This window comes from Sorex fumeus, unplaced genomic scaffold, assembly GCF_029834395.1.
Source record: "Sorex fumeus unplaced genomic scaffold, SorFum_2.1 ptg000171l, whole genome shotgun sequence".
Taxonomy (NCBI): Eukaryota; Metazoa; Chordata; class Mammalia; order Eulipotyphla; family Soricidae; genus Sorex; species Sorex fumeus.
In genome coordinates, this window is record NW_026606228.1 from 7,845,488 (window position 1) to 7,911,274 (window position 65,787).

General features: G+C 43.0%; 1 protein-coding gene and 1 pseudogene across 1 annotated transcript; one reads left to right on the forward strand and one right to left on the reverse strand.

Moving 5' to 3' along the window:
• Positions 1-1,060: 1,060 nt before the first annotated feature.
• On the forward strand, positions 1,061-16,017 carry RBMX2 (RNA binding motif protein X-linked 2). The gene is made up of 6 exons (XM_056107757.1): positions 1,061-1,154; positions 1,383-1,498; positions 3,036-3,087; positions 12,612-12,741; positions 14,227-14,404; positions 15,263-16,017. Exons 1-6 carry the CDS (start codon positions 1,150-1,152, stop codon positions 15,775-15,777), a joined length of 996 nt encoding a protein of 331 aa, XP_055963732.1. The 5' UTR covers positions 1,061-1,149; the 3' UTR covers positions 15,778-16,017.
• A 29,923-nt stretch (positions 16,018-45,940) lies between these two features.
• LOC130017039 (glucose-dependent insulinotropic receptor-like) lies at positions 45,941-49,621 on the reverse strand (annotated as a pseudogene).
• Positions 49,622-65,787: the final 16,166 nt, after the last annotated feature.

Here is a 65,787-nt window from a genome sequence, read left to right on the forward strand (position 1 = left end):
ATAAGCAATGTATTTGCAAACTTTTTTTCCTCTTGTGGTTTGGAATCTCACGCCTATCAGGCAAACAGTCTACTACTGAGTTAGCACCCTCAGCCTAGAAGATTGCTTTATTTGGGGGATCACATCTGTCAGTACTCTGGGTCTATTCTGGGTTTGATGCAAGAGGACCGTAAGTGGTTCCAGGAAGAGGCACGCAAAACATACATTCAGGCTTGCATAGTTATTTTTCATGGGTTGTAGCATTTCATAATTTGGTTGTACTATAATGACCAGTATTGATTTTTTCAAAAGCTGCTATACAGCTATACAACTTTTTTTACATTTCTGAATGTTCCATACTGGATTTTTTGTTTGAGGACTTTCATTTCTTTAAAAAATCTATTAATTAATTTACAAGATTTCAGAATTTCAGGGAATATAGTTTAACCCCTTTTTAAGAGTATAGAATCAAAGCCAGTCATCAATAAAAAGTCCAAGTGACAAGGGATGTTTCATTTTTTATTGTTTTTTATTTATTTTTTGCTTTTTGAGTCACACCCGTCGATGCACAGGAGTCACTCCAGACTCATATACTCAGAAATTACTCCAGGCAGCACTCGGGGGACCATATGTGATCCTGGGAATCGAACCCGGGGCGGCCTGCAGAGCAAACCCTCTAGCCGCTGTGCTATCGCTCCAGCACTGACAAGGGATGTTTTAGATATGAGCCCATCTCAATATGTAGCTGAGTGTCACCTAAACAGGGTTTTTTGTACCGGGAGTAAAGGCTGGGATCAAAAGAGTCGAATCAGGCATCTTTTCCCGGCTTTCAATTGGCAAATACTAATGGTGCACGTAATCAGCGTTCCAGGCTTACAGAATACAGTCGAAGGCACCAGACGCAGTTTCGCACTTCCGGTTCAGAGGCGAAAGGGAGGGACTAGGAAAAAAAAAGTGTGGCACGGTCAGAGTCTGCGTGAGACACGTCCTGGTACTAATGCGCATGCGTTCCTCGCGTTACGTCCCGACGTACATAATCTCTTCTGGTTTGAACGATCTCTTCCGGGGGAGCTCTAGTCCAATGGGATTGCGCGCTGAAGCCGGGTGACCGGTAAACGGCTTTTGCCAGAAGTCATTACATCCGCATCTTGGAGCGGGAACCGTTGGAAGATGAAGTAAGGCTCCGGCTGTCCTCCGTGGAGTGTGGGAGGTCGGGGCTGGGGGCTTCGGATGCGGGGCGGGAGGAGCCGAGGGAAGGGGCGGGTCGCCGCGGGGCGGGGGGCGAAGCGTCAGATGGGGCGGGGGTCGTGAAGCCCAGAAGGCGCCGAGACTATTCCAGGGGAGTCCTAGTTCAGCGCTCTCGGTCGCCGGGCCGTTTCTTTACTCGGTGGCAACTTCCGCAGCCCGTTGACGAAAGTGAAGTTAATCAACGAGCTCAACGAGCGAGAGGTACAGCTGGGGGTGGCGGAGAAGGTGTCCTGGCACTCCGAGTACAAGGACAGCGCCTGGATCTTCTTGGGTGAGTTCTGCCGCGGTGCGCCTCGGGTTCCCCGCCGCCTGGCTTTCCAGGGAGGGTTTCAGCCTTCCGCCTGTCTTCTCCCTGGCTCTCGCGCCGCCCCCCCTACCCCCTCCTCGTTTAAGTGACACCCAGCGATGATCAGGCGTCACTCCGGGCTCTGCATTCAGCAGTTCCTTCTGGCGGTGCTCACAGAACCTATGGGATGGTCCAGGGATGGTGCCAGGTATCGAACCTGGGTCAGCCTCAGGGACCTGGGACGAATGCCCTATCCGCTACACGACTGCACCAGCCCTGCCAGCACTTATTTCTGCTTCTTATTTTGGGGGCCACACCAGGCGGTGCTTCTGGGTTTCTCCTGGCCCAATGCACCGGGATCACAATTGGTGGTGTCTGGGGAATATATGGTATGCCAGAGATGGGAACTCGACATTGTCCACGGGCAGGGCAAGCGCCGTACCCACGGTACTATTTCTCCGGCACCCTTATTTCTGTTCTTTTTCCAGGTTTTCATTTTTTTCCCTCTGTACCCCCCATTCCCTCTTACTCTTCCCCCATCCCATTTCCTTTGTCATCCCCTTCTCCCCTTTTTTCCCCTCCCCTTCATGTCCACTTCCCTTCTACCTGCTGTAGTATGACTCTGGTCAACTTTATTTATATGTATATAAACACAAACATATATATGTATGCGTATACATATGTATACACACATATATTACATATATTTTGGTTTTGGGGCCACACTTGCTGTGCTCAGGAGTTTCTACTGGCTCTACATTCAGAGATCACTCTGAGCTTGGGGGAATCATACTGGGTGTTGGGGATCAAGGTTGGGGTGGCTACATGTAAGGCAAACATCTGCTATACTATCTCTTTAACTGCTGATAATATATCTTAAGATACATTTGTGTTGTTGGAAACTACCTCCTTTGTCTACAAAGTTTTGGTTTTGAGGGACACCAATAGTACTTAGAGTAAGGCCTTGAACTTGGCTTTCCTTAGTTGCTTACCACTTACCACTTCGGAAGCCCTGAATACCTCTAGGAGTGATCTTTGAGCATAGTTGGATGTGGCAAGATAATTGAAACAAAACATTTTAAAAACAAAAAAAATTGGGGGGTTTGAGGAAAATTTAGTTGGGTCCATTACTGGTTTTCTTTTGTTGTTGTTGTTGTATTTTGATTTTATTGAATCACCGTGAGATAGTTACAAGCTTTCATGTTTGAGTTACAATCACACAATGATCAAACACCCATTCCTTCACCACTGCACATTAACATCTACCAATATCCTTGATATATCCCCCTTTCCCACCCACCCTCCCCCTGCCTCCATGACAGACAATATTCTCCACATTACTGGTTTTCTTGACCTTTCCATGTTCTAACTTAAAAACATTTTCTATACTACTGATGTATTGTATTCTATCAGATTGTGAGTTCAGATCTTCTTTTTTGGTAACCTCAAGGCTAGACCTAGATCTGGTACATGGTGCATGCTTAGCCAGTGTTTGAACTGAAATGTGATTTTTCTCTTCTAGGTGGACTTCCTTATGAACTGACTGAAGGGGATGTTATCTGTGTTTTCTCCCAGTAAGTCTGCTTTCATTTTCTCCTTTCTGGATTATCGGTGTCATTTTCTTCCACAATGATAAAATTTGATTCCTAACAAATTGTAGGCTGACTAGCATTTCTGCACAGGGAGAGCTATATTCAAGTTTTTGCTTTAGTTCTACCCAGGACATAGATGTAGGGCTCTCCCAGTGTGTAAAATCCAGCAACTTGTCTTGGAGGCTTCTGCTCTGCTTCTGTTGCTTTTGTTCTCTTTTTTGCGTTGGGGGAGTCCTTCAGGGTTTACTCCTGACTCTGCTTAGGAATCACTCTTTGTTTTCTCTTTTTGGGTCACACCCAGCGATGCACAAGGGTTACTCGTGGCTCATACATTCAGGAATTACTCCTGGCGAAGCTTGGGGGACCGTATGGGATGCTGGTAATTAAAACAGATCGGCCGCGTGCAACGCCCTACCTGCTGTGGTATCACTGCAGCCCCAGAAATCACTCTTGGTAGTGGTTGGAGGACCACCCATTGTGTGTGGTGCTGAGGATTGAACTCCCATCAGCTGCATTCAAGGGAAGGGCTGTACCCCTTGTATTTTCTTTATGGCTGTTTCCTTGATCTTTCATTTAGACTTTTAAACCAGGACCTTCAGTAGAGCAGATTAAAAGACTCCCAGAGAGCTACAGTCACCCTACAGAGTTACTTTTTGACCCCCTACAAACTAGGCATAACAGTCCTGGGCCCACACCTGTGTGACACTCTTCACTTAGGGCAAAGTTTACAGGATTTAGGAGAAAAAGCAAACGGTTTAGGTAGTACTTTGCTTTCTTTGTTTACAGATAAGTGTGAGGTTACTGAGCCGACCAGATCTCCTGTGGCTGGACAGCTTAGGGGACAGTAGGTTCTGGCTCAGGGGATGCGTACCATAGAGGTTAGTGGGCGATGGGAAAGAAACTTGGCAATGTTTATGAGAAGTGAGCCATGGGTATAGGTTTTGGGCACCCCAATCAGGCTGAGAGCTCTGGCAGCGATAGAGGTGTCTTCCTCCTAGCTTCTGGGTGTTGGGGAAATTCACAGTAGGTACATCCCATGATTATGTCCATTTCTTCATGGTATCTGTTCCTGGTCTAGTCTCTTATCTAGGACTGCATCCTTCAATATCACTGGCCTTCAGACTGGTCCATGGACTGGTGGTTCAAGACCCATTGATCTAGATGTTTTTGTCTTGTTTCTATTGAGTGATGGTCAACTAGTATGTGTATTCTAATTCTCATTCCACAGTGCTCTTCATGAAGACCTTTTGCCATTATTAATAATGACTTTGAAAAATATTTTTGATTTAGGTCATTTGTCTAGGATTGGGTTCGAACAGAGTGGTTGACTATGCGGGGTTAGTGTGAGGGACGTGGAGGGTTATGGAACTGTCTTTGAAATTTCGGAAAAGTGTTTTATCTGGAGACTGAAAGCTAAGGACAACAAGCAAATATTGGCAAATTCACTACAGAGTTTTGTTTTTATTATCAGAGAATTACTTTAGTAATTACAACTTGTGAAAAAATGGTGTAGAGAAGAATATAGGAAGGAGGACCAGAGAGTACAGTGGGTAGGGAAGCAGGAAAACACATTGGTAGATTTCTTGTCTTTTAATTGTTGGCAATGTTTTCAGTAGTTTGCTTTTGTAAATTAAGCCATAATATACATTTTAGTATGCAGCTCTTCTTTGTGCAATTATTGGATTAATGTTGCCAATTTTCTCTTTACTGATTAAATTTTTTTTAGTTTTGAGGCTGCACTAGTCTCTGTTTAAGTATCATTTCTGAAGAGCTCAAGGGACTATATGGGGTGATCAAAGATGGGTTGGTTTTGTGCAAGGCAAGCACCCTGCCTGCTGTCCTCTCTCTCCAGTCCCTCTTTGCTAACTTTTAAATGTTACTTTAAGATGTATTTATATTATTGTCAGATTGTGATTTTGCCTGAATAGAAATGTCCCTTTTTTCTGAATTCTAATCAGCAGAGATTTGTTATTTAAAAAAAATATTTGCCATTGACTTTCTTAAATTTATCTTATTAAAGACTTGTGGTTTCCAAAGTCATTTACAGTTGAGTTTTAGACATGTATTTCAAAACTAATCCTACTACTGGTGTTCTCATATTCCCTCCCCACCACAACCCCGAAACCCCCACCCCATCCCCCACCTGTCAACTTGGCAAGAACATTACAAAGTTTCAGTGGTTACAGCTTAGATATAATGTTTTTTTTTGGGGGAGGTCACACCCAGCAATGCTCAGGGGTTACTCCTGGCTTTGCACTCAGGAATTGCCCCGGGGACCATCTGGGATGCTGGAGATTGAACTTGGGTCACGCGCATGCAAGGCAAATGCCCCGCCCGCTGTGGTATTGCTCCAGCCCCTAGATCTCATGTTTTCAGTTTTGCTATGTACTTGCTTACTCTTTTACTTTGCTTTTATGTTCACTATCAGTGACATTAAACATCTTTTTCATAGATCAAGGTAAGGTAAAGGTAAAGGCCCTCCCGTTGTTCGTCGATTTGCTCGAGCGGGCCCAGTAACGTCTCCATTGGAGCCTTTGTTGTTACTGTGTCTGGCATGTCGAATACGTCATGGGGAGCTTGCCAGGCTCTGCCGTGTGGGCAAGATACTCTGGGTAGTTTGCCGGGCTCTCCGAGAGGGGCGGAGGAATCCCAACTCGGGTTGGCCATGTTGGCTGCATGCAAGGCAAACGCCCTACTGCTGTGCTATCGCTCCAGCCCTCATAGATCAACAGGTCATTATTCCTTTTAGTATGTTTTGTATTTTGCCTATTTTTTTCTAGTGGTGTGTTCCTCATTTTCTTAGTGATTTTACAAGCCTCCTTGATAGATTATGGATATTAGTTTTGTTATATCATTTTATCATGTCACTGTCACTGTCACTGTCTTCCCGTTGTCCATCAATTTGTCTGAGTCGGCCCAGGAACGTCTCCATTGTGACATTTGTTACTGTGTTTCGCATATCAAATATGTCACGGGTAGCTTGCCCGGCTTTGCCGGTTTCATCATGTATTTATTGATTTTTAAAATGTGATATATTAGGCTGGACAGAATACATAGATTAAGGTCCTTGCCTTGCATACCATTTTTTAGCTACAATACTGGTTCAAATTTGGGCCCTTTATATGATTTCTTGAACACAGCCAAAAGTTGCCACTGAAGTTTCCTGGGTGTCCTTCTCCAATTTGATGTGTGCTAGGACTGTGCCATTATTCTTCCATGTTGAGAAGTTTTAATTTAAGGTCTAGAGAGGCCTTTTTAACTGGTTCCTCTACTCTTTCTTTGATTTTTATCTTGAAATACTGCTTATATTTCATGTTCATGTATTTTATGCTTTTATTTCAAACCTAATACAGAAAAATTATAAAATATAAGGAATGCAACTGGTATCCCCTTAGCCAAGTCCCTGAAATTTAGCATTGTACCTAATTGTTTTTTACTATTTTCACCTTTTTCACGGTTTCTGGTTTTACTGAATTATCAGAGCGTCTGTTGAAAGACATGATTTGTGTGTTTGGACCATACCTGGCGATGCTCAGGGATTACTCCTGGCTGTGCACTCAGGAATTACTCATGGTAGTGCTTGGGGTAGCACATTGGATGCTGGGGATTGAACCCCAGTCACAAGGCAAGTGCCTTTGTGCTGCCCTCCAGCCCAGTACCAATATCCTTCAGTTTGTTTTTCCAAAAGAATACTGCCATCAGGAAATCAAATCTGATACAGAACTATTATCGAACCTTTCTGTTTTATTCATTTTCACCCAATCTCAAAAAGCCCTTTTTTGTTTCTGGGCCATACCCAGTGGTGCTTAGGGGCTATTCCCAGTCCATTGCTCGGGGTCGTTTTGACTGGTGCTCAGGGGACCATGTGGTGCTGGTGATCAAACCTGGATCTCCAGCATGCAATGTGGGTGTACCAGCCCTTTGAGCCATCTCCCCAGCTTGCTGATAATCTCTTTATTTGTAGGAGAAAAATTGCTTTGTGGTCCTTGATCTGTCATGCAAATTATAAAAATATTAGTCTTTTTTACTATAGACCGAACATGATTGCTACTCAATGTCTCTTTTTGCAAACCACAGCACTCAAAAGGAGAGAGATAACAAAAGGGAATGCCCTGCCACAGAGGTAGGGTGGGATGGGGGGCTGGGGGTGGGAGGGATACTGGGATCAGTGGTTTTGGAGAATGGGCACTGGTGGAGGAATGGGTACTTGATCATTGTGTAACTGAAACCGAAGCACAAAAAATTGTAAGTCTACAACTGTACCTCATATTGAGAAAATTGCTTTGTCCTCCTTGATCTGTCATAAAGGTAAAGGTAAAGGCCCTCCCGTTGATCGTCGATTTGCTCGAGCGGGCCCAGTAACGTCTCCATTGGAGACTTTGTTGTTACTGTGTCTGGCATATCGAATACTCTCGGTAGCTTGCCGGGCTCTCCGAGAGGGGCGGAGGAATCGAACTCGGGTCGGCCATGTTGGCTGCGTGTAAGGCGAACGCCCTACCCACTGTGCTATCGCTCCAGCCCTGATCATCTGTCATGTAATTTATAAAAATCTCTTAGTCTTTTTTATTTTTCCAGAAAGCTTCAGGGTTAAGGTGCTTGTCTTGCATGTGGCTGACCCTGTTTTAATCCCCAGCACCACAGATGGTCCCCTGAGTGCCTAGAATGAGCCCTGAACATAGAAGAATCCTAGGAGTAACCCCCGAGCACCAGTGGGTATTTATTATAGGATAAAACACATTTTTAGGGTGTTCATTTTTTTACAAAAAGTTTTTGTTAAGTATTGATTACAGGGTCTCCTCACATGTGCTGTAATGCCGAACCACCTTCCTCGCACCTATAAGTTTTGGGGTTTTTTTTTGGTTTTTTTTTTTTTTTTGCTTCTTGGGTCACACCCGGCGATGCACCGGAGTTGCTCCTGGTTCATGCACTCAGGAATTACTCCTGGCGGTGCTCGGGGGACCATATGTGATGCTGGGAATCAAAGCTAGGTCAGTTGCATGCAAGGCAAACGTCCTACCCGCTGTGCTATTGCTGCAGCCCCTCCTATAAGTTTTAGTGCATAGAATTTTGTAATCATCACCTGAATTAGACTGAAGATCAGTTCCATTACCCTCAAATTTCCTTCATGTTGTACCTTTTGTAGTCTTGCCTTTGATTTTATTTCTCTGTTTTCCTTTGAGGCTGGGTACTCCCAGCTGTGCTTAGGGTTTACTCCTGGCTCTGTACTCCGCGATTACTCCTGGTATGCTCTGGGGACCATATGTGGTTTTTGTTTTCTGGTTTTGCTTTTGTTTTTTTGGCCACAGCCAGTGGTGCTCAGGAGTTGATATTTCTAACTCAGTAGTCTGAAATCATTTCTGGTGGACTCAGAACCAACCCCACCCCCTCCCCCGCCTCCGTTTGATTATTTTACATGGTAAAGTGTATCATTCTTTCATGTTTCTGCATTTGGAATCAATTATAAGTGTTTCTACTTAACCCACCGATCTGGGTTTTTTTTATGTGTATGATTTTAGTGCAATAAATTGAAATCCCTGATCGATTTAGATTTATTTTTATGGATATTTGTAAGATACAGATTCAGTTTGTCTTTTCAAATGGCTACTTTTTGTAGCACTGTTTATTAATTTACCCTCACAAATTGAAACATTAACCTTACATATTTGTATACTAATTCATATATCCTTAACTTTCTTGGTTTTTTTCTTTCATTTATTGGTTTGTCTCTTCAGGAGCACGTACCAACTAGTTAATCATATAAGCTGTTCAAAGTTTTCCTAGTTCTTTTTTCTTCCTTTTTGGGTTACACCCGGCAATGCACAGGGGTTACTTCTGGCTTTGCACTCAGGAATTACACCTGGCGGTGCTCAGGGAACCATGTGGAATGCTGGGAATTGAATCCGGGTTGGCCACATGCAAGGCTAATGCCCTATCCTCTGTGCTATCACTCCAGCCCCATCCCTAGTTATTCTTATGTTCATTTTCCCGCAAGAATGTTGGAAACAATTTACTCTGCTCCAGGGGAAAAAAGGTGTGCATTTTAAAACTGGAATTGAATGAAATTTATGTATTAATTTTGAGAAGGATTTTTAGTGTTTTTATTATGTTGGGTTATCCTAACCAACAACAAAGTATATTTTTCCTCAATATTATTTTTATAAAATTGTTCACAAGAATTTATTACATTCATTAGTCGAGCACCAATTCCACCACTATTACACCTTTTCACCCCCATTATTTCGGATTTTCTGACCACCAGTTAAGCCTGCCCTCAAAGCAAGTACTAGATAATTTATTTTGTATTGCTTATTATGAATAACGCATTAAAAATGATCCAAAATGTTTTCTTAGAGGTAAATGTGTGAAGATTTTTGTATTTCACCCTAGAGCCATTAAGCCCAACAAGGGATATTTTTATATTTATTTTAATCTATGTTTCTTTGAGGAGTTATAAAAAGTTTTACTTAAAATATAATTTATACTTCATTTTTCTTTTGGGGTCAACCTGATGGTGCTCATGGCTTATTCCAGGCTCTGTTGTCAGTGACCCCTTATGTCAGGGCTCAGGGCCCATATGTCATACCAAGGATTAAGCCAGGTCTGCCACATTTAAGGCAAGCGCTTTGACCCGTGTACTGTCTCTCCATCCCTGTTCAAGTCCATTTTCATAATTTTTTATTGATTTACTTATTTTTTTGCCATACTCTGCGTGCTTCGGGTTTGTTCCTGGCTCTGCATTCAGGAATTAGACCTGTCAGTGCTTGAGGGACCTTATACTGGGAATAGAATCCAGGTGGGATATATGTAAGGCATGTATGTGCCCTACCCACTGTACTCTTTCTCCGGTCCCTCAAGTTTATGTATCTATTTATTTTTGTTTTTGGACCATACATGGCAATGCTCAGGGCTTACTCCTGGCTCTGTACTCCTGGAGGTTTTTCCTGGCGGTACTTAGGGGACCATTTGGGATACCTTGGATCGAATTCGGGTCTGACACTTGCAAGGCAAGTACCTTCCCTACTGTACTGTTGCTCTGGCCCCTGAAGTTTATTTTTAATTTTATTTTTCTTGCTAGCTGTAAATGGGGTTCCTCCTCCTCCTCCTCCTCCTAAGCGATTACAGTTTGAATTCAAGAAAGTGGTATATTTGTAACTATATCCTATTTAAAATTAGGCATTGTGATTTTAAGTAAATTTTGGGCTCTTAATTAAGAGTATTTTAGGTTTTCTATACTACAATCACATCTAATCTTTAAACAAATATCATTTCACCTTTTATTTTTGATTTATGTTTTCTCCTTAATTGCATTAGCAGATAACACTACACTGTAACACTGTCCTCCCGTTGTTCATCGATTTGCTCCAGCGGGCACCAGTAATGTCTCCATTGTGGGACTTGTTGTTACTGTTTTTGGCATATCAAATACGCCACAAGGAGCTTGCCAGGCTCTGCCGTGTGGGTTGGATACTCTTGGTAGCTTGCTGCGCTTTCCAAGAGGAATAGAGGAATCAAAGCCGGGGTGGCTGTATGCAAGGCAAATGCCCTCCCTACCCACTGTGCTATTGCTTCAGCAATTAAATAGGTAAATAGTTCTTGACATCACTTGAGCTGTTTTTAGTACTTTCTGTTAAAGGTACAAAGGTACTAGATTTTGGCAGAAATCTGTGTCTGTGATTATGTTTATAATATAGTCATCAATATTTATTTGTTCTTTTTGTTATTTGGTCCTGTCCAGTGGTGTTTGGGAACTTTTCCCAGCTTGGTGCTGGGGGATTACTTCTGGTGGTACCTGGGGGACCATTTTGTACAGGGATTGAGCCTAGGTGTCCTACCTGCAAAGCATATAATGAACTCACCACTGAGTTTTCTGTTTGCTATTTTCTTTTTCTGACTCTATTAAAAATATTAGTTTTTTGTTTTTGTGCCTCACCTGGCAATACTCATGGATTTGGCCTCAAGGATCATTCTTGGTGGTGCTTGGGAGAGTGTATGAGATGCCGGGGATTGAATCTGAGTCGACCGTGTGCAAGTCAAGCACCTTACTAGCTATACTGTTGTCCCAGTGACACCAAGCTCTACTCAGAAATTACTCCTGGCTCTGTGCTCTGGGATGTCTCCTGGGAGTGATGGGTACGTTAATTTAGGTGGGAGACATGAATTTTGAATCTTAATTATTATCACTATGTTTAAACCTTTTAACTTTCTTTTGAATTGAATCACTGTGAAATAGACCCTTACAAAGCTGTTCAAGATTAAGCTTCAGTCAGTGTTCCAACACCCATCTCTCCACCAGTGTACATTTCTCAGCACCAGTATCCTCAGTTTCCCCTCCCATCACTCTCCAGCCCCCCACTCCCCAGTCTGCCTCTATGGCTGGCACTTTTATTCTCTTCACTCACTTTTTAAATGGGACATTTCCTATTATATCCTTGAATAACTTTTTTGTCTTGTTTAGGGGTGCCACAGCAGTGGTGCTCAGGGATCACTCCTGGTGGGGCTCAAGGAACCATATGGGGTGCTAGGGATTGAACCCGGTTGACTGCATGCAAGGCAAGAGCTCTATCCACTGTCCTGCTTTAGCTCCCTCCCTATAACTTTTTATTTTTATTTATTTTTTAATTTTTCTTAGAGAAACACCATGAGGTACAGTTGTAGACTTACAGATTTTGTGCTTGTGTTTAAGTTATACAGTGATCAAGTACCCATTCCTCCACCACTGCCCATTCTCCACCACCACTGATCCCAGTATCCCTCCCACCCCACATCCCCCCATACCCCCTCTCTCTGTGGCAGGGCATTCCCTTTTGTTCTCTCCTTTTGGGTGCTGTGGTTTGCAAAAGAGGAATTGAGTGGCAATCATGTTTGGTCTATACTTTAAGCATATGTCTCCCATCCTGGGCGTATCTTCCCAACACCCTTTATTTGGTGCTCCCTTCTCTGAGCTGCCTTTAACCCTAGAGTGTGCGGCTGGCCTCCAAGCCATGGAGTAAACTTCCTGGTACTTATCTGGGCTATTCTTGGGTGTTAGTCTCCTATTTTGTTACTTTATGTTCCCCAGATGAATGCAGTCTTTCTATGTCTGCCCCTCTCTTTCTGATTCATTTCGCTTAGCTTGATACTTTCCATGTAGTACCACTTGTATGTAAATTTTATCACTTTATTCTTGTAATAGCTACATAGTACTCCATTGTGTAGATGTACCAAAGTTTCTTTAACCAATCATCTGTTCTTGGGCACTAATGTTTTTTACAGATTCTAGCTATTGTAAAGAGTGCTGCATTGAACAAACAAGTGCAGATGTCACTTCGACTATACCTTTTTGCCTCTCTGGGATGTATTCCCAGCAGTGGTACTGCTGGGTCAAATCCTTCCTATAACTTTTTATAGTTAACCTTCATTTGTCATCTGTTTCTAGGTTTGTCTTTTATAGTCAATATTTAAGTTTTGTTTGTCATACATTCTGAACATTTTACTTCAAATAGTGTGGGCTTTCTTTTTGTAAATAGATATGGTGAGATTGTTAACATAAATCTGGTACGTGATAAGAAGACTGGAAAATCCAAGGGATTCTGTTTCCTTTGCTATGAAGACCAGCGGAGCACAATTCTGGCTGTTGACAATTTTAATGGCATCAAGGTGAGTATAAGTATGAAGCAGGATTTGGCTGAATGTTTCTGATACAGTGGTTTGGTTTTATTTTTCCCCTGATTCGGACAGGCTCACGGGCCACCAGGATGAGACATAAAAAGTTTCAGGGGTGTGGGGAAATTGTTCTAGGAAGCAATTACATGGGCCTCTGCCCCAGTCAGGACTCTTTCCTTCCTCAGTATTAGCTATTCCCCCACCCACCCAGGGAGACCTTTGTTTCTTTCCTTTCCCTTCTCGCCACTGTATTTCTCCAGCCCAGGAGAGTGACTCTTAGAGAATTTGTCACTGATTGCACCAGTAATAAGTAGTTACGAGGACAGCATGGAAAGGGTTATAGGTTTTCATTTTATGGATCCTACATTCAAAGTCAGTCAAAGAAGGGATGGTTTTGAAAATATTTTTTCCATCTTTGGGTCATACACAACGATGCTCAGGTGTTACTCCTGGCTCTGTACTCAGGAATTACGCCTGGCCTTCCTGGGGGACCATATGGGATGCTGGGAATCAAACCTGGGTCAGCCGCGTGCAAGGCAAACGCTATACCCACCATGCTATCTCTCCAGCCCCACAAAAATGTTTTTAAATGGGAAATAGGATAGGTGATAAGAGGTAGATTAGACTTAAAAGTAAGACTGAAATCAGACCTTGTATTGGAAAAATAAAAGCAAAACTTTGGGAATGTTGAGTGCCTAATGACTATAGAATTAAGCATGTTTCGGGGACTGAAGTGATCCTACAGTAGGTAGGGCTCATACCTTATCTGTGGCTGACCAAGGTTATGATCTGAACACCCTATATGATCTTCTAGGCACATTCAGTAGTGGTTCAACACCCCCCACCATCAAAAAGGAGTTTTTAAGTCTATGCTTGAAAAATGAAATGTTTTTGTTTGATGTGAGTGATTAATATTTTTGTTTGTTTGTTTGTTTGTTGTTTGCTTTTTGGGTCACATCCGGCAATGCACAGGGGTTACTCCTGGCTCTGCGCTCATGAATTACCCCTGGCGGTGTTCAGGGGACTATATGGGATGCTGGGAATCAAACCCGGGTTGGCTGCATGCAAGAAAAACGCCCTACCCGCTGTACTATTGCTCCAGCCCTGAGTGATTAATATTTTGTTGTTTGCCCAGAGTTTGTGTTTCACAACAAAAGTATCTGTGTGAGATAGTCACAAAGATTCCCAGAATGTTTTTGTATCATGACATCAATAGAGCACAAAAATATTTGTATGGCACACAGGGGTAAACTGACCGATGATGCTAGTGCACTTGCCTCAGGGGCTAAGTAGCCCTCAGTCTGCTTGTGGTTGCCCTGAGAGCAGAGAAAATTGCTAGCTGGGAAACAGTGCTCAAACAGACCAGTTGGGAAACAGTGTTGGTGATTTCCCCAGAGATAGAATTAGCAAGAAGTTGGTGTGGGTCACTTAGTTTGGAAGGAGAGCTGTCTTTGCTGATGCATTGACTTTCTGTCTTAGATCAAAGGACGAACTATTCGAGTGGATCATGTGTCTAACTATCGGGCTCCTAAGGACTCAGATGAATTGGATGATGTGACCAGGTTACTTCATGAGAAGGGCTGTGGGGCTCACACGCCTTCAAACAGTTCAGCTGAGGACTCTGAAGATGACAAACCCACAAAAATACACAAAAAAGGTAAAGTGTTATGACCAAAAAAGATTCCAGGTGGTCTTAATTTTTTTTGATGAATAAAACTGTATATTTAACCATAGAAAGGTAAGTTTATTTTCTAATAGAAAGAAAATATTCATATAACCAAAACTCTTAAGAAATAATGACTTAGTAAACTTAAGTTTATGTCAAGATACAAATATAGATACTCATTTTTTTTTCTTTTTGGGTCATACCCGGCAATACACAGGGGTAACTCCTAGCTCTGCACTCAGGAATTAAACCTGGTGGTGCTCAGGGGACCATATGGGATGCTGGGAATCAAACCCAGTCCGGCAGTGTGCAAGGCAAACGCCCTAACTGCTGCGTTATTACTCCATCCCGATACTCATTTTATTTCATCTGACTCCCCATAGAGAAAAGTAAATTTAAAGAGTATACTGATGGGCATACACACTTTCTAGAAAATATTCTAAGACATTTTCAAATCTCATCTTTTTTAAATTGGAGATTGACAGTTGGGATATTTTTACTCTTCATCTTATAAATTTTGCTGTTTTTGCTGTCTTGCCATGAATATTAATATAGTACTAAAATTCATATTATTAGACTGGATGATAATAGTACTGAGAGTGGGTAGGGTGTTTAATTTATACACAGCCAACCCGGGTTTGATCTCTTGCATACCATGTGGTCGTCCAAGCACCACCACGCCAAATTCAAATTATTTTTTGGGGGGTGGGGGTCACACCTGATGGTGCTTTGGCTTACTCCTACTTCTGCATTTGATGTAGTGTATTTAGAAAATAAGAACTTTGGGGGAGAGTTATTTATTTTTTCATTTCCTATTTGTTGCTCCCATCCATTTTTTTTTATCTCCAGACAAAAAGGAAAAAAAGAAAATGAAGAAAGAAAAGCGGGATGTACAGCCAGAAACACCAGTCTGCTCTTCGCCACCCAGAAGCAAGATGCTAAAGGAAAACAATTCCCCCGACTGTAAAAAGTTCAACAGCAAGAACTCTGAAAAGGTTCAGAAGTCAGAATCCAGGGAGGGGCTGAAGCAGTACCACAGCTCCCCTGAAGTCAGGACAGCCTACCACTCTGGAACAGAGGCCCGAGACAGGGAGCCAAAGAAGGAGAAGCCCAAACAGGAACACAGGTCCTTAAGTAGGAGGGAGGAAAGGGAAGAAAAGAACAGGGATAGGGACAAAGATCAAAGGTCAGATACCCACTTTGGAAGGCACAAGGAGCGTTCTGAATGGCATGGTCGAAGGAGTAGGAGTAGGAGTAGAAGTAGGAGCAGGAGCAGGAGCAGTGATAAATCCCACAGGTATCAAAGATCCTGGCACTCCCGGGATTGGGGATCCCCCACTTCCAGAGACTACAGGCATCACTGAGACTGTAGCCGGTTGAGTTGCTTGGTAGAATTGGACATGAAATGGTATCTTCTTGTGTGTGTGTGTTTGTGTATGTGTGTGTATGTATGTTGGTTCCCACCAGGAGGTACTCATGAATTACTCCTAGCTCTGTGCTCAGGGGTCAATCCTGGCAGGGCTCAGGACCATATGAGGTTCTGGGGACTGAATTTAGGACAGCTGCCTGGAAGAGAAACACCCTGTTCAACAAACTGTCTTTCTGGCCCCACATTTGAACTGTTATAAGAAGCAGTTTTTTTAAAAAAACCAATTATTTCTCTCTTTTGATATGTAAAATCTTCTGAAGCTTAATTATTTTAGTTTCTTTTGGATTAATCCTTGAGAGAGATGTACTTTCTAAAGTCTGATGTCCTTACTTTTTTGGGTGGGGGAGGCAGGTAACACCTGGCAATGCTTAGTGATTACTCCTGGCTCTGCACTCAGATATTACTCTTGGCAGTGCTTGGGAGACCATATTGGATGCCATGGGGATTGAACACATGTTAGCTATGTGCAATTCACACGCCTGACTTGCTTTTTTATCTTTCCATTGCCGAATGTTCTTAATTTTTAAGCACAGTTTGTTGTCCTTGGGAATATATTTGCCATTAATCAGATTACATGTGCTAAATGGGTTCAGATATAGATCCAAAAACCTATACCCCCCCAAGAAGGATTAGAAATATTTAAAAAATGGGAAAATATTAGTTCTTGAATTTTTATCTGTGTTCGATGACTTTCCATTTGGCAGTTAAACCATAGAGATGTGTGACTTAATTCAGTTTAAATAGCGTGATATAGATACCGTAATGAAGCTGTTAGTCTGTTCTGTGTATATTGAGATGTGTCTTTTCCTGAACCATTTTGTTGGTTGATACATTTCCACATCTGTTCCTTGCAATTTATTTTTATTGAGAAATTCACACAACAAAATTCACCTCGTACAAAAATGTAGTTTTTCAAATTTGGCTTAAAATTGGTTTGAAATATTGTGAAGGTTCTGCTGTTAGCTTCATACCTTTATATGTGTATAACTGTCACAACATCCATCACCAAGCTTTGGGTGCTATCCCACCACCAAAAAGACCGAGCTGGTTCCTTCCACTACCTACTCCTTCTCTCTGAGAGTCACCATTGTATTCCTTCAGTCTAGCAAGTTTGTTATTTTCTTTTCTTTTTAATTTTTTTAGTGAAGCTTTGGGAGTTTTATTTTTTAAAATTTCAAATAATTGGGGTTTTTTTGGTCAGACCTGGTGAAGCTCAGGGGTTGCCTATATTTCATGCTCTATGGGTTTGTCTCCTGTGTGAATTCTTTCTTGTTGAATTAGGGCTGGCTTCCTTGAGAAAGTTTTTCTACATTATTTTTATTTATAGTGTTTCTCTCCTGAGAGGCTCTGTTTTTTTTTTTCTGTTTTGAGTTATCTATCATCCATGGCTCTACTCCTTGTTTTATTTTTATTTTTTCATGGCTCTACTCTTTGCTTCAACTTATTGATTGCTTCAGGTGTGATGACAGAATGTCCCAATGATTCCAGGTCCTGTAGTTTTCCAGTATCATGTCACTGAACAGGGTCCTCTGCTCATTAGCCAGGAACTGCCATGCTTCTCACGTGAAGTTCACAGTCACCTCCTCAAAGAGCACCATCCCAAAGGTGTTTTCATAGGTATCTCTTAGAAATTCTGTGAGCTTTTGAAGTAGAGTTGAGGAAGATTGGGAAAACTGGCATGGCTGGCTCCTGTATCTTAAGAGTCTTATGTTTATGTTTTGGATAGAAGTCTGCATAATTTCATGGTCATGCCAAGTTAGAATCTTTCCTTCCTGTATGTTCTGTCTGTGCTCTTCTGCTGCTTTACAACCTGTGTTTGGTTCCAAGATCCTACTACACGTCACAATGAATTTGAGTGAAGCAGCCCATGATGTGGAGCGACTTTGGCCCATGACGACCCTGGAAGCTGCAAGTTCTGGTGGATAGCGTCATTGGAATTTTGATTGGCTCTGCAGGAAATCTGTTGAATGCTTTGGACTGACTAGAAGAATTGTGCCACCCCTTGAACATCAGGGTGTTCTTCCGTTGTGTCCTCTAATAGGGAAAATGTATCACTTGAGCTCTGCTCCTCATTCTGCTTACCCCACATTGTTCCTCTATGGGGAGAAATAATCTCTTTTTGGTTCATTTTAATTTTGGGGGCGGGGGATTAATAGGGATGGGTACACCACCAGTGCTCAGGTCTTATTCTTGATTCTAATCTCAGGGATCGAACCTGGCTAAGCTGTGTGCATGGCAAGTTTATTAGTAGGCTCTAATGAACATGATTGAAATTTCTGTGAGTATGTCACACAATCTATTAAATTCTTTCGGTAGGATGGTCAGGATTATCGGGGGAAGTCTGCCACCCCTTGGTGAACACAAACTTTTCTTCCACTTACTAGTTTCCTCTCATAAGGAAATAATATTCCTGGTCACCTTCACCTGTTTTGTCTCCCCCCCCCCCACAATTTATCCAGCCGTACCTGCTGTACTAGCAGTCTAGCTCTACTGTTTTAAATTTTTTTGACTCAAAAAGGTAAAGAACAAAACCCTGATGTGTGTATTCCTAAGAGATTGAGTTTTCCAGAATAGCAGCTCCTTGCCAGCGTTGAGTGAGGTATGGAAACAAAAGCAAGACACAAACCAGTTTTGTCATAGAAAGACTCTGGGCAGCAGCTATAGTGCCAGGACCGAACTTGAGTCAGCCACGTGCAAGGCAAACTTCCTATGCTCTGTATTCTCAATCTAGCCCCTTCAGTAATATTTTGAACAGCTCATACATTGTTTTATTTATTTTCATTATTTAATAATGAGCAATTGCAAAACTTATAAGCCATAGAATTGTCCACAGTCTGAAATCATTATATTTTGGGTGATTGTGCCATTCTTGGCTTCTGCAATATTCATATCCTATTCCACCCTGCCAAAATCTTTGTGCTTGCCATCCAACCAGTCATTTTGATTTTGCAGGGGAAGATCTGGGAGTCTTTCATATTGGGTCCTGCTTTTGCCATGGAAAACATGGCAGGATTGGTGTGCTTCTAGATGAAATTCTTATTATTCAGTATATCCTATTTTTTTCCTTTTTAAAAAAATGCTTAATTGTAGCCTTTGAATATCCATAGGTTTCTAATGTGCCCAACTAGGGCCTCACCCCTATCCTGAATTCATGACAGGAGAATGCAGGAGTATGGCTACCGAGTGAGAGTTCATCATCAATAGACAGTTGTAGGGGGCGGGGGGCGGCCTGCTCCCCATGAGGGAGACTCAGTGTTTCCGGTCTTTCTGAAGCAGCTTGGATGCTTTTGAAGTGATGTTGATGGCTTTTTTAAAATTTTTTTTTTCACATCTGGATGGCAATGGTAAGCAGTGCGTATAGTTTTGGGCCTGCCGCATGCAAAATAAAAAATAACTCAATAAAATATGTATATACACCTGGTGTCTTTAAGACATGTTCTGGAGGAGACTAGGCTAGGATTATTAAAAAAAAGAGAAAAAAGATATTTACTGTAGGAAGTTTCTAGAACCTGCATATGCATACGCTCGCTTTGGTCCCATCAGAGCTGCTTTTTCTGAAGCATCCAAACTTTGGGGACGGTGGGGCTAGAGCAACTCAGGAGGCGTTTGTAGTGGGGGAGGGGGCGGGTGCGGGGGCCTTGGGCTCAGGGTCTGGGTTCAGGTCGGTAGAGTACAAGATCAGGTCGGCGGTGTACAAGAGCCAGAGATTCAGCAGGTGGGCCTTGTCCTGCAGCTGGGGCCCGAGGGGCTTGCCCAGGATCTGAACAAGGCACCAATCTTCTTCTCCACGTCCAGCACGATGATGCCACCTTGCTGCAGCCTGGCTTCACCCTCTTGATGATCAAGTCCTTGCGATCGATCATGGAGCTCTGCAGGTGTTCTGCAAAAGCCGGGGTGGTTTGTTGGCTGAATTGTTCCACATGACATGGCCTGTTCGCTTTTTTCTTCGTTTTGGGGTCACACTCCATGGTATGGAGATTTTGCACGTGGATCTGTCTCAGGAATTACTCCTGGTGCTGCTTGGGGGACCCTATGGGTCAGCATCTCCTATTGATGAGTACTAAACTGCTGGTGCTGTTATGGTGAAGGAAGTATCACCCTGGGATTATTCTGTGAAAGCATGAAGTTTTGTAACCAAAGCCTTTCTTACTAGTACTCAGCAAAAAAATTCTGCTGTCTTTGAAAGTCAGCACTTCCCTCCACAACTATTGGATTTTTTCCCCTTCCCAATTCCATTCCAATCCCTCTGTCAGGTTTCCTCCGGAGGGCAGATCTCATTTCTATTGTTTTGGGGACATTTGTGGTCTCTGTTCATTTTTTTTCTTTTAGCTCTCTGAATTTTCAATTCTTTTGAATTGATCTTAGAATTTGTTCCTTATTTTAGTCCTACATGATTTTATTTATTGTAGATTTGTTGTACACTTTGAAGATGGAAATAACAGGTTCGTGGGTGCTCTAAAGTTACTTTTGCACCATCCTTCATTGCACATCAGATTTCCTTTCTGCCACATTTGGAGAAGTACATGGGGACTCAGGTAACTTTAAAAGACCAGCAGCTCAGATTTTGACTCTGATTGGTTGCAGTCCTGCCCTCACTTGCAGTTTTAGGAAATAGAGGTGTCAGTCTGAAAGTGATTGAGGTTCTTTAATTGACTACAAAGTGTGGAATGTGTCAAGCAAGGTTCTCTGTGGGCTACCTGCTGCCTAGAGAGCAGGGTCATCTTAGGCCATGTGATCCCTCTGCTGAATAAAAGGAGGAATAATAGTACTTGGTACCATTAATAGTGGCGACCAAGAGAGACTGATGTCTTTAAGCCTTAAGGATGTCTCTGCACAAATATTATATGGGAAGTCATTCATTACCAATTACCAAAAAGGAATGTCTAAAAATGATCACACCACAGAGAGCATAGAGGGTGTTTATGGTATGTTCGTTACATAACTGACTGTGGCCACAATAAATTGATCAATTCTGAGAGATAATGGTACCCAAATAGGATTCTAAAACAGAGCAGATACTTTCTGTATTCAGAAGAAGCTTTATAATCTTAACTGCCACCTCCAATATTACCGTAGATTCTTCTGTAATATATTTAAAAAATTGGGGGCCGGGGTAGAGGTATATCCAGCAGAGCTCAGTGCTGACTTTACAAAAAATTTATAAAGTTCATAATTTTTTTGGCCTTTTGGGTCACACCTGGCATTGCACAGGGGTTATTCCAGGTTCTACACTCAGAAATTACCCCTGGGGGCGCTCAGGGGAACCATATGTGATGCTGATAATTGAATCCGGGTTGACTGCATGCAAGGCAAATGCCCTACCCGCTGTGCTATTGCTCCAGCCCATAAAGTGCACAATTTATTACACTCAGTGTTCAAACACCAATCCCACCTCTCCAGCACCTCCCAAGCTGGCCCCAAAAGCAGGTCTTAAATTATTTTATATTATTTCTTATGAAAAAGCCACTAAAGTGATCCAAAAAAGTTTCCTTAGAGGAAAGTGTGTGAAGCTTGTTGTACCTCACAATGGAGTCCTGAAGCCCTTGTATGACCAGTAATTAACACGTTGTTACAGGCCAACCCTTGTGTGCTTTAATTGGTTGTCTTCTACTTAACACCTCATCCCATGTGGTGTGCTATTCCTGGTACATTGGTGATGGAGAATATTGGATATCTCTCCAGGAATTCTACAATTTTAAATAGGGTGATACAGCTGGAGTTAAATGTTTAGCTAAATGGTGACTTTGGGGTCTGGAGCATCTCTGCAGCTTGTTGCTCTCTTCTAAGATTTATTGGTGAGTCTCTGGCTCATGGACGTTAGTGAGCTTTTATGGCCCCAGAGGCAATTCATGGCCGTGACTGCCAGGGATATGGGGAAGGTCACCCAGTTTCAGGGCTGACACTTCAGTTTCAGCTCAGGGATCAAACTTGTGTCAACTGCGTGCAGGGCAAATGGCTCGTTTTGGGCCAGAAAGGCAGTTTCCCATTCTGAACTCCAAAAGAGGAATGTCTTTTGCATCCCTCAGACTTTCACATGGGGCTTTAGCTAATGAATTCCAATGTAGAATCCATAGTGAACTCTACACGGCAGGCTTGAAGTTGTTTCTAGATTGTAGGCATTGCAGTGTCAATATAGCATGGAAAATCTGGCCTTAAGGTTAGTCCTGGGGATCAGAATTACATTAGGTGTTTCACCTGTTGTTGCTTGAGCCTGGCCTTGTTAAGATTTCCTGGCTCTGCACTCGGGGACCACTCCTGGAAGGGCTCTGGGGATCAGCTATAGTGCCGGGACTGAACTCTGGTCAGCCACGTGCAAGGCAAACTCCTTATGTTCTGTAATATTTTAATCTAGCCCCTTCTGTAATATTTTGGACAACTCGCTCATTGTTTTATTTTTTTAATCATGAGCAACTGCAATCTCACTAAAAGTGGAAAGGGAATATAAAATAATATGAAACTGAAAGAACTTCAGGGAAAGCACAAGCATCAGAGGACATGAGTATGTATGGGATGGTGGGCTCCTGCGGTACAGAAGGAATGGTCTTGTGGTTTATTTGTTTTGTTTTGTTTTGTTTTGTTTTGGGACCACACCTAGCGGTGCTCATTGGTTATTCCTGGCTCTAAACTCAGGACTTCCTCCTCCTGGCAGAACTTGAGGAATTATATTAGATGCTGCAGATTTAACCTGGATTCAGGAAGTAAAAGGCAAATGTCCTACTCACTATTTAGTCTTCTTGCCCAATGTTATGGAAGTTTTTTTTTCTTTTTTGATCACACCTGTTGATTCACAGTGGTTACTCCTGGCTCTACACTCAGGAGTTACTCCTGACGGTGCTCAGGGGACTATATGGGATGCTGGGACTGGAACCCGGGTCGGCTGCATGCAAGGAAAACGCCCTACCCGCTGTGCTATCTCTCCAGCCCCTGTTCTGGTACTTTTAAGAGAAATCATAAGCCATTAGTATTGTGCACAGTCTGAAATAATATTTTGGGTGGTCTTGCCATTCCTGGATGCAAAATGCTCCCTGTCTTTCATAATATTCATGTCCCTTTCACCACGCCAAAATCTTTGTGCTTGCCATCCAACCAGTCAGTTTGATGGTGCAGGGGAAGATCTGTGAGTCTTTTGTGTTGGGTCCTGCTTTTGCCGTGGACAAAGATGCCAGGATTGGTGTGCTTTTAGATGAAATTCTCATTATTCAGCATCTCCTATTTTTTTCCTTTTTTTAAAAAAAAAATTTTAACTGTAGCTTTTGAATATCCAGTGGTTTGTAATGTGCCCGCCTCGGGCTGCACCCCTATCCCTGCATTCATGATAGGATAATGCAGGAGTCTGGCCCACTGGGTCTGAGTTATTCAGCAACAGACACAGTTGAAGGGGACAGAGAGTGGCTTGCTCCCCATGAGGGAGACAGTGCTCCCCGTCTTTCCGAGGCAGCTTGGACACTTTTCCAGTGATGTTGATTGCTTTTTATTTATATATTTTTTCACATCTTTATAGCAATGGTAAAAAGTGTGTACAGTTTTGTGCGTGCCCCCTCCCCCCACAAAAGCATAGATAAATAATTTAATAAAAATATATATACATCTGGTGTCTTTAAGACATGTTCTGGAAGAGACTAGGCTAGGATTATTTAAAAAGAGAGAGAGAGGGAAAAAAGATATTAAGTGTAGGGCTCTGTCCTAGGATTACTCCTGGTGCTGCTAGGGTACCCTATGGCTCAGCATCCCCTATTGATGAGTTTAGTGCTGTTGCTGATATGGTGAAGGAAGTCTCACCCTGGGATTATTCTAGGAAATCACCAACTTTTGTAAATAAATTCTTTCTTACTGGTACTCAGAAAAAAATTCTGCTGTCTTTGAAAGTCAGCACTTCCCTCCACAACTATTGGATTTTATCCCCTTCCCAATTCCATTCCAATCCCTCTGTCAGGTTTCCTCTGGAGGGCAGATCTCATTTCTATTGTTTTGGGGACATTTGTGGTGTCTTCATTTTTTTCTTTTAGCTCTCTCAATTTTCAATTCTTTTGAATTAATTTGGGAGTTTGTTCCTTATTCTAGTCCTACGTGATTTGAATTACTACAGATTTGCAGTAGAGTTTGAAGTTGGAATGCGATGCTTCCCATGCTTTTTCCCCTAGGATTGCTTTGACTACTTGGGGGGAGTTTTTCAAATGAATTCCATAGATGTTTACCTTTTATATGTTTTGGGATTGCATTAAATTGTATAATGCTTTGGGGAGTATTGCCATTTTGACAGTATTCATCTTCCAGATTTATGTGCAAGGAATGTGTTTCTTAACCCTCGCATCCTTCATTTAAGTAATGTTTTGTAGCTTTCCTTGTATTGGGCTTTCACCTCATTTGTTAAGCTATTAGGTATTTGGATTATTTTTTTTTTAATTTTTCCCTCTTTTATTTCATTATTTATTTATGCAAAAGTCATGGGTTTTTGGACTGCTACTTTACAAGCACATCCTCAGAATTTTTTCTCAAGACCTTGTCCCTGTTTATATAGCTACTTATTACTGGTTGAATCTCTAGGGTCGAATTTCTAGGGTTGAATCTCTTTCCATAGTGTGGCAGGACTCTGCTCTGTTTTCCCATTTTGAGTTTTGCACTTTGATAGTGGGTCTTTCAATTCACTTTTGTTGCATCCCCACTGCTGTCCACACTGCCTGTGAGCTCTGACAGAACCAGATGGTATTACCCTTTCCTCCCTGTCAAAGCTATCTTGACCAGATTGGTTGTTTCTGACTAGATGTTTACAGTTGAGGGCCACACTCTTTTAATTGCTCTGGCTTTTGACCAATTCAGAGTCAGGAGCTGGATGTGCTTGCATGTTCTCTTTCCTTAGAACACTTAGTGTATATTCAGGATTTGTTCTGGTGGTCCCTTAACAGATGTCCTTAAACTTTGTTCTGGGTCTCTGAGGAATGTCATGGAGTTTTAATGAACACATAGAACATCTGTAGAATGCTTTGGGGAGGATCATAGTGCCTACAGGGGAGAATTGAGCTGCATGGTTAATAGGGATTCTCTATCCTGGTGTCCTTTGAAGGGAAAGTGTTTCCCTTAAGCCCCTTACCCTATTTTGCTCACCCTCCAACTCCATCTTCTCTGGTGAGAGGCCGCCTGTTTTTGTCCATGTTAAAATTTGTTAAGGTTTGAAAAAGTAAAGACCAGAACAGTAGTCTGGAAATTCCTAAGAGATTGTTTTCCAGAAACTGGTAAAAAATATACTGAGGATTATAGGAGTTCTGCTGCACACCACGCTCTAGTGGTGTTCCTGTGGTGTTTATTAATCTCTGGCACTGGGAAGAACTGCAGCATATTTCACAAGGTATCTTAGTAAATAATGAAGATGATTAAGTATTAAAACAAGGCTTCTTTGGAGCAAAAGTTCAGTGGATAGGGTGTGTGCCTTTCACATGACCGCCCTGGGTTGAACCCCAGGTGAACACTCAGACTGTATGGTTACCTGGTGCATGGAACTGGTAGGCAAAGTAGACTATCGACGGATGGTCAAAGACACAGACTAATGTTTGGTGGTCACTGTACAACTTTATTCATGGTAAGCAGTGATTATATAGGGGCAGAACGAGATTAGTACATGCAGGATGAGAGCATGTGTTAGGTGGGACAAAAAAAGGGGAAGTTGATGGTTTCACAAGCTACATGCAGTTACAGGAGATATGTGCAGTATGGGGTCTCTAAGGTCTCCTAGCAAAAACAACGCTGTCTTATCGATTCCATACAGTGACAGTACCCCATGTTTCAAGCCCACCCACTGGAAAACCATAAATCTATACTAATCTGGGCAACATCAGGTCCCATGACAGGAGTCATTATCTGGACCAGCGTATTGGGACCTTGCCTTATGACGCTGGAACACTCTCACAGGCTAACCAATCCAGATGGCTTGGTAGCTGAGCCAAAAAGAACCTCAAAATCCCCTCCTTTTTATTTTTTTTTATCAAAGTAGGCCAAAATGGGCTTGTAAACAGGAGTCCTCTGAGTAGACTATTCATCACTACAGGAGCCAGAATCCTGAAAATAACATCACAGAGCCAACTATTATACCACTCCAGCCCTGTCCATAGTATGAGTTATGTTTTGCCACCAGGAGTGTGGATTGAGGCCTTGCAAGTCATCAGTTATCTGTTTATCCAGGCCCTTGTATCACACTCCTGGCCATTTTTTTCCCCTGGACAATTCTTAAGTGTTTTTTCTGGAGGGTCTGGGTGTTGAAGTTCCCTTTAAGATCTTGCAAATGATATTTGATGTTCTCCCAGATTGGGAGCAAGGTGCTAATGGGGTTCTGTTTGGGAGGTCCCCGAGCTGGCCCCCCATCCTTCATGTGACCCTGATGTCTAAGGCATGCTTGGGTGTCCGGTGGATTTTTGGCGGCTGGTTGTACTCATTTGAGATCTATTTATAAGTCTGTTTCAAGGGTTCATAAAGTAGAGTAGAGTACTCTAATTCGATGAGCTTACATTTGGTAGAGGTGGATCATAGGCCTGAGTACCAGGGCTCCTGGAAGTACAGGAAAGAGCACAGGTAGCCCATCCTGACTCTGAGAAAGCCTTGGGATTTCTGTCACAAAGACAAGTATACCTGAATATTCAGCAGGTTCATTTCCAGGGAGAGGCTTGGTACCAAGGCAGTGAGGTCCTGCCAATGACTTGTTGACGATTTTGCAGAGTTTGGGCAGTCCCTGGGCTGGCTCCCATCCCTCTGAGATTTATATTGCATACATTTCATTGGATTTTTTTTTCCTTTGGGAATCCTTTTCATGTTCAGTTATATTTGATTTCATAGAAAATCTTTATCTTCATTCCATATTCAGAGACTTTATCTCCTTTGTCAGATGTCTTCACGTTCAGTGAAGTTTAATTTCACAGAACTTATTCTCCTATATTCCATTCTCAGGTTTTCTCTTCTTTGTGAGACATGTTTTGTATAAGAAGATGTGATTTTTTTGGGGGTCTTACTAGGTGATGCATAGGGGTTATCCTGGCTCTGCACCCAGGAATCGCCACTGGCGGTGCTCAGGGAACCATATGAGATACTGGGAATTGATCCCAGGTCAGCTGTGTGCAAGGCAAAGGCCCCACCCACTGTAGTATCACTCCAGCTCTGAAGGTCTGATTTCTTGTAAAAAGTTTTCATCTATTCTTTACATTCATAAGGTTTATTTCCTGTATGAGATTTACAGTGAGTCAGGAGAACTTTTAGGCAGAAGAATGTTTTCCTTCAAAAGATTTCTCTCCTGCATGAATTCTTCATTTTGCATGAGATAGGATTTGATTAAGAAAGTCCTACTACGTTTTTTACAATTCATAGGGTTTCTCACCTGTATGAATTCGATATTGCTGAAATCGATATGATTTTGTGAGAAAGATTTCCTACATTCCTTCATAGGGTTTCTATCCTGTATGAATACGATAGTGTTGAATTAGGTACGATTTTAGTGAGACTGGGGGTCAACATACAACTTCATTCAGAATGATTATATGTGGGCAGTAGGAACCTTATATATGCAAGCCAAGTCGATATGGTTTCAGAGATTGACACTGGCCCTTCCTCAAAGTATGCCCTCCTAGAGCATTCTGAGTCATCTCCCAGGAATCGGTCTCTTTCACCATTTGCTGTTATTTGTTAATAGAGTTAATTACAGATAAGCTCATTGTTGTTTTGATTTGCATTTTCCTGATATATTCCTTGCCGGGGATATAAATTTTTTCTGATACATGTGTCTGTCAGATGAAAGCAATAAAACAACTCTAAAGACAGGGATTAAGTTTCCTCTGGAAAGGCTTTCTCTGTTTCGGTAAGACCCACCAGATAATTGAGGTAGTAACTTACACGTATTGAGATAAGTAATCTCTATGTAAATACTGCTATGTTTGGGGTCATCGTATAGAAGTTTAAGATGTTTGCTTGCCTTGAATGCGGCCCACCAGGTTAGATCCCTGGCACTTCGATATTCTTGGTAATAGCCCTGGTAATAGATGCCAAGTGATATGCTCCTTGTGGTTTTGCACTCTATTTTCCTGAAAGATTCCTTACCTGGGATATACCATTTTCCCAATATATGTGTCTGTCAGATTCTAGCCAGAAAACTACTCGGAAGTCAAGACATTAGCTTCTTCTGGAGACTCTTGATCTCTTTGGGTAAAACCCACCAGAATTTTGAGGTTACTCACTTATACAAGAGTATTTCTAGGGGTAGAGCAATTGTGCAGCAGGTAAGATGCTACCCTTGTATGTGGTCGACCGGGTTTGGTCCCTGGCATCTGAATAGTTGCCTGAGCGGAGAGCCAAGCATAAGCCCTGAGCACAGTGCGGGCTGGTGTGGGGTGGGATTGGTCCAAATCCAGAAGAGAAAATGCTGTTACTTGCATGGTATTGGATGGAGTTCTGGTCAGTGAAGAGAAAAAAGGGTTCATCGGGCAGTCTCACCTGTGAGTTGTAAGGAAACAAAGTACAACACAAGGACAGTAGAAAGAAGACCAGGAAGATTGCTCCATGGTTGGAAGCCTGCCTAAAGGTCTGGGGGATTCCAATGTCTTCTTTTGTTTTTTAATTAAATTAGATAGGATTTCTATGAGAGCATTTTCCTACCGCCTACTTGAAAATTCATGGGGTTTCTTACCCTACCAATTTAGTGTTGATGACTTACATGTGACTTTCTTTAGAAAGGTTTCTCACCTGTCCTACTTTGATATTGGTGAGTTAGATATGATTTCAGTGGGAAAGATTTCCTACAAGCTTTAGACCACTCGGATTTCTTACTGTATGAATTTGATATTGTTGAATTCTACATGACTTTCGTGAGAAAGTTTTACTACATGCATTACATTGATAAGGTTTTTCTTCAGAGTGACTTCCATGTTGTTGTATGAGATATGATTCTAGTGGGAAAGATTTCCTACGTGCTTTACACCCCTAGAATTCCACACTGTATGAATTTGATATTGCTGAATTCTGCATGACTTTCGTGTGAAAGTTTTCTTCCTGCTTTACCTTTGGAAGGTTTATCTTTAGAGTGACTTCGATCTTGTTGGATTAGATGCGATTTCAGTGGGAAAGATTTCCTACATGCTTGCTTGCCTTGCATGCAGCCCATCGGTTTGATCCGTGGCATCCCGGTACTGTGTCTCAGCATTTGATGTTTGGTATTTTGCTGACAGATACCAAGTGATTAAGTGTTTGGTATTTTCTAGATACCTCCCTGGCAGATACAAAGTGATAAGACTCTTGTGATTTTGACTTGCATTACCCTGATCTTTTCCTTGCCTAGTACATACTATTTTTCCGTATATATTTCGTCAGATTCTAGCAAGAAAACAACTCGGAAGACAAGAAGTTAGCTTCATCTGGTGAGGCTTGATCTGATTGGGTTAGATCCATCAGATTTTTGGGGTTAGTCACTTATACTTAAAAATTTATATGGCTGGAGCAATGGTACAGCAGATTAGATGCTTTCCTTCCTTGGGGCCAACTGGATTTGATCTCCCCGCACAGCAGATCATTTCCTGAGTGCAGAGCAGTTGGGATCAGAATAGGGACCTTTTTGACAATGATTGTTGGAAGGGATTTCTCTGGATGGAGATGTATTTTGAAGTTGGGTAACTGACCAAACATGATGGCCTCTCCGTATTGGTATTGGAAGCCGTAAAGCCCAAAAGGAGAGAGAGAGAGACAAGATGAAATTTGCCTTTCTTCAGGCACGCTTGGTGGCCTAGAATGTGTGGAGGTGGTAGAAGGGAAACTCAGGACATTGGTGGTGGTAAGTGTATTTGGTGAAAGGATGGATGTTGAAACATTTTTTTCTTTTTTTATTTATTAAAAAATTTTTTAATAGTGAGACATCATGAGTTACAGTTGCAGACTTACACATTTTTGTGCTTGGGTTTGTTGAAACATATTTGGTGAAAGGATGGATGTTGAAACATTTTTTTTCTTTTTTTTATTTATTAAAAAAATTTTTAATAGTGAGACATCATGAGTTACAGTTGCAGACTTACACATTTTTGTGCTTGGGTTTGTTGAAACATTTTGTCTGAAACCCAATCATGAAAGGTTTATAACTATCTCACATATTCAGTTAAATTAAAATGAATTAAATAATATTGGTACTATAATGAAACATACATACATATTTTAAATAAAAGTACAATGTTGGAGAGTGTTTGGTACTTTGGTGCTTTCTAAAATGTACAATAACTTTGTACTTGAAAACCATACAGGTTAATACTTTCATAACATGTTACTTTCAGTGCAATGAAAATTAAAGAAAAATTATAAAACCTCCACAGGTGGAGGTGGGCACTTTCCATTGGGGACTTGTAATATTGGTCGACGGAAATGGAGACTATGGTGTGGACTATGGTGTTTAAAGTTTGTATTCTGAAACCTTATCATTGACACTATTGTAAAATTGTAAATCCCTCTGAAATTTTAAAAAGAGCATTTTATAGAAACTGTGCTCTCCCTGATTACTTGATGGCAATAAACAGTCTGCTGTTCTGTGTATACAAAATACAAACCAAAAATCTTGACCACTGCATAGGTTAATAATATTGTAAGCACATTGCCTACAATGTAATAAAAATTAAATTTTGTTTGTTTTTTTGTTGCTTTTTGGGTCACACCCACCAATGCTCGAGGGTTAGTCCTGGCCCTGCACTCAGGAATGACTCTTGGCAGTGCTCAGGGGACCATATGGGATGCTGAGAATCGAATCCGGGTCGGCCATGTGCAAGGCAAACGCCCTATCCACTGTGCTATTACTCCAGCCCCATAAAAATTAAATTTAAAAAACCCTACTGTTTCTAGGAATTACCTACATCTGCATAATTTTTTGTAGCTTTTTGGTCACACCCAGAGATATTCACGGGTTACTTCTGGATCAGAACTCAGAAATTATTCCTGGCGGTACATGGGGGACCATATGGGTTGCTGGGTCAAACCTAGGTGAGCACCATTCAAGGCAAATGCCCTATCCACTGTAATATGGCTCCGGACCCTGTGTAAATGTTTTTGCAGTAACACTGAGTTTTAGGAGTTGCTAATTGGATACTGTAGCCTCACTGGATAATGTAGCCGCCTATCCCATCCCCAAGCCTCAGAAATTTCCTGCTATTGGGTAAAAATGCTATTCACCCTTAACACATGTTACACTTGGTCATGTAGGGCAGTGTATTCTTAGGGGAGTTTCAAAAGTGGGGAAAAGGCATAATTCTTGGGGGAGGACTGGAGTATCGGAGGTAGTGCACTATCCTTGCATGCTGTCCACTCAGGTTTGATCCACAGCATCCCAGATGGTCCCCTGAGCCTTGCCAAGAGTAATTCCTGAAAACAGAGCCAGGAGTAATCCCTGAATATCACCAGGTGTGGGTCTAAAAACAAAACAATACAAAACAGAAAGTAGTGGGAACCCCCAGTAAGAATATAGGGTTGGAAAGAGGTATCATGGTCAGAAAACTGTTGAGGAACACTGATGTTGGGTTTCATCATAAATACCAATATGTATCTTATTAGAAGTAATATAATTTTCTCCCTATAGTCGATAACCTGTGAGCTGTTTCTATTTTTACCTGTTTGTAGATTTGAAACACCACTGGCTTAATTCAGGTTGACATAAAAGTTAACCATCACAATTCACTCTTGTTCGTGGAGGGGCAGTTTCAGAGTTTTCCACTTTCCTCACTCTGGTATCACTGAAACTACAGGCCAAGGACCCACTTGGAAGTTAACTCCTAACTGCCAACTCACTCCCATTTATGTATTGTGGACTTGGATTATGGCTGCTGTGTAGGTCTGCGGGCCCGTTACAGGCCTCGTTTAGATAGTTATTACTTGGCCCCTGTAAGCATCCAGTCTAACAGGAGCTATGAGGGTGGTTTTCAACCTCCGTCTGTACTGATGAAAGCTCAGCACCTCTTATTTGCTCTCCATATGTCTATTTCCCCAGTATACACAGATTCAAGTAAGTGGCTGTATGGTTCACCTTGGGATAAGCAGCGGGGGAAATCATCACTTCCACATTGCCAGGAGTTGGTCCTGGCTTGTAGTGGATAAGCACCTTTATGTGGCATTTTATACTCTGGGGCCCCTAGTTTGCTCACTGTTGGCTAGGACTTCTCCCAGGCTTCAAAGAGCCACATAGTTTTCACCCTGGTACCCTGGGGGGCTGGAGCGATAGCACAGTGGGTAGGGTGTTTGCCTTGCAAGTGGCCAACATGGCTGACCTGTGTTGGATTCCTCTGCCCATCTGGGATAGTCCTGCAAGCTACAGAGAGTATCTCGCCCCCAGGACAAAACTTGGCAAGCTACCCGTGATGTAATTCAATATGCCAAACACAGTAACAATTGTCACAATTGAGGCCTTACTGGGTCCCCTCAAGCAAATCAGTGAACAATGGGAGGACAGTGACAGTTTCCCTGGGTATTAAATCCTGCTTCATGTTAAATAGTTTTGGAAAAAAGTTTTAACAACTTACTTATGTAAATCTCTTGTCCCCTGCTCCAGGCTGTCTTCCCCTGGACCCCCTTGGGAGGGGCGAGTTGAGTTTCCCTCCCCACCCCAAGCAGAGCCCTGCAGCCTTCTCTATCCAGGTCCTCAGGTTTCCAGTAGCTTGGCAGCCACACCCACAATTCACCCCCAGCACCATGTAATCTCATCAACAGCCAAGATCCACAGACTAAAATAAATCTCCCCCAAGAAAGCAATGCAGTTTTTTTCTGGAGAGTGTGGCCGACCAGTCAACCAAAAGCTTGCATTTGGTAGAACGGGAGCACCTGTAGGAGTGATTAAATGCCACCCCATAAGCCTCCATCCTTCTCGGAGAGCCCAGCATGCTAACAAGAGTATCCCGCCCGCACAGCAGACTGTCAAGCTCCTGTGGTGTATCCGATATGCCAAAAACAGTAACAATAATGGATCTCACTCCCCGTACCCTGAAAGAGCCCCCAATACGCATTGGGCTATGCTAGCACGTGACATGGATTAATGGAGTCATTAGTGGTGCCCGCTCAAGCAAATCAATGATCAGCAGGATGACAAGTGACAAGTGACTGGTGTAAAATATGCAATTCAAAGGAGTTCAGCTGTGTGTTGGTATCACTGTCTTCACAATAAAATAAGATCTTGAGGTTATAAAGAAACAGGGAAAAACAAATGGCCAAAGTCATTGAAATTGGAGGTTTTGTTTGCAAGAAAAGTGTAAGCATTATTCTTGTAAATCCTTCTATCAGAATGGTTTAAGAAACAGTGACTACTCCATGCTGAGAAAGTGCCACGGTCTATGAATTCTTATTTTTCTGTTCCTGAAAGGGGGCTTTTGATTGTGGGGAGAAAAGCACCCACAGCATCTTCCGCAATGAGGCAAGTGCTGGTTCTTACTAGGGCACAACAAATTGAGGCTGGGAAGGGTGCATGCAGAGCAGACATCCTCAGGTCTGGCCTCAGGAGGGCCCTCTCCCACCATGCCGTGTTTCAGGGTTTACCAACCAGATGTCCTTGGCTTTGACATAGCAGACCCACAATGTATTAAATATGGAACATTTCATCTCGGAGTTCTGTGGCTCTATTTGCACTTCTCTGATGGTTTTGTGTCCATTTCTCCACTGTTGGAAATGACAGCCAATTTGTATGCTCTGCAGAAATGCTCTCTTAGTCTTTTTCTTCTCCTGAACTGTCATCCATTTGCCATCACGCTAATAGAGAGCATTAGCCATCACCATCTTTGTAGGCCTTATTATTCCTCGCATAGTTTTTCAAAGTGGAGTCACCTCAACAGGGCCAGCCTCTCTTTTCCCAGGTCATCTCCAAAGAAATACTGAGCAAGCTATTTTAGGCCCCGTGATCCCCACCCCACAGTGTGGGGATAAACTTAAAAATAGTTTATTTGGTTTGGGGGGGGGGGTTGGTTTGTGATACTTTTGATAAATAAGTGAGGTAGAGTATACGGGGTTGCATGGCCGAAAATGTGGCTGCAAACTCCAGGAAGGCAACTTAACCCCTATTTTATCTCTGGCCCCTGAGCATAGTGCCTATTTTGTCCAGCGGACATTGACTGAAGCATGCCAGAACCTCATCTTATCACCAGCTCTTTTCTTGCTCCCTCCTTCCACCATTTGTGCTAGTCTGGGATTCTGTGAGAAGGGGATTCCAAAATGGGATCAGGCATGCTGGATTTAGGAAATCCTCTGGGAGAGGACCGTGGGGATATGGAGCTAGAGCTGTAAGGTAGAGCTGTCAGACTGGACACAGGATTCACCCTTGTGGCGAAATGTGTGGAGAGCTGATGGGGTTGCGGGGAGGAAAAGCCAGACCGCAGTGAGGTGCTAAGCATTGGCAAAGCAAATGTGTCAGGAGAGGTAATCCACTGTGGCCCCCGAGCATCCCAGTGCACGTTCTTGGTATGGATCTTTATTTATTTATTTACTTATTTATTTATTGCATTTTGGGTTACACCAGGGATGCTCAGGGGTTACTCCTGTCTCTGCACTCAGGAATCCCTCCTGGCAGTGCTCGGGGGACCACATGGGATGCTGGGAATCAAAACTGGATTGACCACGTGCAAGGCAAATGCCCTACACCGTGTGCCCCTGGTATGGACCTTTAAAGGAACATGTGATACAGAGAATTTCCTGTAAGGTAAGGTAGCCTTTTATTTTAGTAAGCCCTGAGGACAACCGGGTATGGTCTGTAAAAACAATAACAAAACCCAAACCCCCACAATATTGCATTACTTTTCAGTCTATAATGAACATGAGTCAAAATGTTGTGTTTTCCATTTAGAATGGAGAACAGAACATTGGGAGTGATTGAAGACATGTAGCTTCTTTAAAGAAACCATTCAGTCTCAACTAATGCTTTGCTCTCATGCTTGTGAGAAACAGATAATACCATCCCATCCCATTCCCCTTGGGTTAGTGTTAGAATTGGCTTTTTAAAAAAAATTATTTATTTATTTATTGAATCGCTGTGGGAAAAATTACAAAGCTTTCAAGTTTAGGTCTCAGTCATGCAAATATCAATCACAATTCCCTTTACCAATACTTATTTTTCACCACGAAGAACCCCAATAAACGCCCACCCCCTAACCCCTCCCCAATGTCTGTGGGGTAGATGAATTCTAGTTAACACTCTGTCTACTTTGACTAGCTTCATTGTTTTGATAAAAGTTGCACCATTATTATTTAGACTTTACCCCCCCCCCCCCAAACTCAGCCATGCTGAAAAAGCATTGTGAAATGATCTGCTTTCTACAGCTGGGTTCAAGAATTGAATGATGTCGCGCGGCCGCTATTGCGGCCGCGTGGTTTTGAATTTCTGCTATTTTATTTATTAACCCTGCAAGTATTTCTACTGAGAGTCAGATAAATAAGAGATTGGTCTCTGTGCTTCCTAGAATTGGCTTTTGAAGAGATGTTAGTAATGACTCTGATCATGCTTTTATTTATTTATTTATTTATTTTGCTTTTTGAGTCACAGCTAGGATGCACAGGCTCCCATGTGGCCGCCATCTTTCTTTCCAGAGAGGAGAAGGCGGAAGGGAGCAACACCCTTTCCCCTCCGGGCAGGCAAGATGGCGCGGATTAATGCATAGTCCATTCGCTTTTCTGCTCCAAGCTGCTGGATTTCTGTATTAAGTCCTTGTGCTTCTGGGGCCGTGGCCGTGCCGGAGAGCCGCTCGTGGGGGACAACTGGTGACCTCAGTCGGGCGTGAAGGACGGGCCGGAGTGCCCCCCATCCCATGAGGTACCCATCGCTCCCCCACCCCCAGCTCAGACCTGCTCTCCAGCAGGTTCCCATGTGGCCGCCATCTTTCTTTCCCTAGAATTGGCTTTTGAAGAGATGTTAGTAATGACTCTGATGATGCTTTTATTTATTTATTTATTTATTTATTTTATTTTGCTTTTTGAGTCACAGCTAGGATGCACAGGGTTTACTCACGGGTCTGCACTCAAGATTACTCCTGGTGGTTCTCAAGGGACCCTATGGGATGGTGGGTTTCAAACGTGGGTTGGCCGCATGCAACGGAAATGCCTTACCTGCTGTACTATAGCTCTAGCCTCCTGATGATACTTTTCAATGAGAAAGGTGTTAACTAGTTAACACCAAAAGAATCCTTCATGATTATTAGTTTGACTCTCAAGTTTCTTTGTATTGTTATAAGTATACCATGCGGTATTAGTCAATTAAAATGTGATCAGTTTCAGGATTAGAGAGATAGTACATTGAGTGAGGTGCTTGCCTTGCACTTCCAGGAGTGATTCCTCAGCACAAAGCTAGGAGCAAGCCCTGAGTACAGATAGTTGTGGCCCCCTATTTGTATCTTTTGTTAAATATGCAGTTAATTTACCATATAGTTGTAATATTTTAATTTGTAAAAAGGCTCACTTGGCGTACTTTGGTTTTAGGGCCATACCCACCAGTGCTCAGAGGTTATTCCTGGCTCTGTTCTTGGTGGAGCATATGAAATGCCAAGGATCAAACTCAGGATAGCTGCATGCAAGGAAAATGCCCTATCACCCCTGCTATCTCTCCAACCCTCCCTTGGCTTACTTTTTAAATCATGTTTAAGGGGTTATGATGCCATCAGCAGGTCAATTTGTACCTGTGAGGCAAGTGCATTAGCAGCCTGATGGCACCGCCAGGCTTTCAGATACCCCAAAATTGCTACTGTGCTTTTGGCCAGACCCCAAAAATTTGGGGCAAAGTTTACCAAGAAAGTAAATGGTCAAAAGGTAGGTATGTGGGAGACACACTCACAAACCACCTCCGGCTCAGCTATATAATTGGAGGCATGGCCTCTCTGGTTCTGATCAAACTGCTTAACGGCCATGATCCCAGATACTCAGAAACAAATCTCGGAACCCAAAGGCTTTTGGCAGAAACTCATCCTGTTCCTACAGTAGGTTACTGGCGCTGGGCAACTCCAGTTGGGAATAGGTTTTGTGCCTTGGTCTATTCCCCTTGACGGCCCGGTGACCATCATCCTCCAGAGGCCACTGTACAGTCAGGTTTGGGCCTGCAGTGACAAGACATGTGGGGCTTCACCAGATCGGGGTGGAATCAGCCCTTTCCTCCCAATCCCAGCGAGACCCCTAGTCGCCGCCTACAAATGGCCTTTCTGGCTCCTGATCAAGCTAATTAATGGCCATAATCCCAGAGACTCAGAAACAAATCTCGAAATCCAGCGGCTTTTGTGAGAAATGCATCTGGACCACATACAAGGTGGCCACTGCCTCAGAGCTTGGAAAGCCAGGTATGAGCCGGTGGTGATGGGGCAACTGCAGTCTCATGGGAAGGGGGGCAGTACCAGCTCATCCTTCACGCCCTACTGAGGTCATGAGTTGCCCCCCATAAGTGGCTCTCCGGCATGGCCATGGCTCCAGAGGCAAAAAGACTTAATCTAGAGCCTGGCAGCTTGCAGCAGAAAAGTGAATGGAAGATGCATTAAACTGCGGCGCCATGCCTCCCCGGGAGGGAAAGGGTGTTACTCCCTTCCTCCTTTTTCTACCCTGGCAGCAAGGTGGCCGCTGCCTCAGAGCTTATTGGAAAGCCATGTATGAGCTGGCAGTGACAGGGCAACTACAGTCTCATGGGAAGGGTCGTGGTACTGGCTCATCCTTCATGCCCTACTGAGGTCATGAGTTGCCCCCCAAGAGTGACTCTCTGGCACGGTCATGGCTCCAGAGGCAAAAGGACGCAATCCAGAGCCTGGCAGCTTGCGGCAGAAAAGTTAATGGACCATGCGTTAAACTGTGGCACCATGCCTCCCCGGGAGGTAAAGGGTGTTGCTCCCTTCTGCCTCCCTCCCTCCCCCACAGCAGCAAGGTGACCGCTGCCTCAGAGCTTATTGGAAAGCCAGGTATGAGCCAGCAGTGACCGGGCAACTGCAGTCTCATGAGAAGGAGGACAGTACTGCTCGTCCTTCATGCCCTACCGAGGTCACGAGTTGCCCCCCACGAGCGGCTCTCTAGCACAGCCATAACACCAGATGCACAGAAACCAATCTCATAATTATCTGGCTCTTTGCAGAAATCCAAAATCCTGAGGCCATTGCGGCCACGTGACATTATATGATTCTCATAACCAGCTATAGAAGACAAAGTATTTCACAACACCTTTTCAGCAATTCTGATTGTTGGGGGGGGGGGGAATTCTAAACAATGATGGTGTATCCTTTGTAGAAATAATGAATGTGATCAATGTAGAGAAGAGTTAAGTGGAAATCATCTGCCTCACAAGCATTGGGAGGGGTGGGAGGGGGCGTATATTGGGGTTCTTGGTGGTGAAAAATGAGTACTGGTGAAGGGAGAGGTGTTTGATCATTGTATTACCGAGACTTGAAACTGAAAACTTAGTAACTTTTCCCACAGTGATTCAATAAATAAATACAAGAAGAAAAAAATATGAATAAAATTATGAAAAAAAGTAAGGTGGAGTTCATGCCCAATTCAATCAGGTAATCAGTGGCTGAATAAATAACAGTACTCCTACATAAAAAATCATGTTTAATAATCATGTCAATATTTTATTGTCCTTTTAAATTTTGCCTTTTTAATGATTTCCTTAGACCACAATCACCAAAATGGAAGAGAATATGCAAAAATAACAGGTTGATAGAACCACTAACTTGTCTTATTAAATTGCTTTTCTGAAAGACCAAGTATGTGGAACCATTAGCACTATGAAGCTATGTCTAATTATTTCTTACATTCTGACAACACTGGGCTGTATTTTTTTCCTCTGCAAGGTATATTTTGTTATCTTCAGGCTACTCTAATTTGCATTTTTAATTGCAAGTTGGCCATGTGTTTTCACTTTTAGTCCTTTGGTGTATTACTTTATATTTAAATAATTACTTCAAAAATATTCATCTAGGGGATTCCACCGTGCAAGTGTCCGGAGGCATCCCCCGGACGCTGGGAGGAAAAGCTGATCTGAGCCCCTCTGCCTCTCCCTTTCCGCCGCCCAAGCCGAGCTGGTCTCTTCTCCCCACCCAGTCTTTTCTTCCTGGACAAACACCAGGTAACCGTGGGGGTGTGGCCACTTTAAAGGTGGGCGTGGCTTTTAAAAGTGGGCGTGGCCTAATTTTCTGCAGGCCAGCGCTTACGGGGCCGCAGGTAGTTCACTCAAATCAAGAAATCTTACCCCTACACCTACACAACAACATGAAGAAACAACGCAAATCCCCACCACAGGGAGACCACAAGGAAAAATGTCCAAAAGCCTCACTAGGTGCTAGCCACCTTAAGGACCTCTCTGACAAGGAATTCAGATATGAAGTCATTAAGATGTTCAATCAACTCGATGAAACAGTCACACAGATATCCGCTAAATTGAAAGAGGACATGAAAGAAACAATCGATCGCACAATTGACAAAATACAGCAAGAAATGAGAGCCAAAATTGGAAAGCTTGGCACAAAAATGGCACGCATCACAGATTCCATAGATGAAGTCAAAACCTCGCTCACTGCCCTCAAAAATAGAATGACCACAGCTGAGAAAAGAATCAGTGACCTGGAAGATCAGCTGCACCAAGTCAACACGCAACAACAAACAGTGGAAAAGGACCTCAAAATAGCTCTACAGAGAATCAGAGTCCTACGAGATGATTCCAGAAGAAACAACATTAGAATCATTGGACTACCAGAAGCTCAGGGAAACAATCCCAAGGAATAAACCATGCTTAAACAAATTATCGCCGAAAAATTCCCAGAGCTCCACAATACAGCCATTCAGATTCAAGAAGCCCGAAGGGTGCCAGCTAAAAGAGACCCCAACAGAAATACTCCAAGACATATTATAGTTAGAATGATTGATGCTGCCGATAGAGACACAATACTGCAAGCAGCAAGGGCAAAAAAGGATGTCACATACAAAGGAGCACCCCTGAGATTCACAGCAGACCTATCAGAGGAAACCCTACAAGCCCGAAGGCAGTGGCGAGATATAGTAAAAAAACTCATTGAAATGAATGCTTCACCAAGAATACTCTATCCAGCTAAACTCTCACTCAAAATTGAAGGAACACTACACTATTTTCTAGGTAAACAGCAGCTCAGGAACTTCATAGACTCAAAACCAAACCTAAAACAAGGACTAAAGGGGCTATTATAAGACAAGACAAACCCTAAAACTACAACACACTCGCACAGAAACATGACACAAAACCCCATAACCATACTCTCTCTCAATGTCAACGGTCTCAATTCACCATTTAAGAGACACAGAGTGGCAAAATGGATACAGAGACAGAACCCAACATTCTGCTGCCTACAAGAAACTCAACTCAACACCCAGAGCAAACACAGACTCAAAGTCAAAGGATGGAAAACAATCCTGCAAGCAAACAGCTCCTGCAAAAAAGCTGGGGTGGCCATACTAGTATCCGACAACATTAATTTCACCTTGAAAAAGACTAGAAGGGACAGTGAAGACCATTTTCTCTTCATCAAGGGATACGTACAACAGGAAGAATTCACACTCTTAAATGTATAAACACCTAATGAGGGAACAGCTAAATATTTAAAACAACTGCTAACAGATTTTCAGGAGGACATTGCAAGCAACACAATAGTACTTGGAGACTTCAACATTGCCCTATCAACTCTGGACAGATCAACAAGACCAAAACCCAGCAAGGAATCATTGACTTTGAAAGAAGAAATAGAAGAGAGAGGGCTTATAGACCTATACAGGGCTTTACACCCCAAAAAGAAAGAATACACATTCTTCTCCAGTGCACACGGAACATTTTCCAAAATAGACCATGTGCTAGGACACAAAATATACCTCAACAGAATCAGGAAGATAGAAATAGTCTCAGCCATCTTTTCAGACCATGATGCACTGAGGATAGAAGTGAATCACACACAGACACGGAGAACCAAATCAAACACCTGGAAATTAAACAACTCGATGCTGAACAACGAGTGGGACAGGAACAAAGTCAAGGACGAAATCAAAAGATACTTGGAAACAAATGAGAATGAAGACACGAGCTACCAGAACCCATGGGATGCAGCGAAAGCTGTATTAAGGGGAAAATTTATAGCTCTGCAAGTATATCTTAGGTCTGTAGAAACGGTGCACATAAGCAACTTGACCTCACAGCTCAAGTCCTTAGAAAAGGATCAACAGAAAGAGCCTAAATCAGGCAGATGGAAAGAGATCATAAAACTTAGAGCAGAAATCAATGACATGGAAACCAAAGAAACAATCCGAAAGATCAATGAAACCAAGAGCTGGTTCTTCGAGAAAATAAACAAGATAGATAAACCACTAGCAACACTCACAAAGAAACAGAGAGAGAACCCTAATAAACCAAATCAGAAATGAGAAGGGGGATATCACAACAGAAACCAAAGAAATCCAAAAGATCATCAGAGACTACGTTGAAAGTCTGTATGCCACGAAACAAGAGAACCTAGGAGAAATGGACAAATTCCTGGACTCCTATAACCTCCCAAAGCTGAATCAAGAAGACCTGGAGTATCTGAATAGACCTATTAACATCAACGAAATAGAAACTGCAATCAAAAGTCTTCCCAAAAACAAAAGCCCGGGCCCAGAATTTTTCCAAACATTTTTCCAAACATTTAAAGAAGACCTGCTGCCAGTTCTTCTCAAGCTCTTTCAGGAAATTGAAAAAATGGAAACTCTCCCAAACAGTTTCTATGAAACCCATATCTCTCTAATACCAAAAGGAAACAAAGACAAAACGAGAAAAGAAAACTACAGGCCGATATCCGTGATGAACACGGATGCGAAGATTCTCAACAAAATACTAGCAAATAGAATTCAACTACTCATCAAAAAGATCATACACCATGACCAAGTAGGATTCATCCCGGGGATGCAAGGCTGGTTTAACACTCGGAAATCAATCAACATAATCCACCATATCAACAAAAGAAAAGATAAAAATCATATGATCATATCAATAGATCCAGAGAAAGCATTTGACAAGATCCAGCACCCCTTTATGATGAAAACCCTAGCCAAAATGGGGATAGAGGGGACTTTTCTCAATATAGTTAAAGTCATCTACCACAAGCCTACAGCAAGCATCGTCCTCAATGGCGAAAAACTGAGAGCCTTCCCTCTAAGATCAGGGACGAGACAAGGATGTCCACTCTCTCCACTGCTGTTCAATATAGTACTGGAAGTACTTGCAATAGCGATTAGGCAAGAAAAAGATATTAGGGGCATCCAGGTAGGAAAGGAAGAAATGAAGCTCTCACTATTTCGCAGATGATATGATGGTATACTTAGAAAATCCTAAAACCTCTACCAAGAAACTTCTAGAAACAATAGGCTTGTATAGTAAAGTTGCAGGCTATAAAATCAGTACCCAAAAGTCCATGGCTTTCCTGTATGCAAATAGTGAAAGAGAAGAAAGTGACATGAAGAAAACAATCCCATTCACAATTGTGCCCCAGAAAATCAAGTACCTAGGAATCACCTTAACCAAGGAAGTGAAGTACCTGTACAAAGAAAACTACAAAACTCTACTTCAGGAAATAAAAGAGGATACGAGGAAATGGAAAAATATCCCCTGTTCATGGATCGGGAGAATTAACATTGTCAAAATGGCAATACTTCCCAAAGCACTGTATAAATTCAACGCAATCCCTATTAGGATACCCATGACATTCTTCAAAGAATTGGAGCAAACACTCCTGAAATTTATATGGAACAATAAGCCCCCACGAATAGCTAAAGCAATTCTTGGGGAAAAGAAAATGGGAGGAATCAACCTCCCTAACTTCAAACTCTACTACAAGGCAGTAGTAATTAAAACAGCATGGTACTGGAACAAAGGCAGAGCTGCAGACCTATGGAACTGGGTTGAATATACTGACGTCTCCCCCCAAACATACGAGCATCTAATCTTTGATAAGGGGGCAAGAAAAGTGAAGTGGAGCAGGGAAAGCCTCTTTAACAAATTATGCTGGCAAAACTGGACGGCTACATGCAAAAAAATGGGCTCAGATCTCTGCCTAACTCCATGTACAAAAGTAAGATCTAAGTGGATTAAAGACCTCAACATCAGACCGGAATCTATAAGATACATTGAGGAAAATGTTGGCAAAACCCTTCATGACAGAGAAGCTAATCGTGTCTTCAAAGATGTCACACCGCTGGCCAAGCAAGTGAAAACAGAGATAGACAAATGGGATTATCTTAAACTAAGAAGCTTCTGCACCTCAAAAGAAACAGTGACCAAAATACAAAGACAGTCTATAGAATGGGAAAGGATATTCGCCAACTACACATCTGATAAGGGGTTAATTTCAAGGATATAAAAAGTACTGGTTCAACTCCACAAAAAGAAAGCATTCAACCCCATCAAAAATGGGGAGATGAAATGAATAGAAACTTTGACAAAGAAGAAATCCGAATGGCTAAAAGACACATGAGAAAATGTTCCACATCATTAATCATCAGGGAGATGCAGATCAAAACCACAATGAGATATCACTTCACACCACAGAGACTGGCCCATATCCAAAAGAACAAAAGCAACCGGTGCTGTCGCGGATGTGGTGAGAAAGGGAAACTCCTTCACTGTTGGTGGGAATGACGACTGGTTCAGCCCTTTTGGAAAACAGTATGGATGATTCTCAAAAAATTAGAAATTGAGCTCCCATTTGACCCAGCAATACCACTCCTGGGAATATATCCCAGAGAGGCAAATAAGTATAGCTGAAGTGACATCTGTAATTGTCTGTTTATTGCAGCACTCTTCACAATAGCCAGAATCTGGAAAAAGTCTGAGTGCCCGAGAACAGATGACTGGTTAAAGAAACTTTGGTATATTTACACAATGGAGTACTATGTAGCTGTTAGAAAAGATGAAGTCATGAAATTTACATACAAGTGGTACTACATGGAAAGTATCATGTTAAGCGAAATGACTCAGAAAGAAAGGGATAGACATAGAAAGATTGCATTCATCTGGGGAACATAAAGTAACAAAATAGGAAACTAACACCCAAGAATGGCCGAAATTAGTACCAGGAATTTTACTCCATGACCTGGAGGCCAACCACACATACTAGGGCAAAAGGGAGCTCAGATAAAGAGGAGAACACCAAATAAAGGTGTTGGAAGGATCCTCCCAGGATAAGAGAAGCATGCTGAAAGTAGACTATAGACCAAAGAAAATTGCCACTCAATGTCTCTTTTGCAAACCACAACACCCAAAAGGAGAGAGAGAACAGAGGGGAATGCCCTGCCACAGAGACAAGGTGGGATGGGGGGGATGAGGGGTGGGAGGGATACCGGGATCCATGGTGGTAGGAAATGGGCACTGGTGGAGGGATGGGTATTTGATCATTGTATAATTGAAACCGAAGCACAAAAATGTGTAAGTCTGCAATTGTACCTCATGATGTCTCACTATTAAAAAATTTTAATAAAAAATAAAATATGGGAAGAATAAAAAAAATTCATCTACACAATTGAGTTGTTGGGGGGTAGGAGTTGAAAGGGAGGAGTGTTAAGATCCTTGAGGAGCTACACTGGTGTTGGGTGTCGTATTGATAATATGTGCATTAGAAACCACTATTAATAGTATTGTAAAGCACAAAATATAAATCAATAATTTTTTTAAAATGTGATCATTTTCAGGGTTAGAGAGATAGTATATCGAGTAAGGTGCTTGCCTTGCAACTCCAGTTATGATTCCTGAGCACAAAGCTAGGAGGTAGCCCTGAGCATGGATGGGTGTGGCCCCCCAGAAATGATCAATTTATAAACAAATGGGACTATCTTAAAATAAGAAGCTTCTCTACCTCTAGGGAAACAGTGACCAGAATACAAAGACAATATACACAATGGGAAAGGATATTCACCCAATACCCATCTGATAAAGGGTTGATATCAAGGATATACAAGGCACTGGCTGAACTCCACAAGAAGAAAACATTTAACCCCATCAGAAAATGATTTTAAAAAGGTAATTATCCACGACTTCTACTTGGGTCTCTTCAATAGTCATGTCCACCTGCCCACATACCAAATTCCGCAGGATGGATATGTTGTTCCCAACGTTCCCCTTCTGAAATCCGACACACAATTTCATCAGTAAAAAAGCGCACAGCACCCGGTCCAGACAAGGTCAGACCCGAACACCTGAAGAACCTGCCACCAGTACTCGTCAATACAGTGGCTCGGCTCTTCACATGCTACCTGTCTGAATGCAAGGTTCCATCCCAATGGAAAACCAGAAGGACCATTCTGTTGTACAAGAAGGGAGACATCCAAGACATCGGCAACTATCGCCCGATCTGCCTGTTGTCCATCGTCTACAAGTTGTTCACTTGAGTCATCCAGAAAAGAAGAGACAGAACACTAGACAAAAAACAACCATGCGAGCAAGTCGGGTTCCGAAAAGGATTCAGCACGATTGACCATATCCACATGATGACCAACCCAGTGAGGTTTCGCGGGTGTTCAAGATGCCACTGTATAACGTTCATTGATTTAAAGAAGGCCTTTGATTCTGTTAGATTGAAGCAGTCATCGAAGCCCTAGACAAACAGGGCGTTCAAACCCAATACATCAGGATCCTCCGCAAGCTGTATTGTGGATATACCACCAGAATCTCACCATTCTAAAAGGAAGTGATCATCGACCTAAAGAGAGGAGTTCAACAGGAGGCCATATGGCCCCTAGTTGAGAAATAGTACTTTAAGTGAGTATAGCACTATAGACCCAGTCACTGGGACGGCTTGAGCAAATTGATGAACAATGGGAGCACCATGCTACCCTTCTACCAGTATAGGAGAATCAGACCCATTGCATAATAAGGACAGGGACAGAGAAAGAGAGAGACAGAAATTTTCAAATGGAAAAAATGATTAATGGACAAAGTCAGCATCTTACCTCATTTCCTGGTGAAACAAACAATGGGGTTGGTTGGGGTTAATAGCCTGAAATAAGTGTTCTTATTGCACTAGCTCCATATGATCTGGTATAGAGTGGGGCTAGGAGGGCAGGCAAGGGAGGGAGATTTTCTTTGAAACTGTCTGCACTTACCGTATTTCTCAGCCATGAAGCTAGGAGATGGTGGCAATATGACAGGAGCTTCCTCTGGATCCCTCTGGGCCACAATCCCTGGCTGTGAGGAAGAGAAGCAGTGAGGCAAGCCCCTTCTAGATTCCTACAGTCATCTGGTAAAGCTGCTGCCACGCCTCCTTCTGCCATTAGACAAAGAACAGTAGGTTGAATAGAGAGTTGCCCACACCGAGAAGCCACAAGTACCATTCCAACACTATGTAGAGGTGGCACTCCTGGCAGGCCACTTGCACAATGCCGTGATTAGGAATGGAGTCCAGGACAGAATGAAGCTTCCAATGAGAATAGTCACAGTGCAGATGGCCTTGAATTCCTTGGGAGTTCATGAGGGCCTGTAAGCTCCAGCCATGACTCCTGCGTGATCCATCTTTTGGATCTGTTGACTGTGCACAGAGGCAACCTTGCGCATGTCACAGTCGAGGAAGACAAAGATGAGCAGGGCTGGGAAGAAGCCAGCACAGAAGAGGGTCAGTACATAGACAAGATGAAACACAGGGAAGAAGCTGCAGTGTCCTTGGTAGGTGGTTTGCTGGAATACAGGGACTACAAATGGGAGGAAACCAATCAGATAAGAGAACAACCACAGCCCGGCAATGCAGGCCCCAGCCACAAACCCATTCATGATCTGGAAGTAGAGGAGGGGCTGCTTGATGGCAAGGTACCTGTCAAAAGCAATCAGCATGACTGTAAGGACAGAGGCAGTTGCCAAGGAAGTGATAATTGCCATCAGAAGGCTGCAGAAGGTCTTCTGTGTGGGCCGGTTGGGGCTGCTGAGCTGATATGAGCATTTTGTCTTCAGAGTTTGATAACAAGTTTCCACTCTCCACCCAACCCCTGCTGAAGTACTAGCTGAAAAACTAATTTCAGATTAATTAAGCAATTACTTAGTAACTTATTCTCAGTTACTATTATGGTTGCTTTCAGGGAAGCAAGGTGATCATAATCAGTTGATGGGGCAAGCAAGTTATTTCAGGGTCCAGGATACTTTAAGGAAAGAGAATGTGGGTGTTAAGCTCTTTCTTAAGTTTTGTTCCTAGGTCCTCATTTCAAGGGTATGTGGTTCTTTTTCTCATTCATCGAAACAGTGTGTTAGAGATTCAGAAGGGTAGGCCTCCTAATATCTGCATTCAGTTTAGAATAGAGCCCTTTCTCTGTGTGTGGCTGCTGTCTGTTGTAAAGGTTTTTTTTTCTTTTTTGGGGGGGGGTCACACCTGGCGATGCACATGGATTACTCCTGGCTCTGCACTCAGGAATTACCCCTGGCAGTGCTCAGGGAACCATATAGGATGCTGGGAATCAAACCCGGGTCAGCTGCGTGCAAGGCAAACGCCCTACTCGCTGTGTATTGCTCCAGCCCCTGTTGTGAATTTTTGAGTTCATTGAAACGGTCTTTGAAACCATGTTGGATGTCTCTGCTCATGAGTAGTGACACCCAGCCTTTCTTCTTTTGATCCTGTGTATCTCTAGAGCAGGAAATGCGGAGGTGAGGCGTGCTCTAGTGTTGACTTGGGAAATTTTTCATTTCACAGGGAAAAGACTTGTTAGGGTTCTGCCAGAGGGTGGTGGTGCTGGGGTGGGTGAGCTGGACTCTGCTTTGAATGGCAGTGGCATAAGGTCACTCCTATTTTAGATTGCGTACATTAGAACTAACCTTTTGCCAGCTACTCTCATCTTGGATACCATCAAGAGAGGTGTGGGGAAAAGAGCTGTTAGAAGCTTATTTAGGAAATTAGCTGTTAGAAGTTCCCGTGAGAGCACAAATGGGAAACTTTAGTGTTTTAAGTGAGGGAGTGGAGAGCAAGGCACAGGGCGCAAGATAAATATTCTATTCCAGGATGTTTTGACAGTCTGAGGGGGCCATTGGCAGATGTGCCTCTTACAAAGACTCAAAGGGGCTATAAAGTGGAAAGTTGGTCTTCTAGTCATCAACTTGACAGCAGTTGTTATTTGGTACATGCAGCAGGAGGCCCATTTTAGGTGCAAGACACTGGGTTTAATTCTGTACCTAGATCTAGACTTAGATGGCTTTTTGACAAGCCCATCCTCAGAATCAAAAGTATCAGAGTCACATGGAGGCTTTGTTAGAACCCATATTCTTGGGTCCCACTCCAAGAGCTTCAGATCCATTCAGCCTGGGATGGGCCCAAGAACCTGCATCTCTGACAATTCTGAGGTGGTAGAATGCTGCTGGCTGTACGACTGGAATATGAAAATTAATGCTTTTGGGGATGGAGAGAGAGTACAGTGAATAGGGCCTTGCATGCAGCTGACCCAGCACCCTAAATGCCTCCCCCAGAGACCTGTTAGGAGTAGTAACTAAGTGAAGAGCCAAGAGTAAGCCCTGATCATCACTGAATGTGGCCCAAATCATCCCCTCCAAACAATAAAAGAAAATCACTGCTTTTGTTGCAGGGGTTCTTTACCCCTTTGTGTGCATTGGAACCACTCCGTGATATCCCCAAACTATTGATATTTCAGTCATACAAGAGCTTCTGGAATTGTTAGTGTTACGTGTGACCTTTGTAGCTAGTTTTAAATGCTTCACAGGGAGGTGGTGAGAGTGACATTTTAACAACTTGGATAGTTGGTGGCATATTGAGTATGTTCTAGAGAATCAGTTCAGATGCTGGCTTAGTGGACCGAGGCAAAATAGGCAGATACCAAACCAGATCCAGTACTTTAGTGGCAATCTAATGGGAAGGCTGCATTGACTCCTCAGATGAGCTGAAACCTCAGATAGCCTTCTGTGAAAAGGGCACATGAGGGGCATCATGATAGTTCAGTGGGTCGTGCATTTACCTTGCACACAGCCCACCTGGGTTCAATCCTTGGCATCCCCAGTAGTCAATCTGAGCACTGCCGTATGTGGCCCCCAAATAAGAAACAATAAATAAATAAATAAAAGCACACATGGTAATTTCTGTTTCGTCCAAGAAGACTGAGTATAAGCTCTGCACCAGAGTATAAACTCTGCACCAGTGTGGCTATGTCTTGGTATAGAAGTATAGACACAGGGACACAAGTATTTCTAACTTGAGTCATGATTGCAGTGAGGAATGTTTGCATTTCTAGACAAAAAATGTACAGAAGAATTCGCCCTACATTTATTTTCTTAAATCCTCCTGTGGCTGGAACAATAGTAGCTTGGGCAGGGCATTTGCCTTGCACACAGCTGACCTCATTTTACTCCTGCTACCCAATTTTGTCCCCAAGTCAGCAGTGATCCCTGAGCACAGAGACAGGATTTGGCCCCGAGCAACACTGCATGTTTCCCCATACAAATAATTTTAAAAAACTCTTTAGTAAAACTTTAAGTTTAAAAACTATTCCTTAGGCTATGTATAGAAAGGTCTGGAATACTTGCTTTGCATCTGAGAGCCCTGACTTCAGTGCCCAGTCTTGTATGGTCCCCTAATCACCACTAGAAAACAATGCTGAGCAACAATCAAGGAGAAGTAATGCCAGGTGTGGCCCATACCCCAAACCCCAAAGGAAGCTCCTCAAATCACTATAATAATTCTGCTATAGGTGAGAACAAAATTTTGGCATTGTTTCCAGTGGCAAAAGCATGTGCTCTGTAGTTAAAACATGGGGGCTGGCCCAACATGATTTCTGATTTTGTACAAATGGGATACCTCACTGGATTTCTTCAGGTGTGTCATGGGTACAATCATACCTACTTCACACAGTTATTGGGATGATAAAATGATTCCTGATGGATTTGAACCAGCTTTTATGAATTAATTGTGAAATGTTACACGGGTATAATTGAGTGTCTTCTAGTTCCTAGTTAAACATAGTATGGATCAGATCTGAAGCATTGGTATTATCTGAGATCTTGGTAGATATTCAAATGCTCAGGCCCTGCCCAAGACCTCTTGAATCAGTCTTCATTTGAACAAGATATCTAGGTAATATGTATGTACATTAAATTTGTCCTTTCCTCTCTCACACTCTCAGAGATATGACTATATTCATTTAATTTTGCTGCTGTGATATAGTAGCTTAAAACAATGAAAACACATTGTCTTAGACTTCTTCATCTCAGATGTCTGAAGTGAGTCTTCTAGGGCAAAATCAAAGTGTTGGTAGGGCAGAGTTTCTTCGAAAGTCTAAAGGGGAAGTACTTTGTTTGATTTTTGTTTCTTTGGGGGCCGAATCTGGAAATACCCAGGGTGTACACATGGATCTGCACTCAGGAATCACCTCTAGTGGTGCTTGGGGGACCATTTGGGGTGCTGGGGATGAAACCTGGTTGGCCACATGCTGGGCAAATGCCCTAACCCTCTATTATTGCCCTGCCCCCTTGCACGCTTGTTTAATTTTAGAGAATGTGTGCACTCCTTAGTTCATTGCTATAACTATTGCTTCCATATTTCATGCCGTTATCTTAATCTGTTTCTTGTTTCCCTCTTTCAAGGACCCCTGTGATTTCAGTGGGACTTCCTGTGTAATCCATGAAATCCCCCGTCTTAAGATGTTTTAACTTAATCATATTTTCATATCTCTTTTTGTGTAAGATCAAATATTTGGGTGAGGCAAGTGTGTACGGGCCTTGCACTGATCCATTATAATTCTGCTTAGTGCTAGGTGCTGTGATGCCAGAATCCAAATTTGAACCAGATGGCTAATTGGAATTCTGGTGGCATTATCCCCCTCAGATACTGTAGAGAAATAAGAGAAAGCTGGCTCTGTTCCAAAGCTTCTTTCCCTACAAGCATTCAAACAGTCAAGGGTTCAGGTGTTTAAGGTTCCACTGTTTTTCTGAAAACAAAGGATTCATTCCCATCTAAGGCTCCGAAACAGGACATCAGGCACATAGCCTCTTGTAGGCCAAAGGGCTAAGCTGTGCTCAGGGTGTATAGTGGGAGAAAAGCCTATACACTTATCAAAGCCTTACACCTGCTCTGTGATGGTTACTGTCTTACAAAGAACGTTTGAGGTTCAAGTCACACCATCTGAGCTAGGTGTTTCTGTTATACACAGATTCCACGTGAAGAAACTGATTCTTGAAGAGATGAAAGGAGTTATCTAAGGTTAACCAACTAGAAAGGAATGGCAAAGGTTTGTATAGAATTCAATTATTGGTTCTGGGGTGATAGTACAGAAGATAGGGTGCTTACATTGCAAGTGGCTAACCCAGGTTTGATTCATGGCACTTATGGTCCCCTGAGCCCTTCCAGGAATAAGCCATGATTGCAGAGCCAGTAGAAAGCCCTGAACACCACCGGGTGTGGCCCAAATTCGCCCGTGCTAAAAATAATCTCGTCACTTATTTTTTTATGTAGGAGTACTGCTATTTATTCAGCAACTGATTAGCTGATTGAATTGTGCATGAACTTCACCTTACTTTTTTCATTTTTTATAATTTTATTTATCGAATCACCATGAGAGAAGTTACAAAGCTTTCGGGTCTAAGTCTCGGTCATACAGTGAAACATCCGTACCTTCACCAGTGCCCATTCTCCACCCCCAACAACCCCAATATACTCCCATCCCATACCCTCCCCCTACCTGTGGGGCAGATGATTTCCACATTACTCTCTCTCTACTTTGATCACATTCAATATTTTGACACCAGACCCACCATTATTATTGAGATTTTACCCCAACACTCAGATCGGCTGAAAAGGCAACAGTAGACAATTTGTTTTCTATTGCTGGTTATGAAGAACATATGATCTCGCGTGGCTGCAGTTGTGGTCACGCGATTTTGAAATTCCGAAATTTTAACATTTAAATATGGAGGGATTTCTGCCAAAACCTGCTGGATTCTGAGATTTGTTTGTCCCGTGAGACCCAAAATGTCTTGTCACTGCAGGCCCAAACCTGACTGTTCAATGTCCTCTGGAGGATGATGGCCACGGAGCTGCTGGGGGAAGCAGGCAAAGGGACAACACCCTTTCCCCCCTGGGGTGGCCTGGCGAGAGTAACGTACTGTGGGTCCAGACGTATTTTTGCCAAAAGCCACTGGGTTTCGAGATTTGTTTCTGAGTCTCTGGGATCATGGCCGTTAAGCACCTTGATCAGGATCCAGAGAGGCCATTCGTGGGTAATGACTTGGGGTCTCATTGGGACGGGGAGGACAGGACCAGCTCCATCCCCATCCTGTGAGGCCCAACAAGTTTTGTCACTGCGGGCCCAAGCCTGGCTGTCCAATGGCCTCTGGAGGATGATGGCCACCGAGCCACCAAGGGGAAACAGGAGGAGTGACAACACCTTTTACCCCCCTGGGGTGGCCCGGCGACAGTAACCTACTGTGGGTCCAGACGTATTTTTGCCAAAAGTCACTGGGTTTCGAGATTTGTTTCTGAGTCTCTGGGATCATGGCCGTTAAGCACCTTGATCAGGATCCAGAGAGGCCATTCGTGGGTAATGACTTGGGGTCTCATTGGGACGGGGAGGACAGGACCAGCTCCATCCCCATCCTGTGAGGCCCAACAAGTTTTGTCACTGCGGGCCCAAGCCTGGCTGTCCAATGGCCTCTGGAGGATGATGGCCACCGAGCCACCAAGGGGAAACAGGAGGAGTGACAACACCTTTTACCCCCCTGGGGTGGCCCGGCGACAGTAACCTACTGTGGGTCCAGACGTATTTTTGCCAAAAGTCACTGGGTTTCGAGATTTGTTTCTGAGTCTCTGGGATCATGGCCGTTAAGCACCTTGATCAGGATCCAGAGAGGCCATTCGTGGGTGATGACTTGGGGTCTCGTTGGGGTGGGGAGGACAGGACTGGCTCTACCCCCATCCCATGAGGCCCTGCGTGTCTCGTCACTGGGGGCCCAAACCTGAGTGTCCAGTGGCCTCTGGAGGATGGCGGCCACTGGGCTGCCAGGGGGAACTGGCTAAGGCACGAAACCTATTCCCGCCTAGGTTGGCCCAGCACTGGTAACCTGCTGCAGGGACCAGACGCATTTCTGCTAAAAACCGCTGGGTTTTGAGATTTGTTTCTGAGTCTCTGGGATCATGGCCATTAAGCAGTTCAATCAGGAACCAGAGAGGTCATACCTCCAATTATATAGCTGAACCGGAGGTGGTTTTTGGTGTGTTTCCTACATACCTAACTTTTGGCCGTTTACTTTCTTTCTTTTTTTTTTTTTTTGGCCGTTTACTTTCTTGGTAAACGTTGCCCCAAGTTTTTGGGGTCTGGCCAAAGGCAAAGCAGCAATTTTGGGGTATCTGGAAGTCTGAAGGCGCCATCAGGCTGCTGATGCACTTGCCTCACAGGTACAGAATGACCTGCTGGCGGCACCATATCCCCTCGTTGTCACTTTTTTTTTCTTTTTGGGTCACAGCCGTCCATGATCAGGGGTTACTCCTGCCTCTGCACTAAGGAATTACTCCTGGTGATGCTCAGGGAACCATATGGGATGCTGGGATTCGAACCCGGGCTGGCCGCGTGCAAGGCAAACGCCCCACCCACTGTGCTATTGCTCCAGCCCCTCGTTGTCACTTTTTGTCCAGTGAATTTTTTGCTGTCAACATAGCAGAAGCTTGGCGATAATAAGTTGAATGGAAGTATCCCACATATACACATGTCCAGGATCTGAAGACATAGTGCAGTGGGAAGCGCACTTACCTTCCTTGTGGCCCACTGGGTTTTGTTCCCCAGCACCCCAAATCGTCTCTAAGACCCTTGCAAGTGATTTCTGAGCACAGAGATTCAAGTAAGTCCTGTGTACCGTCAGGTGTGACCCAAACGAAAACCACAATAAAACAAAAGTATACATGTTCTAATCCCTGGAACCTGTAATTATGTTGGCAAAAGGAACTTTGCAGATGTGATTAAGATTCTTGTGTTGGAGAGAGTTGCCTGGACTTTCCAGGTGGGCTCAGTTTTGTAATTACAAAGATCATTATAAGAGAAACAGGAGATTAGAGTGGGTTGCTTTGTTGTTTGATGGGATGTGTCCGTGGAAGCAAGAGGTTGAAGAGATGCAAGGGAATAATTATCAGCCAAGAATTGCACAGTGTTTCTAAAGCCAGTAAAAGCTAAATGATAAATTCTCCCCTAATGCCAGGGTAACTCACAGCTTGCGCTGGGTCCGTTCAGTCCCTCGTCCGGACCATGATTTTAGGGTGCTAGGAATTAAGGGCAACTGAGGCTTAACTCGAGAAAGCAGATGTCCGGGAGTGAAGACTATTTGGAGTCAATTAACTCCCAAGTTACAAAAGCATAATATTAAATGTCTTCCTGTGTCCATACAAAAAGGACATTGCTTAAAAGTAAACTATGCAAAGGATCGGGAAAAGCAATATTTAACTTACAAGTTCAGCGTCCTTAGAAGGATCTGACCTTACAAGTTAACAGAATCTGATTAGGGGGAAAGGTGATTAGCGGTTGTGTAGGAGAGCACAGAGAAGAGTTTACAGATAAACACAGAGGAATGGGAGTGACTCAGGAGCACTGTGATGAGTGTAACCTGATAAACCTAAACTCCCTGTGGCAAGGGAGAAAGGACAAACCAATGTTATTCTACAAACATGCTTACAACAAAGTGTTCATATAGGAAACAGTGTGAAGATTGTTCTATTTTGGCAGGAGCCATTAAGACATTCTATAGGATATCACTAACATGTTTTTAAAGTTTGAGTGATGTGAGCTTTGGTATATATATCTAAAAATATGTATATATGCATATATATAATTTCCCTCTATGATTTGGGCTGGAGCGATGGCACAGCGGTAGGACGTTTGCCTTGCACACAGCCAACATGGCCAACCCGAGTTCGATTCCTCCGCCCCTCTCGGAGAGCCCGGCAAGCTACTGAGAGTATCTCGCCCACACGGCAGAGCCTGGCAAGCTCCCCGTGACGTATTCGATATGCCAAACACAGTAACAACAAAGTCTCCAATGGAGACGTTACTGGGCCCGCTTGAGCAAATCGATGATCAACGGGAGGGCCTTTACTTTTTAGGGCTGGAGCGATAGCACAGCGGGTAGGGCGTTCGCCTTACAAGCGGCCAACATGGCCGACCCGAGTTCGATTCCTCCGCCCCTCTCAGAGAGCCCGGCAAGCTACCGAGAGTATTCGATATGCCAGACACAGTAACAACAAAGTCTCCAATGGAAACGTTACTGGGCCCGCTCGAGCAAATCGACGATCAACGGGAGGGCCTCGAGCATGATTTGTTGCCTACCATCTGAACCCCATCAATGTGGTGTGGTAATTGTGGAGAATAGGTATGGAGTGTTTCATGATGTGCCCAGGAATATGTTCATTCGTATGTGAGGCTAGGCCAGAATGCATGGGGAGTGGCCTTGAGCATTGTGGCAGTTGGGCTGTGGAGGTTTTTGGCTGCCGGATATGGGTCCCTTGGGTCAGGGAGGGCTCTCATCCACCCCGCTCTGGCACACCCATGTGAAACAGCCTAGCGTGAGTCAGGTGGCATGGTTATGGGGGTCTCATGTAATACTCCCATTAGGGAGAAGCAACCATGTGATCTGTATGGTGGCCGAAGACCAGATTATCTAGCACCGCCAGGAGGTAGCATATGGGTGTAACCCCTGCCTTGACAGATTGGCGAAAGTGGGCAGAGGATCTGTGGAGATCCTGGTTTTGTTGAGCCCAGAGTCTAAGGTCACAGAGTTCCGCAATGCCTGGGTGTTCTGTAGGACTTCACTCATGCATGAGGCGCGGCCTTGAGCATGGCGTGGTTAGGTTGTGGAGGATTTGGCTGCCGGAGCTGGGTCCCTTGGGGTGGGGAGGGCTCTCACCCAACCCCCTCTGGAGCCCCCTGTGTGAGACAGCCTGGTGCGGAGTCCGGTGGAATGGTTATGGGGGGCCTCATCTTATGCTCCCTTTCGGGAGAAGCAGCCATGTGATCTGGACGGTGGTCGATGACCCTGAAAGAGCCTCAAATGTGGCACTTTTCAAAATCTCAGGACTAGGAAGAAGGAGACGTTACTGTGCCTGCTCGAGGAAATTGATGAACAACAGGATGACAGTGATACAGTGAACTCAGGTTTCTTATATTTGATAGGAAATAATAGTTTGGCCACAGATACATGATACTCATTTATTGACCTGACAAATGTATTCATTACTAATTCTAATCAGAAGCCATCAGCAATAGTTGTAATACCATTGTGGTAGAAAGTCACATACTCTTGCAGTCTTCTCCTGGAACTATATTATTTTCTTACTTTCTATTATGCCATTATTTACAGGCTCCAAATATCAAACAATTACCTCTTGATTTATCACACTAGCTTACCAATTAAATAATATCATACCAATAACACTTCAGGGACAAGAGATATAAACTTTACTGTAATCAGCCTTGCCTTTTGGGATAAAAATATATATTCTTTGATAGTTAAGGTATTAAATATGGGTAACGATGACACATGTATTTTGTGGAAAATCCTGATGAAAGCTTCTAAGATTTTAGATAGATCAATTATGTTATATGATAAACATTAAAAGTTTAGCACTTACACACCCACAACTCTTAGTGGACTTAAGAATCCTGATAGTGATGGAATATCTGACTGTAAGACAATAACACTTCTCCACAAACTTTTCTCCATAGGTTAGGCCTATCTGCCCAAGATGTAAGTTGAACATCTGGTAATAAACTCAGATAACCAAAATACAGAACATGTTATCTGAGTAGTTAGACCAGATTGCTTAAGATATTCAATGCTTTCATACTAGTTCTTCGTTCTCAGCTCATAATTGTTAAAACCTGGTATGCCATGGCAAACTTACAAAGAATAAGCACAAAGTTAGTTCATGGATATAACAACTCAATATGTGAATACAAACAAAACTCATCAAAGACTCATAGCTTCAGAGGCAGCATATAGCATGTTCCAAATGGTGAATCTGACCAACTACTTTGTGTGTAGAGATGACTAGTTCAATGTTCATGGACCTCTGAAGATCACTAAATTGTTTATATTTCACTGTTTTAGACAATAACAAATTGCGCTATCATAAGAAAGAAAGGATAACACATAAAATTGGGTAGAAATTTGAAGAAGTTTTCAATTTTTAATGAAGAATAGAAAAATGTTAAAGATACTTATCTCAGGGCTGGAACAATAGTACAGTGAGGTGGCCATTGGCCTTGCATGCAACGGACCAGGGTTTGATCTCTTGCATCCCATACGGTCTGCCAAGCAATGCCAGGAGTAATTTCTGAGTGCAGAGCTGGGAATAACTGCTAAGCATCACTAGTTGTGACCCCAAAAGGAGGAAAGAAGGAAGGAAGGAAGGAAGGAAGGAAGGAAGGAAGGAAGGAAGGAAGGAAAAACTTGGGAAACAAGGTGACCACCTAAGTGATATCCACCAGTCTCTTTCTTCACCCACCCAATAGTTGGAAATGGATGCATGAATAGAATAGCCATGGTAGCTGGAATAGTTGCATTCTAGAATACAACATGGATACCCTTTACAAAAGCTGCCATAATCGCCCTTACGCTCAGTGCTTCAGAATATAAACCACTAAATTTTTCATTAGTAACTCTCCTTATGTATTAACCATCTAGAATATTTTGCCACGTTGCAGAACTTCAACTGTGGAACAGGCGTCACTCATTGCATAGGAATGAATTCATTTGTAAAATTTTATATCATCTATGCATAGTCTTATATTTTAAGCTTTAATGTCCTTAGTCAACTCTACTGGAAGTGGTGTAGCAAAATATTTTACTCAACAAAGTCTTATCTCAAATAATATCACAGCAAACCAAGGGAACCAGCATATCACCATGGAATCAGACATATTATATATCATAATAATCACGCTGATAAAGTAATAAAATAAAATAATAATATTTTATTTTAAATTCCTGTTAAAATGAAATTGAAGTATAAAATCAAGCAGTACTATGCATGTAGAAAGACATGCCACAGGTCACCATAAAAATACTCTTAATAATGTTTCTATAGTTTCTTGGGCTTAGTTCATAGAATACACAAATTTAAAAATCTATGATTGAAAGTAAGATTTTCACTATCAGTTTCAATTATTTTACTGAGAAATTTATACTTTTCCCCCCTCAGTTATAGGATCAAGGTTTAGAAGTTTTTTTTCTTTTTTTTTCTTTTTGTTTTTTGAAGTTTTTATTTTCTAAAGGTAAATGTGCATGTAAGGGGGGAACCAATCATTTTTTTTTAATTTGAAACTTTAAATTTTATTTATTTTTTAAAAAATTTTTTATTAGTGAAACACCATGAGGTACAGTTATATACTTATAAATTTTTGTGCTTGGGTTTCAGTTATACAATAATCAAGTACCCATCCCTCCACCAGTGCCCATCTTCCACCACCACGGGTCCCAGCATCCCTCCCACCCCCCATCCTCCCCGTCCCACCCTGCCTCTGTGGCAGGGCATTCCCCCTTGTTCTCTCTCTATTCTTGTGGGTACTGTGTTTTGAAAGAGAGGCATTGAGTGGCAATCACGTTTGGTCTATAGACTACTTTTAGCATGCTTCTCCCACCCTGGGAGGGTCCTCACAACACCCTTTATTTGGTGCCATCTTCTCTATCTGAACTTCCTTTTCACCTAGCACGTTTGGCTGGCCTTCAAGTCATGGAGCAAAATTCCTGGTACTAATCTCAGCCATTCCTGGGTGTTAGTCTCCCGTTTTGTTGTTTTATGTTCGGGGGGGAACCAATCCTATTGAACTATGGGATGTCACTACTACTTGAACAATTTTAGATTCCTAACACCATGGGATAAGCACTCAAGAGGAGGGATAACCATTTTGAGAGGAGATGGAGACAGAAATCATCAGGAAGAAATGAGGGTCCTATGAAAGTACAGAAATTAAAAAATTTGACTCCCAGGTGATCCAAATAAATATCTTATGTTACTCTATTCAGCAAAATTAATATGCAATGAATAAATTGATCAATTGGAGCATGAAAAAAAGACCAGTGATAAAAGTCTCAAATTCCCCAGTGAAAATAACCCAAGTTAGCTACAAAAAGTAGGAATGAGTAGACAGTCCCCCTAAAATGGCGGGGGGATGGAACTGACATAAACTGTGTACATGTGTCAAAGACCACTTGATCACTCCTTCATCACTTGACATCCCGTTACTCATCAATTTGCTTGAGCAGGCGCCAGTCAAAGAATGTAGAAGACACTTACTTAGGTGTTAATAGTGAAAATGCTGTTTTACAATGCATTAATATTTTCAAAAATAAAAGTAATTAATAAAGAGATATAAATGGAGCAGTGGAGCACCAGCTATGGCCCCGAGCCCTTCATATTTGACAGAAGTAGCTTGGCATGTGTTGCAAGACAGATTTTAATAAATATTGCTATTATATATGCATGAATCATACACCTATATTTATATGTATGGAGAGATAAATGCAAAAAGAATTATTTTTACTTCCTAATAAAATTTTTGTTTTGTTTTGTGGCCACAACAAGCAGTACTCAGGACTTACTCCTGGCAGACTGGGGGATGTGGTGTGCCAGGGATGAAACCAATGTTGACCAAATACACTAATATAAGTACACTACCCACTATACTATTTCTAAGGTCCCCATCACGATCACGATCATCCTGTTGTTCGTCGATTTCCTCGAGCAGGCACCAGTAACGTCTCCTTCTTCCCAGTCCTGAGATTTTAAAAGAGCCATTCCAATGCTCTTTCAGGATTAGGGGAATGAGACCCATCATTGTTACTGGTATTTGGCATATTGAGTATGACACGGGAAGTTTGCCAGATTCTGCTGTGCGGGCAGGATACTTTTGGTAGCCTGCCAGGTTCTCCAAAGGAAAAATAAGATAATAAGATGTATTAAGATGTAAAAATAATATAATAAGATGTAAAAATAAGATAATAAGATAATAAAACCCGGGAGCTGTATTTTATAGTCTCTGCGTCTAGGCCGTTGATGGGACCAACCTGGCGCTGGCAGCAGCTGATGGGTGTGACGCCTACCTACTGGAAGATGGAGGGTCTAGGTGGAGAAGGCCCAGTCCCAATCTGAGTAGGCTTGGAGACCTCAGCCCCGGGACCCTCATGCCTGGGTTCCTCTGCCAGTTCTTTCATGCATGAGGCCCGTCCGAACGTGTGGAGAGTGGTCTCAGCATGGCCCTAGCTGGCTCTGGAGGTCCTCAGCTGCTGGGGCTCTTCTCGGGGCGGGGTGGGGGGAGAGAAATTCAACCCTCCCCCCTCCAAGTGGCCCCAGTGAGGACATCCAGGAGCGGGGGCAGGAGACTCTGCGCTGTCCTCCTCCGGGAGCTGGGTTTTATAGTCTCTGCATTTTGGCCGTTGATGGAACCAACCTGGCGCTGGCGGCAGCTGGTGGGTGTGACACCTACCTACTGGAAGATGGAGGGTCTAGGTGGAGAAGGCCCAGTCCCAATCTGAGTAGGCTTGGAGACCTCAGCCCTAGGACCTGCATGCCTGGATTCCTCTGCCAGTTCTTTCATGCATGAGGCCCGTCTGGACATGTGGAGAGTGGTCCCAGCATGGCTGTGGCTGGCTCTGGAGATCCTCAGCTGCTGGGGCTCTGCTTGGGGCAGCGGGGGGAGAGAAACTCAACCCTCCCCCCTCGAAGGGGCCTCGGTGAGGACAGCCAGGCGCGGGAGCAGGAAACTATTAAGGTCCCCATAATAACACTTTAATCCACAATGGAATACTTTGCAGCTGCAAGGAACGATGAAATCATGCAACTTCTGCAACTTGGTTAGAGCTGGAAGACACCTTGCTGAACGAAGTAAGCCAGAAGAAGAAAAACAAATACACTGAACTCATTTATCTGTGGTATATAGAATACTGAATGAGGAAATGTATTGTTGTAAAAGGGGGATGCCTAGGTGAGCCTTGCCCCAGTGTTTAGAGAGGAGAAGTACAGAGAAGGAAAGAAATGAAGAACGAAAGGGGAAGTAATGGGTGAAAAGGCATCAGGGCTTCAGTTATACCAGTGATATGAGTGAGGGATACAGCCTTATCTCCAAAACATAGATTCAATATAACTGAAAACATGAGATCTAAGTGACAACCACTGAAACTTTTGTAATGTGTCTATCAATTTGACAATCAGGGATGGAGTGGGGGTTGGGCTGGGGAGGGAATCTAGAACACTGACGGAGAGAAGTGACATTGATGCAGGGACTGGTGTAGAATTATTGTATGCCTAAAACTCAACTATCGGTAACTTTGTAAATCCTAACTCTTTAATAAAATTTTTAAAAATTAAAAAAAATTTAAACTTCCATCATTAGATCAATACTTTTTTTTCACTCTAAATTGTCAAACCCTTTAGCCTGACAGCTCAATTGGAAAACCCAATAAATGACCTTAGTTCTCTTTTGGTTTGCTCACAGATGCTGAAATAAAGAACACTTTGAAATGTGGATCTAAGGTGATGAAATTTAGTTTCATCAGCTTTATCCAAAGTGTTTTCACAAACTGATGCCACTGTCACCAAATCTCACACACCACCTATCAAGGACAAAAATTAAAGCAGAGGATACAAATTGGCTCTCATTTCCAACAGTGGAGAAATGGCCACAGTAGAACCACCAGAGAAGTGCAAAAATAGTCACAGAACTCCGAGATTAAATGCTCCATATTTAATACATCGTGGGTCTGCTACGTCAAAGCCAAGGTCATCTGGTTGCTAAACCCTGAAACACGGCATGGGAGGGGCTCCTGAGGCCAGGCCTGAGGATGTTTGCTCTGCATGCACCCTGCTCAGCCTCAATTTGTTGTGCCCTAGTAAGAACCAGCACTTGCCTCATTGCAGAAGATGCTGGGGGTGTTTTTCGCCCCACAATCAAAAGCCCCCTTTCAGGAACAGAAAAATAAGAATTCGTAGACCGTGGCACTTTCTCAACATGCAGGATTCTCTGTTTTTTAAACCATTCTGATAGAAGGATTTATGAAAATACTGCTTATACTTTTCATGCAAACAAAACCTTCAATTTCAATGACTTTTGCCATTTGTTGTTCCCTGTTCCTTTATAACTTACAAGATCTTTTTTTTTTATTGTGAAGACAGTGACACCAACACACAGAGATGAATCAAGCTAAACTCCTTTGAATTGCATATTTTACACCAGTTACTTGTCATCCTGCTGATCATTGATTGGCTTGAGCAGGCACCAGTAATGACTCCATTAATCCCTGTCACATGCTGGCATAGCCCAATGGCGTACGGGGGGCTCTTTCAGGATACGGGGAATGAGGCTCGTTATTGTTAGTGGTTTTGGCATATCGGATATGCCACAGGGAGCTTGCCAGGCTCTCCTGTGCGTGCGGGATACTCTCGCTAGCTTGCCAGGCTCTCGGGGAAGGACGGAGGCTTCTGGGGCGGCCTCTAATCACTTTTACAGTTACTCTCAGTCCACCGAATGCAAGCTTTTGGTCCACTGGTTGGCTACACTCTCCAAGAAAAACTGCATTGCTCTCTTGGGGGAGATTTATTTTATATTCTCTGGATCTTGGCTGTTGATGAGATTACATGGAGCCAGGGGTGAATTGTGGGTGAGGCTGGCAAGCTCCTGGAAAACTGGGGATCTAGGTGAAGGGGGCCCAGTCCCGATCCAAGCAGGCTTAGAGATTTCAGCCACAGGTCCCACATAGCTGGATCCTCTGACAGTTTCTTCATGGGTGAGGCTCACCCGAGCAAGTGGAGAGTGGCCTTGAGCATGGTTGTGGCTGGGTTCTGGAGGTTGTTGGCTGCCAGTGCTCTGCTTGGGACAGGGAGGGAAACAACCCACCTCCCTGCCAGGGGCCCCGGGTGAAAACATTCTGGCGCAGGGGCAAGAGATTCTGCATTGCTCAATTCCAGGGGCTTTGTTTTAAGTCTCTGGGTATTGGCCATTGATGGGATTACATGGTGCACGGGGCAGTTTGTGGTTATGACTATCAAGCTACTATAAACCTGGGGATATGGACAGAGGAGGCTGAGGGGCTCTGCTTGGGGCAGGAAGGGAAACTCAACCCACCCACCTCCAAGGCTCTCCCACTCCCTGTCTGAGACAGCCTGGAGCATAAGTAAGTTGTTAAAACTTTTTTTCAAAAACAATGTAACAGGATGCAGGATTTAATCACCAGGGTACCAGGGTGAAAACTATGTGGCTCTCTGAAGCCCGGGAGAAGTCCTAGCCAACAGTGAGCAAACTAGGGGCCCCAGAGTATAAAATGCCACATAAAGGTGCTTTTCCACTACAAGCCAGGACCAACGCCTTGTCCACCAAATACCAAAATGAACCACAAGGTCCAAATGGCAGCTAAGGGGTTTATACCCAGAGAGATCTAGGGAGATGCTAAGTACCATCATGGTGATCCTTGAAAGAATAGAGACAGAGTTACAAACAGTACAGCTCAAGATCTGCAAGCTGAGAGGGAAGAATGGGGAAGCAGGGTGTTTACACAATGTTGTCCCCCCAATGAAAAGTCATAATTACTTGCTTAGTTTCCATTTTCAGCCTTTTTAGATCTGTGATAAGTAACAGGGTCTCAAGGAGGAAGGGTACTATGTGGAAATGATGAATTCCCCGCTGTTTATCCCAAGGTGAACCATTTAGGCACTTACTTGAATGTGTGCATACATTCAACAGACCTATGGAGAGCAAGTAAGAGGTGCTGAGCTTTCATCAGTACAGATAGAGGTTGAAAACCACCCTCATAGCTCCTGTTAGACTGGATGCTTACAGGGGCCAAGTAATAACTATCTAAAAGAGGCCTGTAACGGGCCCGCAGACCTACATAGCAGCCATATACAAGGCCACAATACATGAATGGGAGTGAGTTGGCAGTTGGGAGTAACTTCCAAGTGGGTCCTTGGCCTGTAGTTTCAGTGATACCAGAGTGAGGAAAGTGGAAACCTCTGAAACTGCCCCCTCCACGAACAAGAGTAAATTGTGATGGTTAACTTTTATGTCAACCTGAATAAAGCCAGTGACGTTTCATACCTAAAAACAGGTAAATATAGAAACAGTTCACAGGTTATTGACTATAGGGAGAAAAATTATATTACTTCTAATAAGAAACACATTGGTATTTATGATAAAACCCAACATCACAGTTTCTCAACTGTTTTCTGACCATGATACCTCCTTCCAACCGTATTTTCTTACTGGGGGTTCCTACTACTTTTCGGTTTATGTTGTTCTATTTTGGGGCCCGCACCTGGTGATATTCAGGGATTACTCCTGGCTACGTATTCAGGAATTACTCTTGGCAAGGCTCAGGGGACCATCTGGGAAGCTGTGAATCAAACCTGAGTGGAAAGCATGCAAGGCTAGTGTACTATCTCCGATACTCCAGTCCTCCCCCAAGTATTACACCATATCCCCACCTTAGAAACTCCCCTAAGAACTGCCTTAAACTGCCTTAAAACTGCCCTACATGATTCAAGTGTAACATGTGTTAAGGGTTAGTAGCATTTTTATCCAATAGCAGGAAATTTCCGCCTGGGGATGGGATAGGCGGCTACAGTATCCACTGAGGCTGCAGTATCCAGTTAGTAAGTGTCAAACTCAGTGTTACTGCAAAAACATTTATGCAGAGTCTGGAGCCATATTACAATGGATACCGCATTTTCCTTGCATGGTGCCCACCTGGGTTTGATGCCCAGCATCCCATATGGTTACCCATGTACTGCCAGTAATAATTTCTGAGTTCAGATCCAGAAGTAACCCGTGAGCATCTCTGGGTGTGACCAAAAAGCGACAAAAAATTATGCAGATGTAGTTAATACCTAGAAAAGTAGGGTGTTTTAAACGTAATTTTTTTTATTAGTGAAGCACTATGGGGTACAGTTGTAGATTTACAAATCTTTGTGCTTGGGAAACGTAATTTTTAGGGGCTGGAGTAACAGCACAGTAGGTAGGGCGTTTGCCTTGTACATGGCCAACCCGAGTTCGATTCTCAGCATCCAATATGTTCTTCTGAGCACCACCAGGAGTCATTCCTGAGTGCAGGGCCAGGAGTAACCCCTGAGCATTGCTGGGTGTGACTCAAAAAGCAACAAAACAAACAAAATTTAATTTTTATTGCATTGTAGGCAACATGCTTACAACAGTATTAACCTATACAGTGGTCAAGATTTTTGGTTTGTATTTTGTATACACAGAACAGCAGATTGTTTATTGCCATCAAGTAATCAGGGAGAGCACAGTTTCTATAAAATACTTTTTTTTAATTTCAGAGGGATTTACAATTTTACAATACTGTCAATGATAAGGTTTCAGAAAACAACCTTTAAACACCACAATCCAGACCATAGTCTCCATTTCCCTCGACCAATATTACAAGTCCCCAATGAAAAGTGCCCACCTCCACCTGTGGAGGTTTTATAATTTTTCTTTCATTTTCATTGCACTGAAAGTAACATGTTATGAAAGTATTAACCTGTACTTTTTTCAAGTACAAAGTTATTGTACATTTCAGAAAGCACCAAAGTACCAAACACTCTCCAACATTGTACTTTTATTTAAAATATGTATGTATGTTTTATTATAGTACAAATATTATTTAATTCATTTTAATTTAACTGAATATGTGATATGGTTATACACCTTTCGACATCAGGTTTCAGATATACAATGTTCCAACATCCATCCTTTCACCAAATACCCTTACCACCACGAATGTCCTGAGTTCCCTTCTACCAGCTCCATACATTCTGGGCCACCAAGTGTGCCTGTAGAAAGGCATATTTCATCTTGTCTCTCTCTCTCTCTCCTTTTGAGCTTTATGGCTTCCAATACCGATACGGAGAGGCCATCATTTTTGGTCAGTTTCCCAATTAAAAAACACATCTCCATCCAGAGCAATCCCTTCCAACCATCATTGTCAAAAATGTCCCTATTCTGATCCCAACTGCTCTGTACTCAG

Bases quoted from the DNA above. Each gene is read 5' to 3' on its own strand.
- RBMX2 (XM_056107757.1), top strand. The intron at 1,499-3,035 runs GTGAGTTCTGCC...TTTCTCTTCTAG, and splicing joins CAGCGCCTGGATCTTCTTGG to GTGGACTTCCTTATGAACTG. The intron at 3,088-12,611 runs GTAAGTCTGCTT...TTTTGTAAATAG, and splicing joins GTTATCTGTGTTTTCTCCCA to ATATGGTGAGATTGTTAACA.